At 49.3% G+C, this 71,664-nt stretch overlaps 3 protein-coding genes across 3 annotated transcripts; all 3 read left to right on the top strand.

Annotated features, from left to right (window-relative positions):
* The first annotated feature begins 9,560 nt into the window (after nucleotides 1–9,560).
* LOC109774773 (ethylene-responsive transcription factor ERF053-like) lies at nucleotides 9,561–13,352 on the top strand. The gene is made up of 2 exons (XM_020333536.1): nucleotides 9,561–9,914; nucleotides 13,305–13,352. Exons 1-2 carry the CDS (start codon nucleotides 9,561–9,563, stop codon nucleotides 13,350–13,352), a joined length of 402 nt encoding a protein of 133 aa, XP_020189125.1.
* A 26,026-nt stretch (nucleotides 13,353–39,378) lies between these two features.
* On the top strand, nucleotides 39,379–40,550 carry LOC109774774 (uncharacterized). The gene is made up of 3 exons (XM_020333537.4): nucleotides 39,379–40,010; nucleotides 40,120–40,179; nucleotides 40,274–40,550. Exons 1-3 carry the CDS (start codon nucleotides 39,468–39,470, stop codon nucleotides 40,286–40,288), a joined length of 618 nt encoding a protein of 205 aa, XP_020189126.1. The 5' UTR covers nucleotides 39,379–39,467; the 3' UTR covers nucleotides 40,289–40,550.
* Nucleotides 40,551–49,354: 8,804 nt separating this feature from the next.
* On the top strand, nucleotides 49,355–50,675 carry LOC109774775 (uncharacterized). The gene is made up of 2 exons (XM_020333538.4): nucleotides 49,355–50,072; nucleotides 50,296–50,675. Exons 1-2 carry the CDS (start codon nucleotides 49,470–49,472, stop codon nucleotides 50,362–50,364), a joined length of 672 nt encoding a protein of 223 aa, XP_020189127.1. The 5' UTR covers nucleotides 49,355–49,469; the 3' UTR covers nucleotides 50,365–50,675.
* Nucleotides 50,676–71,664: the final 20,989 nt, after the last annotated feature.

Here is a 71,664-nt window from a genome sequence, read left to right as displayed (position 1 = left end):
GCGTCTTCTGGGATGGGCGCCGTCAGGTCTTGAAGTGCCGCATCGAGCGGGTCATGAGCACCTCCGCCGGAGTGCTCGCTGTGGCTGATGACTAGCACCTCCGTGACGGCACTTTCGCCGCTCTCCGCGCGAGGAAGCAGCTCGTCGTAGACCACCACGTTGGTGGGGAACGCGTCAAGCGACGTAGTGTCGGAGTCGACAAGCATCGGGTCGGTGGAGCCAACAGACTCCGAGTCTACAGCAGGCTCGTTGGCGACGTGGAGCTGATCGAGGAGGCTGACGAGGCGGCTCTCAGGGCCATCATTGCCCGCATCGGACGCCGGCTCGTCGGAGAGGCGAACCTCACCAACGAGGTCGACGAGGCAGCTCGCCGCGCAGGCGACCTCCGCGCCGTGCAGCGCGTCGGCGCAGACTCCGTCTGGCGTGCCGGGCTGGCTGCGCTCGCCAGGGAGGAAAAGGGTTCCCGTCCAGAACAGGTCTCCGGACGCGGTGCACCTCGCCCCACGGTGGGCGCCAAATGTCGGGGGTTGGGTGCGACATATGCCAATGGATGGCTTATCATGGTGGGAGCGAGTAGAACGTCGCCGGTGCCTGGAAGTGGGATAAGGCGTAGACACGAACGCCGGCGCACTTTACCCAGGTTCGGGGCTCTCCTAGGAGATAACACCCCTAGTCCTGCTCTGCGGGGTCTCCGCATGATCACTAAGGCACAAGTGAATACAATGGTGCTCCTCGAGCTGTATGCTAGAGGTAGGACAAGGCAAGGCTAGCTCTCTCCTTCCTCTACGGGTTGGTCTAGTTCTAACAGGTTTGGAACCCTTTGCATCGGTGCCCTGGGGGGTTTATATAGGCCTACCCCCCAGGGGTACAATGGTAATCCAGCCGGGTCCAGTCTCTCTGGTGGCCGGCTTCTCCGCCGGCTGCTGGGGCCCGCCGTCTGGTGGGCCCTGCCGACTGGTTTGGTACGGAGCCGACAGGCCGCCTCCGCCGCTCGCGGGTCTTGTCGGCTCCTGACCACTGTAGCCGTGACGCTAATGACGCCGGCTCGGTCAGGGAAGCATGGCTACAGCCCCGCTGCCTGGCGGGCGATTACTGTAGCCACTCTGTGTCTCGTCTGGTTAATGGCGAGTGGGCCCCGAGGAAGGGGCGGGCCGACTACTGGGGGCCGACCTCCCTCGGGTCCGACTGTTGGGGCTCTAGCCGTCTTTCCGGCTCTCGCTGATCGGTGGGGCCCGTCGTCCTTGGGCCGTATCGACAAGCCGTCGTGGGAGCAGGGCTCCGCCTGCCTGTGGTGACGTCAGGGGTAGGGTGGCAACAGTGCCGCGCTGGGCGGAGATCTCCGTCGGTACGGTGCACTGTGGCCACGCCCATCCCGGGATTTGGGAGGGATGGGCTGTACTGTAGCCACTCCCTGTCTTGTCTTCCTTGATGAGGGCGCAGGCGTCGTTGACCCCTCAGGCCGACTGCTAGGGGTCGGCTTCTCTGGAAGCCGCCCACTAGGAGTCGGCTTGTCTTGATGCCGGCCTCCGGAACTCGCCGTTTACGGGCAGCCGGCTATTCCTTCAGCCGGCCACCAGAAGGCGCCACTTCGTCTTGGTGCCTTGAGGGGCGCAGCCTGCCCCGATGTCCTGAAAGGTTCTGGGTCTCGGGTTAGCCTACCCGTGGCCCATTACTCCAACAAATCTCGTTACCAGCAAGTCTCTTTACTTATTCCGTAATGCATCATCCCGCAACTAACTCATTAGTCACAATGCTTGCAAGGCTTATAGTGATGCGCATTACCGAGAGGGCCCAGAGATACCTCTCCGACAATCGGAGTGACAAATCCTAATCTCGATCTATGCCAACTCAACAAGTACCATCGGAGACACCTGTAGAGAACCTTTATAATCACTCAGTTACGTTGTGATGTTTGGTAGCACACAAATTGTTCCTCCGGTATCCGGGAGTTGCATAATCTCATAGTCATAGGAACATGTATAAGTCATGAAGAAAGCAATAGCAATATACTAAACAATCAAGTGCTAAGATAACGGAATGGGTCAAGTCAATCACATCATTCTCTAATGATGTGATCCCATTAATCAAATGACAACTCATGTCTATGGCTAGGAAACTTAACCATCTTTGATTTAACGAGCTAGTCAAGAAGAGGCATACTAGTGACACTCTGTTTGTCTATGTATTCACACATGTACTAAGTTTCCGGTTAATACAATTCTAGCATGAATAATAAACATTTATCATGATATAAGGAAATATAAATAACAACTTTATTATTGCCTCTAGGGCATATTTCCTTCAATAAGTAACTAATATTTCTCAATCCTAATCTAACTACTCCCTTGGTGCATGCTGCTTGACTAGTTGCTCATGTCTTGGATTCTCTAGGTGAAAACACATGTGAATTGATTTAATTGTTGACACATTGACAATAGTTGTTCACCATCACGTATTAGTACTGCAGAATTGGTTTTGAATAAATTTTCTATTCTCTATTTTGTCCTAAGGGAACGTGGTCTTTGAACTGTGAAGTGGTTTTTAATTGGTTAACACTACTGCAGGATGCTGCTAACGTGACACTGCGATCAAAGACCCTTCGACGAAAATGTGTGCGATGCAATAATCGCAAACGGTGGTGTAAAAAACCAGCGAAAAAGGTGCAAAACGTTTGCGATGACAGATGCATAAAACACGGTTCGGATTTTAGTTGCATGTGCGATGCAGGGCATACGGTTCAGTTCAATTAACTATTTGCGATGAGGAGGAACAAAAGAAACGGGCAGCCAGATGGAGGTGTGTGCGATATACAGCATACGGTTCACTCGGGTGAACTATTTGTGATAAGGCAACACAAAAGAAACGGTCAGCCAGATCAAGGTGTGTGCGATATACGGCATGCGGTTCACTCGGATGAATTGTTTGCTTTGAGACAAGAAAACAGAAACGGTCAGCCAGATTAAGGTGTGTGTGATGTACAGCATACGGTTCACTCGGATGAACTGTTTGTGATTAGGCAACACAAAAGAAATGGTCAGCCAGATCAAGGTGTGTGCGATATACGGCATGCGGTTCACTCGGCCTTGTCATCAGTGTGTGACCTCTATGGCAACCGTTCGCTCCCCACTAGCCTCTTCTTGTATCATGGCAACCGTCCACCGCCTCTTCGCCTTTCCCTCTCGATTTGGAACTACTGTCGCACGCTCTTCCTCCCTCCATTTGCCTTCAGCCTTCCTTCTGCCAATGTTCGATCATCTTCTCCATGGAGGGAACAGGCCGGAAACGACCCCGTTATTCTTGCCCCGATCTGAAAGATGACGTGGTGGAGGAACTCATTGATCGGTGCGACGTCACACCTCGGCTAGCATGGCAGGTTCGTTCAAGACCATTCTCGACTCAACTAATAACATCATTACAAGGAACCCAAGGGTCCAGGAGCGGTTTGATATCCCCTATCTTGTTCGCCGTGACCCTGCTGACTGGCGCGGGGACGATGGAAGCCTCGCCTTGTGCAAGTTGATGCCGCTTGACAATGATATGTGTGATGTTAAGATGCCATCGCTTGAGGGCAAGGCTTGGGCAGGCGCAAATGGAGATTGGGTTGTTTATATTGGGTACAACTGCGAGTGGGAACTTGTGAATGTGTACACTTATCACCGGGTTCCACTTCTAAAAATCTCAGACTGCCCAAAGGTTGAGTACACCAGTATTCTACATGAGTTCAAATACGATCATGGTGACTGTCGTCTACGGAAGATAGCAATATGTCGAGTTCCCAACCGCTCTTGGGATTACACGAACTATGAAGTTGTTGCTATCTTCGACAAGCTTGTTGCCTTCCTTACTTCCACGCCACGATGGATATTGCTCAAAAATCAATTTTTGTACACGGATGAGTACTGTGATGCGATTCAATACAAGGGGCTTGTGTTTGCTGCCACCACTCGTGGCACTGTTTTTGCATGGAATCCTGATGCTTTCGGTACGTTTGTCTTCCACCGTAATTATAATTGTTTCATCCACATGCATGCGGTAGTTTCCCTTTACTAATTAACCTTCTTGTGTTTCCAAGGTCCCGTGAACATTCCACCACCTATACTTGAAAAAATTTATAACCAAGGGGGAGATGACGATGTTGATGATCACGAGCATGAGGACCCATATACTCAGTGGCGCCTGGCAACTTATTCCGATGGATCACCTCTTCTTGTCTGTATACAGGGCACTGCTGATGTTACTAAGGAAGCAGGTGTTGTCTCGCATGGTCGCACTCTCTGGACCTATTCCAACATCCGTTGCAGGGTATTCAGGATGGATACTAGTGTACTGGCGCCAACACCTTCTCCCTGGTTCAGTATTGAAAGTCTTGGAGGAAACTCGCTCTTCCTTGGACAAAACTATCCAATGATGGTGGAAGGAGATCCAACTGCTATTGACACAATGTTACTACCATTTATGAGAAGCAACTGTATCTATACCTTGGACATTTCTATGCTTCCCTACCATCCCAATATGGGTCCTGACATAGGCCGCTTCAGCCTGGATGATCAGTCCTGTGTTGGTTTTGAGATTGACAGTAGCTGGCCCTTCCCAGAGAATCACTTCTGGTTCAAAGCAAGCGTTTCCAACCCCGACGAGTGGTCGAGCTGAATTTCATTTCATCGCTTTGTTATTTGTTGTGTGAGAAAAACTTTACTTTACTAGAATGTTTTGTTGGAAATAATCTATAATCCTATGTGTATCCTCGTTGTCGTTGTGGGTTGATGACCTGTTGTATGTAATCAATGGTACATTTGCATATGCATCCATCAACTCACGTCTGCTAGTGGTGTCCATATGAACAGTGCTAGTGATTTTAGTTGCAAAAATTAGATAGTGCTAGTGATTTTTAGCTCTATATTTTGACAAATCGCAGTGTTACAAGGTTGACAAATGGCAATGTTACTAGGTAAACAAATGTCAATCTTTCCAGTTTGACAAATGGCAACATACCCGAAATGACAGATGCAAATCTTACCCAATTGTTTATACGTGGTTGCACACGGGTCATGCAAAACTACCGTTTGCGTTGAAGGGATGCAGAAATCCTGCTCAGCACATTTTCCCTTCGCTTCCTGGGGAAGCTGTCGGTTTCCGTACGGGTGTTCTAACTAAAACGTTTCTGATGAGTGTTTTATATTTAAAAACCATTGACGTTTTTTTAAAAGAAAATTGTTTGATAAGTCTATACATTAAGAGAGAAAAGCGCAAGTTCATTCAAACCATATCTTTCATTCACTCACACTGCGAATTTATTCATATGATCGAGAATTTGAGATACAGTATTAAACCCCCAAAAGAACTATTTCCGGCGGCGGCGGAGGCAGCGTGTCGCGCCGTCGTTGTCGTTGTCGTCCTCCGGAACGCTGTTGTTGAAGTCTTTAAGGCAGCACAAAATGTTCTTCACTTGTAAAGCAAACATCATGTCGTCGCGCGATCGACGGGCGGGGCGCGGGAGGACGGCAACTGGCGCCGCTGAGAGGTAGCGGTCGACGGCAACGTCCCATGCCGCTGAGGGGGTCACGGGCACGGGAACGGGCGCGGCGGGTGCAGCCAAACGCACGGGGACCGGTGCCGCGGTGGGTGGAGGGGCGCGCACGGGCAGGGGCACGGGCGCGGCGGGTGCAGCCAAACGCACGGGGGCCGGCGCCACGGTGGGTGGAGGGGCGCGCACAAGCACGGGCACGGGCGCTAGCGCTGGCATGTACACGAGCTCGCACGGGTCCGCGGAGTCCTTGCTGACGCCTGCGGCTTCCAGCTCTACAATAGTGCTCGGCGACCAGCCCGTCAATGCTACGGGGATGGTCGCTGGCGCGGGCGCGGGGATGGGAGCTGGGACGGGAGCGGGGGCAGCAACCGCCGTGGCCAGCTCTTTCTGGGCCATGTCCATGAGGCCCAATTCCTCCTTATTTTCTATCTCCTCTGGCTCGGAGTCGACTTCACCAAACTTGAAGACTAGTGGCAGATGATCATTCTGCGCCATGGTCTTGGTGGAGGTCTACAGGAGGGAGGGGAATGGGAGGCGAATAGTAAGGCCGCCCGTATTAAACAGCGGCTCGGGCGCCATTAATGGAGAGGAAGGCGGGCGGCCATGGAAGTCAAAGGGATCGCTTCCCAATGAGCCTGCGCAGCGTACAGCTCGCATGCTTCCCGGTGAGCCTGCGCATTGGAGGACAGCTTGCACGCCTCTCGGTCAACCTGCGCACCGGACTCCGCTCGCACGCCTCCCGTTCAGTCAAGGTCAAGCGGCTGTCTACACGGCACCTCCTATAGCCATTAAAACGAAGACACGTGGCGTCGCGTGAATGGTTAACAGAATGCACACGATTTGAATTATACTACCGTTTCAGATATTAAAGTGCCAGCTATTTTTTCAAAATGTCTTTGTTGGCTGTTATTCGAGTGCGCCTTCTCTCAAAATGGACACGAAAAATACCACAGCATGTCGGGTGCCATTCCATGATAGCATGCCAAGTTTCATGAATTTCAGACGTGTTTTAGATTCACTAGAATTAGAAAACAAAGTATCTCAACGTTTTGCCGGAAATCAACGGTGCCCTAGTGTTTCAAATTCATTCACATTTCTTGCATGGGACCTAAGCATGCACCCAAGGACACAGATTTGATTTTTCAACCAATTTATATGCACTGGAGCATGTGCATGTAGTTCAAATTTGAATTATGCACATAAATGCATTGAAAACTCAGTTAATGCATAAAAGTATCCAAACGAACCCCGAAAAATCACAAAATTGACACAACACTCCTGTTGTTCTATGTTGACACGAGAAAAAATTTGAAAGCAATAAGAGGCAATGGATATCGTTTCGTCCCCAAAGGTGGGACATTCCCTATCGAAACCATCATGCTTGTTGTGAGAAGCTCTTGTTTGTGAGAAGCATATACCCAAACCTGCCCCAAATGGGACAATTTTTTTACCACGGCATGTTGATGCCGCTCCATGATAGCATGCCAAGTTTCATGAATTTCAGACGAGTTTTGGATTTACTAGAATTTAAAAACCAGGCATCTCAACGTTTTGCCCGCAATCAACGGTGCCCTGGTGTTTGAAATTCATTCCCATCTCTTGCATGGGACCTAAGCATGCACCCAAGGACACACATGTGATTTTTCAACCAACTTTGGTGCACTGGAGCATGTGCTTGTAGTTCAAATTTGAATTATGCACATAAATGCATTGAAAACTCAGTTAATGCATAAAAATGTCCAAACGAACCCCAAAAAATCACAAAATTGACACAACACTCCTGTTGTTCTATGTTGACACGAGAAACAATTTGAAAGCAATAAGAGGCAATGGATATTGTTTCGTCCCCAAAGGTGGGATGTTCCCTATCGAAACCATCATGCTTGTTGTGAGAAGCTCTGGTCTGTGAGAAGCATATACCCAAACCTTCCCCAAATGGGACATTTTTTTTACCACGACATGTTGATGCCGCTCCATGATAGCATGCCCAGTTTCATGAATTTCAGACGAGTTTTGGATTTACTAGAATTTAAAAACCAGGCATCTCAACGTTTTGCCGGCAATCAACGGTGCCCTGGTGTTTGAAATTCATTCCCATTTCTTGCATGTGACCTAAGCATGCACCCAAGGACACAGATTTGATTTTTCAACCAATTTATATGCACTGGAGCATGTGCATGTAGTTGAAATTTGAATTATGCACATAAATGCATTGAAAACTCAGTTAATGCATAAAAATGTATAAAGGAACCCCGAAAAATCACAAAAATTGACACAACACTCCTGTTGTTCAATGTTGACACGAGAAAAAATTTGAAAGCAATAAGAGGCAATGGATATCGTTTCGTCCCCAAAGGTGGGATGTTCCCTATCGAAACCATCATGCTTGTTGTGAGAAGCTCTGGTCTGGGGGAAGCATATACCCAAACCTGCCCCAAATGGGACAAATTTTTTACCACGGCATGTTGATGTCGCTCCATGATAGCATGCCAAGTTTCATGAATTTTAGACGAGTTTTGGATTTACTAGAACTTAAAAACCAGGCATCTCAACGTTTTGCCGGCAATCAACGGTACCCTGGTGTTTGAAATTCATTCCCATTTCTTGCATGTGACCTAAGCATGCACCCAAGGACACAGATTTGATTTTTAAACCAATTTATATGCACTGGAGCATGTGCATGTAGTTCAAAATTGAATTATGCACATAAATGCATTGAAAACTCAGTTAATGCATAAAATGTACAAACGAACCCCGAAAAATCACAAAATTGACACAACACTCCTGTTGTTCTATGTTGACACGAGAAAAAATTTGAAAGCAATAAGAGGCAATGGAAATCGTTTCATCCCCAAAGGTGGGACGTTCCCTATCGAAACCATCATGCTTGTTGTGAGAAGCTCTGGTCTGTGAGAAGCATATACCCAAACCTGCCCCAAATGGGACAATTTTTTTACCACGGCATGTTGATGCCGCTCCATGATAGCATGCCAAGTTTCATGAATTTCAGACGAGTTTTGGATTTACTAGAATTTAAAAACCAGGCATCTCAACATTTTGCCGGCAATCAACGGTGCCTTGGTGTTTGAAATTCATTCCCATCCCTTGCATGGGACCTAAGCATGCACCCAAGGACACACATGTGATTTTTCAACCAACTTTGGTACACTGTAGCATGTGCTTGTAGTTCAAATTTGAATTATGCGCATAAAATGCCTAGAAAACCCAATTAATGTATAAAAAAGGCCAAACGAACCCCGAAAAATTCATTCCCATTTCTTGCATGGGACCTAAGCATGCACTGAAGGACACAGATTTGATTTTTCAACCAATTTATATGCACCGGAGCATGTGCATGTAGTTTAATTTTGAATTGTGCACCTGAAATGGCTAGAAACCTAGTTTAATGTATAAAATGTCCAAACGAATCTTGAATAATTCCAATTCTTTTATGACACACATATAGTTGCATGTTCACTGCAGATAAAAGGTCTAGCAATTCAAACAGCGTCCAGTGCCGCTGTGACCCCATTATGTAATTCAAATCCAGTATATCCCACACAGTTTATTATCACCAACCTTGCGAGATGTGGTACAAAATATCTTGGAGCACCGTCGGTGTATAGTACGCCTATGGCTTACACGAGAAGGTGCGTCGGCTACAGTCCACAGCCAGCGTGTCAAGCACACCAGCTCGCTCCCCAAAAACTGCCGTTGTGCTTCAGTCCCTTGATTCAAATTTTCAGTAGCCCCGGCATTTTACTCCTGCCTCTGCATCCCTCGCAATCTCAAAAATATCTGCTCGACCTTGATCCAAATTTTCAGTAGCCCCGCCTTGTTACTCCCGCCTAGTAAAATTTTCAGTTGCCGCAGTATTTCCTCAAACACAACCTTGCCACCCCCTCGAAATCATTGGTAGGTCGCCGCCATCGCTGGTGCCTCCATCCTTAACCTCTGCCTGTGTAATGGGGAGCTCGAGGAGCGAATGGCCAAAAAGAGGTTTATCGTGGCCTTTTCACCCGAAGTCGGCGAGATGGCCGCCAAGGTGTCCCCATCGTCCTCCGCGGGGCCGATCCGCCATCGTCGGTCCCCCGATCCGCTCGCCGTTGCGCCCCTACGCCGGTTCGAGGACTTCCCCGTCCTCCCTTGGACCCGGCAGCCAATGAGGTACTACCTCGGGGTCCGGCAGCGGCGGTGGTGGACGTGGGTCTCCAAGATTACAGATCGAGAGACCCACACCCGCCGGTGGCTCCGTAGCTTCGACACAGCCGAGCTCGCGGCCATGGAGTACAACCGCTGGCAGGACCGCTACCACGGCGCGGCGGCTAGGCTCAATTTCCCCTTCGGCACACCTCCAGTCGACCTCGTTCCGCCAGAGCCAGGGGTGGTGAGCTCGGCTATGGCGCGGGAGGACCGCGAGGCGTGGGAGCGCATCAAGGCCGAGACCGCCGACGAGGCCTACATGCAAGAGCTCCGCCGGCAGCACCCGGAGCTCATGGAGGCAGAGCGAGCGATCTTTGCCGACGCGGAGGGCGGCGAGGACGGTGGTGCGGAGGGCGGCGAGGTTATCACGCTCTCCTCCGATGACGAGGTCGAAGGCGGCAGCGACGGCGGCACGGAGGGCGTCGAGGTGGGCCCCGAGGACGAGGAGATCGACGTCGATGAGTGGAGGAGTGCCTTCCCCAACGACCCCGACGACGGTACCGGCCCGGACCCGGCTCGCGGCACACCGTACATGACGAGGAAGGATTGGCTCGACCTCTACTTCGACCGAAAGTAGTTTAGCTTAGTTTAGTTTATGTTTTATGTTTGGTTATGCAAAACTATCTATGTTTATGTTTGAGTGCATGCTACTTTCGGTTGAACTTGCTTTGAACTTGATCAAATTGAAGTTTACAACCTTAAGTTACTAGAAAAGGCCAAAAATTGTTGGAGTATATATATATATCCACTAAGGGTTTTAGTCCTTTAACTTTTTAAGGATTGCCTAGAGATGTCCTTATGACTTGTTTATTTCAGTTCTTCACAATGTGATGCTCTATATGTGCAACTATTTTCCGTGTTGTTCAATTTCATCAATAACAGTTTCAACAATACCACTATGAATTATGATATTTGGTTGCTGTTAAGGATATTGCAGTTAACATGCCTTTTCGTTTTTCAATTGTTGTTTAGCAACATGCGTTGTACTGAATGACTAAATATGCAATCCCAGGCTACATAGCAACAAGGAAGAGTGTTACCTTAATGTTCTGATGATGTCTAGATATACATGTAATAAAATCTTATATAATGGGATGGAGGGAGTGTTGTACTACATCATTTTTCAATTGGTGTTTAGCTTCTAATATTAACTTGGTGCTTTTAGGTACATATATCATTGCCAAAGATCCACACTTCGACCCTTTCTGCGTATGGGGCAATGAGATATTCATGAACCAGCAACAAGTGAGGAAACTGATAAAGATTGTTATTAAAATGGGTTAAAAGATGTCAATCAAACTATTTGTTTACACTTTATGCAAGACAACAGTGAACTGCAGGATGGTAAGTAAGAACCATGTAGCCTTCTTTTTACTGCCCGTAATGAGTTGTGTTAGATGACAATATCTGAATCTTTTTTCTTTTGCAGTGGATCCTGAAGCTGTTTACTCAAGATTACCTCTCAAACTACATGATTGGCGGCCGGCCATCACAAGGGGTTGGACTAGAGTCTTGCATGCCTTCTGCCTCCAGGAGAGCACAATAGGGTCATTCTGCTTCACCTTGTTCAGCAACCCGAATGTTTTTTTTTGATAGAAAGACTGTAAGGGAACCCCCTACAGTATAATTGGTGCAACAAACCCAAATTGCAAGTACCATGCCTTGAACCTGGGTGGGTGGGAAGGCATCAACCCCTCCCCACCACTAGGCTATGCCTTAGTCAACCGGAATGTTTGTCGCCTCTTTCTTTACCATCTGTAATAGTACAAGTATAGAACCCTGGTTCATCATTCTTTATTTGGTGCTTATGTAGTTCTTAAACATATGTACCTGTGAATCGAATAATGCATTGGTTGTTTGAACCTGATGGATATGAATAAAGCTATAGCCTACTTTCAAGTTTAAATTAGGTACAATTTTAAATAGCAGCAATTAAATTAGGGCGAAATTACGTTGTGCAGGTCATTACGGCACAAACGGTTGGTAAAACACAAACGTTTGCGATATACACCATAATCCGAGACAGTTCACAGAGAGGAAACGTGTGCAAGCATGCACACAGTTGCCGTTTGCAAAGCGTGTGTGATGTCAGACACTATCACATATGGTGCGGGAAAACTAAATGTGTGATTGTCTACCTATCATACATGGTTTATAATCTTGAACTGTTTGTGATGTGACGGGCATCATAAAACTCCCGTGCCTGGAATCTGCCTGGAAAGCTCCCGTGCCTAGAATCTGCCTGGTTTAGGTAAAACCACAAAACTCCGACTGCGATGGCAACGCGAGCACAAACAAGTAGCAAGGATGAAGTGTTTGGGATATTCGAGATATCGGAAACAGTTATATAGGGACAACTGTATGCATCAAGGCTCCCTATCCCTGACGGTTTCTGGGTCGTGTGGGAAGGACCCCCCCTATCGCCCACACTCACTTGGGGACAGTTCCAAATGCCGTCGTGGAAAGGGGTTAAAAACCGTTTGTATAGCACCGACGCGCACCAGTGTAACCATCGACATTGTCTGATTTTCATCAGGGATCACTACTGTTATATTTATGTTACCAAGTGTTAGCAGTATAGTCAAGGAAATCGCATGATTGAACTAGATAGAAAATAGGCAATCCCTGAACTAGATAGGTAATATTCTGTCTGTTTCAATTCTCTATGGTTTGCTGAAGAAAATAGGCAATCCCTGAAATAGATAGGTAATATTTTGTCTGTTTGAACTTCGTATGGTTGCTGAAGAACTCAGTATGGTGTCTGAAGAATATTGGTTACAGTTTCAAGTAGTGGCCCATGTCTTATTGCCATCTCAAAATACGTGATTCTACACAAGTTCAGTGAAAATTAGCCCATTTTGTATTCCTGCTCATGAACTCCATATGTGGAAAACAGCATGAAGAAGATGATTCTCATTTGTTATGTGCTCCCTTTGATTATACACTTCTCTCCTCGTGTACTCATTTTGCTATATATACTTGGGATACTTACGAAATACATTCTGCCAGTGTAGGTACAAAAAGAAAATTACTCACCATTGAAATGAGAAATGTATGGCTTTGTTCGCAACTGTTCCTGACAAATATAGAAATTCATAAGAAACTAATATCTTCTGCACTGTACATGAGGCGATACACAAGCTGATCTCATGAGGCAAAATGTAGGCTGAATCCTGGCTGATATGTGTATAGTTCAGTGGAGTAGCATCCTGTTTTTCCCAATGTATTTGACTTGATACTTACTCGAGTTTTGTTAGACATACTTCTGTAGTCCCCTTTGGGTAACGCGGGTGTGCACTGAGTGAAAAGCTGACGTGATCCAGATCTTGTTTAGTCTATTGAAAGGCGGTGCGTATATTGGTACAGAAAAAGCCTAGATTGTACTGATTTTGGCAGGCAAGCATACAGTTTTTAGGAGTATACTAACTTGTAAGCCTTTGATCTTTCTCATGTTGAAATTACATTTTCTCTCGTCAATTATTTCTGACAAAAACATGTTTATTTATGTGGCATAATTTTGGTCTCATCTAGTCATTCTGATAGTTCTGACGTTGGGACAAGTCTTACGTTGCAGTCTCACAAGGTTGATGTCTTGTACAGATTGTTGCAATTTATGCCTTAAATATGTTACTTACATCAGATGTCAGCCCTATATCTATGTTACAGTGTGTAATAAGAAAGTTACAAGAGTAATTTTGCTTTCGGGGTTAACAAACACCCGCAAAAAAAATTTGCTTTCGGGGTTGAAAAATGTGTGTTGGCTTCTAGCAAAAAAAAGGAAAATGTGGCTGGCTAGAATGGGCGCACACAACGTTTTCTTATTTTAGGCTCGCAGCTTTTTTTACTTTGGTGGCTGGCTGGTAAGAATGGGTGAAGGAAGTTTTCTTACCTTTGTCGCAGCTTTTCTTACGGTGGTGGTTATCGATGGAAGCCCACGCACGAGCTGGCTCTAGATGGTGCGCCCGATCGGTGGGGTTAAGGAATAAGCATTCTTCACCCAGGGAGGCGAATAGTGCGACCCAGCCTGTCTAACAATACGACATTGTGCAGGAAGTAATCCATAACGAATCAAACAACTAAACTATGTAGAGAAGCGTGTTGTACCTTGGGTGAGAGAATTTTGGATGTTATACATTTTTATTAACAGCACATAAATACATACAATCACATCAACAAGCTACAGAAAAATTAGGAAGGAAGAGAATGTGAGGATTTGCTGCCCAGTGCTCACAACTCCCCTTGGTGAGAAGGGCAGTGAGCTTGCCGTCTTTCTGGTGCCGAGGACGACCTTGCTACTGGAGGAGGTCAGTAGGGCGAGTGGAGGAGACCCTGGCGGTGCAAGAAACCCTAATGTGAAGGGCGTTCGCGAGTGTGCAACGCTTCACACACGTGTAAGCGAGCGTTCCTCCAAGTTGTGGTACCACCGATGTCCACTTTGCAAGATATGTGACTAAAATACAACTTAGGTGCAATTTGTGGTACCAAATGTGTTAATACCTCTATGAACTAGTACACCCCTTTAATTAGATCCTGAGAAATAGTATAATAAATAAATGAAAAAAATCAGGGGCACTGTAGAGAATATCATTGCAATATCCTGCTCCTTTTTTCGCAACACTAGAGGATTGTTGCAATATGTTGTACGTATTACCATGGATGCACAAGTTGTCGCAATATGTAATAGTTATTGCAACACAATGAAGGTGAGGCAAAAGATCGCCCTATTATCACCAATAAATGTTTTGTTGCAATAAGAAGCCATGTATTTTGCACCAGTATCTATGGCTAGCGCCACATGTCAGAACTGTTGTGATATATGTCTAAATATTGCCACGAAGATTTACTTTGTTGTAATACCTAGTCTTTATTGCAAAAAAATGACCAATTCACGCAACGGGACGCAACTGTCGCAATATCACTACCATATTGTAACGCTGATGCAGCTTGTGGCAATATCACTACCAATTCACACATGGCTTCTATTGCAACAAAATGAGTACCTAGCGCGATGAAACAAAACTGTGGCAATATGTAAATCATATTATCACGAACTGGAATTTTGTGGTAATATAGCATTTTATTGCAACGAAATATAGTTGTAGCAATAAATTTGGTTGCAATAGACCGGAATCCTTGTAGTGAAAAGTCGGTTGGTTGTGTGTAAGTACTTATCATTAACTTACGTATGGTAGTTCCTACCATCGATAAACCTTGGTTCTCTACTAGGGAAATACTTGTTGCTGGACTATTTCAACCCTTTGGGGGTTTCCAACGACTTCTACCGAAGTATCATGAGACAACTCCCTTGGATGCATTGCCAGATCAGACGAATAGTCAGCAGACGTGTGACATGCCAGGTGACGCTTGCTGGCCCAACGCATGGCGCATTGAGCCAGATCCCTCCGACTCATCGCCAACCAGACAGCCAGTCGGGCGTTCCGTGTTGTGTCAGGAGTCATCCATTGGACCAACTGAAGGAAATACGCCCTAGAGGCAATAATAAAGTTGTTATTTATATTACCTTATATCATGATAAATGTTTATTATTCATGCTAGAATTGTATTAATCAGAAACTTAGTACATGTGTGAATACATAGACAAACAGACTGTCCCTAGTATGCCTCTACTTGACTAGTGATGAAGCTATGTACCTAGGGTAGGGTCATGGATCTGTCCAAGACATTCCCTCCCCTAGGACATCACCCTAAAGCCAGGGACATTCGAAGGATACCATCATCCACTCGACCAGAAACATTCCACTCGGAAGAATGATTGTCACTCGACCGTAACGAAAACCACTCGACGTACAGAAGATCTAAAGTCACTCAGCATATCAACGGTCGGGCGTTTACTCATAGACTTTAATGACCATTTATGTCACTTTATTATTAGCGTTACCAGTAACGCCCTGTCTTAATGTACCTTAAACCCTGTGTAACTGAGGGCCGGAGGGGTCTGGCGAACTCTATATAAGCCACCCCCCTCCTCAGGGACAAGGGCTCGCACCCCCTGTAACACACACGCATATAATCCAGTCGACCGCCTCCGGGCACCGAGACGTAGGGCTGTTACTTCCTCCGAGAAGGGCATGAACTCGTAAAACTTTTGTGTACAACTTCGCCATAGCTAGGTCTTGCCTCTACATACCTACCCCCCATTCTACTATCAGACTTAGAACCACGACAGTTGGCGCCCACCGTGGGGCAGGTGTCTTAGCGACTAATTGGTAAAGTTGCAATTTTTCTGATTCCCATCATCATGGTTTCCGGCGGTGGATTGGCTGATGGTCGCGAGATCCGTCTCGGCGCGCTCGTCTTCGTCGCCGACGACTCCGCTTGGCTCCAAGAGGCTCCGCTCGATCTCGAGGCGCTTCCCATCCGTGGGGCGACGCACTTTCGCGCGTGCGTCCGCGGCGTCCTTCTGCGACAGCCGTCGACTCAGTATCGGTCGGCTCATGTGGCGTCCTCGCTCCCTGCTACTCGCCGGCGCAAGCGTTCCAGTCCGTCGCGACTCCAGCGGTGGGTGAGGCACGCGGTGGCTCGGCAGTCGGCCACTCCGCAAGTCGCGGAAATCGAGCCCGACGAAACTCTTTACGGCCTGTTCGACCTGTCGACTGGCTCCGTCGAGACTGCATCCGAGTGGGACAGCAGCGATCCCGCGGCGGAAGTCCTGATGGTCAACGAACCGCGCAGTCCTCCTGGCTTCCCCCGCGACGACGGAGGTGATGGCGGGGGCGATCCGTCGCATGCCCATGAGGAATACCGCCCCCAGCCCATCTCTTCGCAGCAGAGGGAGGAACTTCGTCGCCGTAACATGGATGCGCTTCACACTCCTATCGTTGCAGAAACCCCCGAGGCCCAGGCCTTGGAGGAGGCGCGCCTGGCCAACTTGGCTGAGCGCACTCGACTGGAGAATCTCCAGCACGCACTCAACGAGCGTGCTCGGCAGCGGATTCCTGAGTCCAGTCGACGACAACTTTTTCCACCTCCAACTCAGGTATACCGAACTCCAATTCAGAATCTCATGGCTGCAGCCCGAATAGCAGAGTCAATTCAGCCCTCCCAGTCAGAAGCTGGCAGAGGTTTGATGCAGATCAGAGCTTTACTCCGGGCAGCAGGAGAGCAGAACACAGCAGTATCTCAGTCGCGGAATAGGATTCATAGCAGATCTGTGATAGCAGACACAGTTCAGTCGGCTCACAGCCCAAGATCGCCTCCGAGGCGTGAGGGACGTGGAGACCGGCGAGATCAGTACAGAAACCGTGAGCAGTATGATCACCGACTCGATCACGATGATCATCGTCGAGTGCCCATGCCTCCCCCAAGGAGTGGGTCATACGTGCCTCGGCAGCACGATGACAGACACCCTCACAGTGGTGGGCGAAGGATTCCAGTCGACCCTAGGGAGTCAGGCTTTGATGCGAGATCTATTCTCGTTCAGGGTCTGGTCGATAGAAACAAAGCTCACAGAGAGGGCCATGACAGAGATTATCCGACTGGCAGCAGAGTGCATGTCTCAGGTCCAGAGTGTTTCAGCAGAGCCATCAGGGCTGCAGTGATTCCTCCCAACTTCAGGTTGGCGACTGGAGTCAGCAAGTTCACTGGTGAGTCCAAGCCTGAGACTTGGCTTGAGGACTACCGAGTGGCTGTTCAGATCGGTGGCGGCAATGATGAAGTGGCCATGAAACACCTTCCTTTGATGTTGGAAGGCTCGGCCAGAGCATGGTTGAATCAGTTAGCACCTGGGAGCATATACAGTTGGGAGGAGCTTGCCCGAGTGTTTGTCAGAACCTTTGAAGGTACATGCAAACGACCAGCAGGGTTGACAGAATTGCAATCCTATGTGCAGAAACCGAATGAAACCTTGAGGGATTATATCCAGAGATGGATCACGTTGCACCACACAGTGGAGAATGTGTCAGATCACCAAGCAGTTTGTGCCTTCAAAGAGGGCGTCAAGTATCGAGAATTGAACCTAAAGTTTGGTCGGACTGGGGATATGTCCCTGAGTCGGATGATGGAGATTGCCACCAAGTACGCCAATGGTGAAGAAGAAGACCGGCTCCGGAGTGGCAAGCATAAAACAATCGCCCAAGAAACCGGAGGGGGAATTCCAATCGGAAATAGAAGCGTAAGGCTGAGCCAGCTGCTCCTGGTGAAGCCTTAGCCGTGACTCAAGGAATGTTCAAGGGGAAGCCCAAAGGGCCCAGGACCCCTAAGAAGGTGAAAGACCAAGATGGAAATGGTGTGTTGGATTTACCATGCCACATTCACACCAAAAAAGACGAAGAAGGAAATTTCATTTACCCTAAGCACACCACTCGACAGTGTCGGCTCCTGATCCAGCAGTTCCGAGAGAAACAACCTAAGGAGAAAGAAAAGGAGTCAGACAAGAGTGAGGACGGAGAAGAAGATGATAGTGGTTTTCCCAACGCCAATTCCACTCTGATGATTTTTGCTGATGTGGAAAGCAAAAGTCGATTGAAAGTCATCAACAGAGAAGTGAACATGGTCGCTCCGGCGACACCCAGTTATTTGAAGTGGTCCCAGACTGCCATTACATTCAACCAGTCTGATCACCCGGCGCGTATAGCCACCCCTGGGAGGCAAGCGTTGGTGGTCGATCCAGTAGTTGAAGGCACTCGACTGACCAAGGTGCTGATGGATGGTGGTAGTGGCCTGAATATTCTCTATGCTGAAACTTTAAAGGGGATGGGCATTCCGATGTCCAAGCTTAGTGAAAGCAATATGAGTTTTCATGGGGTTATACCTGGCAAGAAGGCTGAATCACTCAGCCAGATCGCCCTCGATGTGGTTTTCGGTGATTCCAAGAATTACCGCAAGGAAAAGTTGACATTTGAAGTCGTGGATTTCCAGAGTGCTTATCATGCCATTCTGGGTAGGCCTGCTTATGCACGTTTTATGGCTCGGCCATGTTACGTGTACCTCAAATTGAAGATGCTTGGTCCCAGAGGAGTGATCACTATCACTGGCAATCGGCAGAAGGCAGAAGAGTGCTTCCAGAAGGGCTCAAAGATCGCCGATGCACAAATGGCAGTAGTAGAATTGCAAGAGTATCAGAAAAATGCAGATTCGAGTGATTTGCTGCGAGCCAAGAAGCCGGCCACAGACTCTGCATTTCAGTCGACCGGTGAAACGAAGCCGATTCATATTCACCCGACCGATCCCAATGCTGCTCCGACTCATATGTCAACAACACTCGACAGCAAATAGGAAGAAGCGCTCATCCAGTTCCTCCGTGAGAACTGGGACATCTTTGCATGGAAACCTTCTGACATGCCGGGTGTTCCCAGGGGACTGGCTGAGCACCATTTGCGAGTCGACCCGAAAGTAAAACCGGTCAAGGAACATCTTCGACGGTCCGCCATACAGAAGAGAAAAGCAATTGGTGAGGAAGTGGCTCGGCTCCTGGCAGCTGAGTTCATCCGAGATATTTACCACTCCGAGTGGCTCGCCAATGTTGTCATGGTCCCCAAGAAGGACGACTCACTTCGCATGTGCATTGACTTCAAGCATATCAATCGGGCCTGCCCAAAAGATCATTTTCCTCTCCCCCGGATCGACCAAATAGTCGACTCGACTGCGGGGTGTGAGCAACTGTCTTTTCTAGACGCCTATTCCGGGTACCATCAGATCCGACTGTATGGGCCTGACGAGATTAAAACAGCTTTCATCACTCCATTCGGATGCTTCTGTTATGTCACCATGCCATTTGGCCTGAAGAATGCCGGAGCCACATTCATGAGGATGATTCAGAAGTGTTTGCTCACTCAAATCAGTCGGAACGTGGAAGCGTACATGGGTGACATTGTGGTCAAGTCACGTAAGGGTTCCGACCTGCTGGCTGACCTTGCTGAAACTTTTGCCAACCTTAGAAGGTATGATATCAAGTTTAATCCATCAATGTGCACATTTGGAGTTCCTGGCGGAAAATTACTCGGTTTCCTCGTTTCCGAACGAGGGATTGACGCTAACCCAGAGAAAGTTGGTGCCATCCTCTGAATGAAACGCCCTTTGCGTGTGCATGATGTTCAGAAGCTTACTGGTTGTTTGGCCGCCTTGAGTCGATTCATCTCTCGCCTCGGTGAAAAGGCATTGCCTCTTTACCGACTGATGAAAAAGTCTGACAAGTTCGAGTGGACTCCTGAAGCTGACGCAGCATTTGCAGAGCTCAAAGCCATGCTTTCCACCCAGCCGGTGCTCGCTGCCCCAATCAGCAAAGAACCTTTAGTGCTTTATATTGCAGCCACTGGACAAGTTGTCAGTACAGTACTCACGGTCGAGCGAGAAGAAGAAGGGAAAGCCTATAAAGTTCAGCGCACGGTGTACTATGTTTCTGAAGTCCTGACTCCATCCAAGCAAAGATATCCGCATTATCAGAAGCTTGTCTATGGGATTTACATGACCATGAAGAAGGTTGCACACTATTTCTCTGATCACTCCATTACAGTCGTCAGCGACGCACCATTATCAGAGATTCTGAACAACAGAGATGCAACTGGTCGAGTGGCAAAATGGGCGATTGAACTCCTCCCCTTAGGTATTAAGTTTGAGGCAAAGAAAGCTATCAAGTCCCAAGCAATAGCAGATTTCCTCGCCGAGTGGATTGAACAGCAACTGCCGACCCAGGTTCACTCGGAACACTGGACCATGTTCTTTGATGGATCCAAGATGCTGAATGGTTCCGGTGCTGGGGTGGTATTGGTATCCCCCCAAGGAGACACGCTCAGATATGTCCTCCAGATTCACTTTGATTCCTCCAACAACGAAGCTGAGTACGAACACTTTTGTATGGGTTGCGTATGGCCATTTCACTCGGCGTCCGTCGCCTCATGGTCTACAGCGACTCAGATTTGGTAGTTAATCAAGTGATGAAGGAGTGGGACGTTAGAAGCCTAGCTATGACTGGTTACTATAATGCAGTGAGAAAGTTGGAAAAGAAGTTTGAGGGGTTAGAGCTCCATCATATACCCCGACTGAAAAATCAAGCAGCTGATGATTTGGCAAAGATAGGTTCCAAGAGGGAGGCCATTCCCAGCAACGTGTTTTTGGAACACATTCATACACCTTCAGTTCAAGAAGATCCTTTCACTGAAGAGCCCCCGCAGCCTAAGAGTGCCACAGATCCGACTGAAATCGAAGTCCCAGCCGTGGTCGATTTGATCATGGAAGTTTTGGTCATCACTCCCGACTGGACAGTGCCATACATTGCGTACATCCTTAGGAGGGAACTCCCAGAAGATGAAGAAGAGGCTCGACAGATCGTCCGTCGATCCGAAGCCTTTACTGTGATAAGAGGGCAGCTGTTCAGAGAAAGTGTAACTGGAGTCTGCCAGAAATGCATAACACCAGAAGAAGGTCGAGTGATCCTCAACGACATCCACTCGGGGACCTGTGGCCACCATGCGTCCTCTCAGACCATTGTGGCCAAAGCATACCGAGCGGGATTTTACTGGCCACGAGCAAATGAAATGGCAAAAGATATAGTCGACAAATGTGAAGGCTGCCAATTTTACTCCAACATGTCCCACAAACCTGCATCAGCCCTAAAGACCATTCCACTCGTCTGGCCCTTTGCTGTTTGGGGATTAGATATGGTTGGGCCTCTGAGAACTGGTAGGAGCGGCTTCACCCATGTGCTTGTAGCAGTCGAAAAGTTTACCAAATGGATTGAAGCCAAGCCTATCAAGAATCATGAAGCCAGTACTGCTGTCAGCTTCATAAGAGAGTTGACATTCAGATATGGGGTTCCGCACAGCATCATCACTGACAACGGATCGAACTTCGATTCTGATGAGTTCAGAGCCTTCTGTGCGTCCCAAGGTACTCGAGTCGACTATGCTTCAGTCGCCCACCCCCAGTCGAATGGACAAGCAGAAAGAGCAAACGGTGTGATTCTCAAAGGACTGAAACCCCGATTGATGCGTGACCTCAAGCATGCAGCAGGCGCCTGGGTCGATGAACTTCCATCAGTTCTTTGGGGATTGTGGACAATTCCAAATCGGTCGACTGGTCGAACTCCATTCTTCTTGGTCTATGGAGCTGAAGCTGTTCTACCGTGTGACTTGCTTCACAATGCACCCCGAGTCGAGCTTTTCTCTGAAGGTGAAGCAGAACAGGCCCGGCAAGACACAGTTGATCTCCTAGAAGAAGAAAGAGAGATGGCCTTGGTCCGTTCGACCATTTATCAGCAAGACTTGCATCGATTCCACGCCAGAAACGTGAGGGGTCGAGCGTTTCAAGAGGGAGACTTGGTTCTTTGAGTAGATCAGCAGAAACCACACAAGCTCGCCCCTGCTTGGGAAGGCCCCTTCATCGTCACCAGAGTACTCCACAATGGAGCATACCATCTTTACAATGTCGAACACCAGAAAGACGAGCCACGGGCTTGGAATGCGGAGCTGCTCCGCCCCTTTTATACTTAAGCACTCATTCTGTTGAGATGTAATAAGAAATACCTTTGTAGTTTGTCTATCAGAGACAAGAGTTTTACAGTCTTCCAAAATTGATTGTCGCTGCTTATACTTATGTCTGAAATCCCCCAATGGGTGACTTAGCCACGAATCTGTTTCGCCTAAGTATAAGAAATCCTGCCGAGTGGTCAGCAAGCCTCTCACCCGAGGGCTTAGCCGCGAATCCGTTTCGCCTAAGTATAAGAAATCCTACCGAGTGGTGAGCAAGCCTCTCACTCGGGGGCTTAGCCGCGAATCCGTTTCGCCTAAGTTTGAAAAATCCTACCGAGTGGTGAGCAACCCTCCCACTCGGGGGCTTAGCTGCAGTCCAGTACTCGCCTAAGTTTGAAAAATCCTACCGAGTGGTGAGCAACCCTCCCACTCGGGGTCTTAGCTGCAGTCCAGTACTCGCCTAAGTTTGAAAAATCCTACCGAGTGGTGAGCAACCCTCCCACTCGGGGGCTTAGCTGCAGTCCAGTACTCGCCTAACTTTGAAAAATCCTACCGAGTGGTGAGCCACCCTCCCACTCGGGGGCTTAGCTGCAGTCCAGTACTCGCCTAAGTTTGAAAAATCCTACCGAGTGGTGAGCAAGCCTCCCCCTCGGGGGCTTAGCTGCACTACAGTACTCGCCTAAGTTTGAAAAATCCTACCGAGTGGTGAGGAACCCTCCCACTCGGGGGCTTAGCTGCAGTCCAGTACTCGCCTAAGTTTGAAAAATCCTACCGAGTGGTGAGCAACCCTCCCACTCGGGGGCTTAGCTGCAGTCCAGTACTCGCCTAACTTTGAAAAATCCTACCGAGTGGTGAGCAACCCTCCCACTCGGGGCTTAGCTGCAGTCCAGTACTCGCCTAAGTTTGAAACATCCTACCGAGTGGTGAGCAACCCTCCCACTCGGAGGCTTAGCTGTAGTCCAGTACTCGCCTAAGTCTGAAATCCTGCCGAGTGGTGAGAAACCCTCCCACTCGGGGGCTTAGCTGCAGTCCAGTACTCACCTAAGTTCGAAAAATCCTACCGAGTGGTGAGCAACCCTCCCACTCGGGGGCTTAGCTGCAGTCCAGTACTCGCCTAAGTTTGAAAAATCCTACCGAGTGGTGAGCAACCCTCCCACTCGGGGTCTTAGCTGCAGTCCAGTACTCGCCTAAGTTTGAAAAATCCTACCGAGTGGTGAGCAACCCTCCCACTCGGGGGCTTAGCTGTAGTCCAGTACTCGCCTAACTTTGAAAAATCCTACCGAGTGGTGAGCCACCCTCCCACTCGGGGGCTTAGCTGCAGTCCAGTACTCGCCTAAGTTTGAAAAATCCTACCGAGTGGTGAGCAACCCTCCCCCTCGGGGGCTTAGCTGCACTACAGTTCTCGCCTAAGTTTGAAAAATCCTACCGAGTGGTGAGGAACCCTCCCACTCGGGGGCTTAGCTGCAGTCCAGTACTCGCCTAAGTTTGAAAAATCCTACCGAGTGGTGAGCAACCCTCCCACTCGGGGGCTTAGCTGCAGTCCAGTACTCGCCTAACTTTGAAAAATCCTACCGAGTGGTGAGCAACCCTCCCACTCGGGGCTTAGCTGCAGTCCAGTACTCGCCTAAGTCTGAAATCCTGCCGAGTGGTGAGCAACCCTCCCACTCGGAGGCTTAGCTGTAGTCCAGTACTCGCCTAAGTCTGAAATCCTGCCGAGTGGTGAGAAACCCTCCCACTCGGGGGCTTAGCTGCAGTCCAGTACTCGCCTAAGTTCGAAAAATCCTACCGAGTGGTGAGCAACCCTCCCACTCGGGGGCTTAGCTGCAGTCCAGTACTCGCCTAAGTTTGAAAAATCCTACCGAGTGGTGAGCAACCCTCCCCCTCGGGGGCTTAGCTGCAGTCCAGTACTCGCCTAAGTTTGAAAAATCCTACCGAGTGGTGAGCAACCCTCCCACTCGGGGGCTTAGCTGCAGTCTAGTACTCGCCTAAGTTTGAAACACATCTCTGTCCGCAAGGACGACGAGGTGCAGGTCGACTGCAACCTTCTCTTCGGAGCTGCGTCACAAGTATAATGTGCGCTCCATCCCTATCCGCAAGGACGACGAGGTGCAGGTCGACTGCAACATTCTCTTCGGAGCTACGCCACAAGTATAACGTGCGCTCCATCCCCATCCGCAAGGAAGACGAGGTGCAGGTCGACTGCAACCTTCTCTTCGGAGCTGCGCCACAAGTATAACATGCGCTCCATCCCCATCCGTAAGGACGATGAGGTCCAGGTCGACTGCCTCCTCCTCAAAGCTGCATTTCAAGCACAAAGATTATTCCGAATGAAGAACAAGATTCACTCGACGGCAAACACGAGCATATTCAGAGATAAACCAAGTTCGGATAAATCCTAAAGTTCCGGACCACGGATTAAAGTACTCGGGCTTCAAACCCTAAGGAGTTTAACGGTTACAAAATCACTCGGCATTCCGAGGCAAATTTAAAGTGAGGCATAAAGTTTGTTCATTCCGTAGGAGGTGGGCTAGTAGGATCAACGAACTCGTCCAGGTCAATTCCGTCAGCAATCCGAGTGGCAGCAGCGATGAAAGTCTCCATGAAGGATTGGAAGTCGTGCCTTTTGGTATTGGCGACCTGGATTGCTGCTAGCTTATCTTCTCGCGCCTCCTTGAAGTGGACGCATACCAGGGACAGAGCCACATCAGCGCTGCACCGAGCAGAAGACTTCTTCCATTCTTGCACACGACTGGGGATCTCATTAAGTCGAGTCATCAAAGACTCGAGGTCATTCGGAAGAGTCGCCCTTGGCCAGAGTGTTGTGTCGATCCTTGACACCGCAACCTTCAGGCGAGCAAGATAGTCGACGACACCAGCGACGCGCGATTCCAGTCGAAGCACGTTCATGGCAGCTTCATCCTTCACTGGAGAGTTGATGGGGTCCAAGCATGTCTCAACACGCCCAGTCTCTTCTTCAAAGTTCTGACAAAATTCTGCATGCACAATTCAAAGACGAGTCAACGGTTGTACATCGAGTCGACAGCAACAAGTTAGTCGGAGGAAAGAAAATACCTTCAAGCATGACGAACAGCTTCTTGGCAAGATCTCCTAGATAATTTTCCAAGGCATTCCTCTTGCGGGCGATTTCTTCAATCTTGTCGTTCAAGGATATCTTGTCCTTCTTCAGACGAGTCACCTCCCTGTTGGCTTCATTCAAGGCAGTCTTCAGCTTGGTATTCTCTTCCTCCAGTTTGCCGACTGAAGCCAGCTTCTGGTCGGCGAGTGCAGTTTTCTCGCCAGTTGTTTTCTGCGCAGCTGCAAGGTCCAGATCCATCTTCGCCAGAGCTTGGTTCATTTTTTCTGAAAGAAATGACGATAGGCTCAAAAAAAACAAATACCACCTGGATCAGAAACAAAACAGTCGAACGAATTCCTCTTACCGGCAGCTTCATCCTGGGCCTTCTGCAAGTCCTTCTTGGCCAGCTCTAGATCGAGATTCAGCTGAATCTGCTTCTGCTCTAGGTCAGCAAAATGAGCTCCAAGGTCACAAGATTTCTGCAATCAAAGGACAGTCAGTCAGCGGGTGAAAGGATCGATATTCAACAAGCTCTAAGACTACTGCCGAATCTAACATCCAACAGTAGTCTCGGGGACTACACCCAGTGGGTGCACTCAGCGTGCCCCCACCGGTTCAGTTTCCACTCGACGTGGTCCGTCCAGGACGAGTGTAAAAAAAAAGAGGGAAAGTATTTCTCAGACCATAGCCGACTGCCCGCAGTCGACTACGGTCTCGGGGACTACACCCAGTGGGTGCACTAAGCGTGCCCCCACCGGTTCAGTTTCCACTCGACGTGGTCCGTCCAGGATGAGTGAGAAAATTCCAGTTCTCATACCATAACCTACACCCAGTGGGTGCACTAAGCGTGCCCCCACCGGTTCAGTTTCCACTCGACGTGGTCCGCCCAGGATGAGTGAGAAAATTTCAGTTCTCAGACCATAACCGACTGCCAACAGTCGACTATGGTCTCGGGGACTACACCTAGTGGGTGCACTCAGCGTGCCCCCACTGGTTCGAAGACTCAGTCGACACACGTTTAGTCGACCCAAGAAGAAAGACTATTCGCAGCAAATTCAAACACCCACTGGGTGTACAAACGCAAAAGCAGACTGATGAAAAGACGTTTCAAAAGAAGTTTTTAGGTACCATATCCTAACAGAACAAGCGACAAGTTAAGGGATCAGTCGATAATCAACCGACCTGGACGTTGCTCTGGAGAGCTGAGCTGGCATTGTAGGCAGCTTGACTGGCATCTCGAACCACCTTCAGTTGCTCCATCATGATGCCCGCTTGACGTATGGCCTCCTTGGCGGCACCCACTTGGTCCTCTAGGACGCGATGCACAACGAAGAGCGAAGAAGGATCGACTGGGGCCTGTGCAGTCGACGCTGAAGGCTGAGCACTCGACAGTGGCATGGCGAAGGTGACAGAAGTCCGATTGACGTCACCGCCCTCCTGGACCACTGGTTCCACCACCGGCATCGATTGAGGCATCTTTCCAGTCGACGTCTTCCTGTTCCTTCTTCCCGAAGGCCTCAGCGGCACGTCCTCGTCGTCGTCTGGAAGGGTAATAACATTGGGAGGAGCTGCAAATGCTTAGTCGTCAGAAGTCTGTCGACTGCAGTTCAGTCGACAAAATAGGGACAAAATTACAAAGATCATACCTGGGTTTGAAGTAACCGCATCTTCCATCTCCTCGTCCTCATTCTTGTAAGCAGAAGTTCCAGAGGTAGCAGCATTGTTGGGTTCAAGATTCATTTGGTCAAATCAAGAAAATGGTAGATAGCACAAAATCTCCAGCAAAGACAAAACACTCACGCAGAAGCAACAGGGATGTCGATTTTGATTCGGGGCAGAGTCTTCCGAGACTTCGGTGCCTCAACTTTGGTCTGCTTCGGGGCCATCTTAGTCGGCGCCAGAGAAGACGTCCGAGGGCGCTTTGAAGTTTGCCCAGTCGACCCAGTCGCTTTGCCACGAATACTCACCGGATCATGAGAGTGCTTGGATCGCCTTTCGTTGCGAGGAGGCGAGTCAACTTCCTCACCATCACTTGAGTCATCACTCTCCTCGTCTCCTCCGTCAGAATGCCACTCGCCGCTCTCATCTGCACTCGCCTCCCCTTCTGGGTCCTGCTCCTGCTCTCCATTGGACATCGAGTACATCTCAGTGAAGGTCTGGAGGACAACAAGTAAAACAAATATCAGTCAATCGACAAAAAGCAATTTCATGGTAAATCAAGATAACACTCGGCAATTTAGAATTGGACCTTGTCTGTTTCGTACGAGTTGTCGAGTGGAGGGATTCTCCTGGACCCCCTGGGTTTGTCCTTGTTGCCAGTGATACCCTTCAGCCACTTCTCCACAGTATCCTCGTCGACCTCTTCTGGGTGGATCCGAGTGGAATCATCAATGCCCGAATACATCCACATCGGATGGTCACGAGCTTGAAGCGGCTGAATGCGTCGTCTGAGGAAGACTTCCAATAGATCCATGCCAGTCACGCCGTCACGGATGAGCTGGACCACTCGCTCAACTAGCACCTGCACCTCCGCTCTCTCCCCCGGGGTCACTTTCAAGGCGGAAGGTTTCTCTACTCGGGCCATGGAAAAGGGGGGAAGTCCAGTCGACTGACCCGGAGTCAGCTGGTCTTTGCAGTAAAACCAGGTCGACTGCCACCCTCGGACTGACTCAGGAAGGATTATGGCTGGGAAAGAACTCTTACCCCTCATTTGAATCCCAAGACCCCCACACATCTGGATCACTTTCGTCTTCTCGTCACTCGGATTAGCTTTTTTGACCGACTAAGAGCGACACGTGAAAATGTGCTTGAAGAGGCCCCAGTGCGGTCGACAGCCCAAGAAGTTCTCGCACATAGACACGAAAGCGGCGAGATACACGATGGTGTTGGGGGAAAAGTGATGAAGTTGTGCTCCAAAGAAGTTCAAGAAAGCTCGGAAAAAAGGATGAGGGGGCAAAGAGAACCCGCGGTCAACGTGAGTGGCGAGGAGGACGCACTCACCCTCCTGCGGTCGAGGCTCGGTCTCATTCCCCGGGAGCCGCGCAGATCCGTGAGGAATCAACCCCTCCTCAGCCAGATCGTCGATGTCGTCCTGGAGAATCATCGACCGGATCCAATCGCCCTGGATCCAGCCGCGCGGCAGGCCGGACCTCGACGAAGATCCGCCCCGGCTGGATTTCTTCCCCTTCGCCTTCGCCGTCGCCTTTTTTGCGCGCTCCAAAGCCGCCGTCCTCTCCTTCCCCATTGCAGCGAGCGGAGCTTGGGCGGAGCAGTGGCGCCGAGGAGGAAGCAGATGCGGCGAAGAAGAGGAGAAAGGGAAGGAATGGGAACGCACTATGTAAAAACCCCCATCTGGTGCTTTATATGGACTCGGTTCCAAGTGGCTGACTTGTGGGTCCAGGCTATCATGTCAAATCGCGCAACAGCCGCGCGCGCAGTACGTGGCGAAAAAGGGGGGCGCGGAGATCGAGGCGACCTTGCCTAATCCGTCCCGATTACTGCGGCCTCTCTCGTCCCGCGCGCTTCCCCAAATTCGAATCCCGGAAGATTCGCAAGTAGCAGAGCAACCTGTCAGGCAGAAGATTTTCTCCACATCAACACTCGAAGCTTTTCAGCAAAAAGTTCACTCGACAAAATCAAGAATGGATCAAGGCGACTGAAAAATAAGTTGAAGTCATCATGTTGTTCTCTGATCCTAACAAGGCGCTTCCGAAGCACAAATACTGAGTCGGGAGTATTTTCAACTCCTTCTCCACTCAAACCCTGAACCATTCGGGGGCTACTGATGAAGCTATGTACCTAGGGTAGGGTCATGGATCTGTCCAAGACATTCCCTCCCCTAGGACATCACCCTAAAGCCAGGGACATTCGAAGGATACCATCATCCACTCGACCAAAAACATTCCACTCGGAAGAATGATTGTCACTCGACCGTAACGAAAACCACTCGACGTATAGAAGATCTAAAGTCACTCAGCATATTAACGGTCGGGCGTTTACTCATAGACTTTAATGATCATTTATGTCACTTTATTATTAGCGTTACTAGTAACGCCCTGTCTTAATGTACCTTAAACCCTGTGTAACTGAGGGCCGGAGGGGTCTGGCGAACTCTATATAAGTCACCCCCCTCCTCAGGGACAAGGGTTCGCACCCCCTGTAACACACACACATATAATCCAGTCAACCGCCTCCGGGCACCGAGACGTAGGGCTATTACTTCCTCCGACAAGGGCCTGAACTCGTAAAACTCGTGTGTACAGCTTCGCCATAGCGAGGATCTTGCCTCTACATACCTACCCCCCATTCTACTGTCAGACTTAGAACCACGACAACTAGCTCGTTAATCAAAGATGGTTAAGTTTCCTAACCATAGACATGTGTTGTCATTTGATGAACGGGATCACATCACTAGAGAATGATGTGATGGACAAGACCCATCCGTTAGCTTAGCATAATGATTGTTTAGTTTTATTGCTATTGCTTTCTTCATGACTTATACATATTCCTCTGACTATGAGAATATGCAACTCCCGAATACTGGAGGAACATTTTGTGTGCTATCAAACATCACAACATAACTGGGTGATTATAAAGATGCTCTACAGGTGTCTCCGAAGGTATTTGTTGAGTTGGCATAGATCGAGATTAGGATTTGTCACTCCGTCTATCCGAGAGGTATCTCTGGGCCCTCTCGGTAATGCACGTCACTATGAGCCTTGCAAGCAATGTGACTAATGAGCTAGTTGCAGGATGATGCATTACGAAACGAGTAAAGAGACTTGTCGGTAACGAGATTGAACTAGGTATGATAATACCGACGATCGGATCTCGGGCAAGTAACATACCGATGACAAAGGGAATAACGTATGTTGTTATGCGGTTTGACCGATAAAGATCTTCGTAGAATATGTAGGAGCCAATATGAGCATCCAAGTTCCGCTATTGGTTATTGACCGGAGATGTGTCTCGGTCATGTCTACATAGTTCTCGAACCCGTAGGGTCCGCACGCTTAACATTCGATGACGATTTGTATTATGAATTACGTGATTTGATGACCGGAGTTTGTTCGGAGTCCCGGATGAGATCACGGACATGACGAGGAGTCTCGAAATGGTCGAGAGATAAATATTGATATATTGGAAGGTTATATTCGGACACCGGAATGGTTCCGGAGTGATTCGGGTATTTTTCGGATTACCGGGAGGTTACCGGAACCCCCGGGGGAAGTAGTGGGCCTTCATGGGCCTTAGTGGAAAGGATAGGAGGGCCGCAAGGGTGCCCCCCCATGGCAAGTCCGAATTGGACTAGGGAGGGGGCAGCGCCCCCCTCTTTCCTTCTCCCTCTCCTCCTCCTTCCCTTCCCCCCCCCCTCTTGGAAAAGGAAGGGGAGTCCAACTAGGATTGGGAATCCTAGTTGGACTCCCCCTATGGTGCGCCCCTCCTTGACGTCGGCCTCCTCCTCTCCCTCATTTATATACGTGGCCAGGGGCACCCCAACGCACAACAGACAATCTCTTAGTCGTGTGCAGTGCCCCCCTCCACAGTTTAACACCTCGGTCACATCGTCGTAGTGCTTAGGCGAAGCCCTGCGCTGGTAACTTCATCATCACTGTCGCCACGCCGTCGTGCTGACAGAACTCTCCCTCGTCCTCAACTGGATCAAGAGCTCGAGGGACGTCATCGTGCTGAACGTGTGCTGAACACAGAGGTGCAGTATGTTCGGTACTTGGATCGGTTGGATCGTGAAGACGTTCGACTACATCAACCGCGTTTACGGGACACACTCTCTCGTCTCATTGCTATTTATCTCCTAGATAGATCTTGCGTGACCGTACGAATTTTTTTGAAATACTGCATTCCCCAACAGTGGCATCCGAGCCAGGTCTATGCATAGATGATAGATGCACGAGTAGAACACAATGAGTTGTGGGCGATAATAGCCATACTGCTTACCACCAACGTCTTACTTTGATTCGGCGGTATTGTTGGATGAAGCGGCTCGGACCGACATTACATGACCGCGTTCATGAGACTGGTTCTACTGACGTGCTTTGCACACAGGTGGCTGGCTGTTTCTCCAACTTTAGTTGAATCGAGTTTGACTACGGCCGGTCCTTGTTGAAGGTTAAAACAGCACACTTGACGAAAAATCGTTGTGGTATTGATGCGTAGGTAAGAACGGTTCTTGCTAGAAGCCCGTAGCAGCCAAGTAAAACTTGCAACAACAAAGTAGAGGACCTCTAACATGTTTTTGCAGGGCATGTTGTGATGTGATATGGTCAAGAAGTGGTGAGATATAAATTGTTGTATGAGATGATCATTTTTTGTAAAAGTTATTCGCAACTGGCAGGAGCCTTATGGTTGTCGCTTTATTGTATGAAATGCAATCGCCATGTAATTGCTTTACTTTATCACTAAGCGGTAGCGATAGTCGTAGAAGCAATAGTTGACGAGACAACAACGATGCTACGATGGAGATCAAGGTGTCAAGCCGGTGACGATGGAGATCATGACGGTGCTTTGGAGATGGAGATCAAAGGCACAAGATGATGATGGCCATATCATGTCACATATTTTGATTGCATGTGATGTTTATCCTTTATGCATCTTATTTTGCTTAGTATGGCAATAGCATTATAAGATGATCTCTCACTAAATTTCAAGGTATAAGTGTTCTCCCTGAGTATGCACCGTTGCTACAGTTCGTCGTGCCGAGGCACCACGTGATGATCGGGTGTGATAAGCTCTACGTTCACATACAATGGGTGCAAGCCAGTTTTGCACGTGTAGAATACTCAGGTTAAACTTGACGAGCCTAGCATATGCAGATATGTCCTCGGAACACTGAGACCGAAAGGTCGAACGTGAATCATATAGTAGATATGATCAACATAGTGATGTTCAACATTGAAAACTACTCCATCTCACGTGATGATCTGACATGGTTTAGTTGATATGGATCACGTGATCATTTAGATGACTAGAGGGATGTCTATCTAAGTGGAAGTTCTTAAGTAATATGATTAATTGAACTTTAATTTATCATGAACTTAGTACCTGATAGTTTTTGCATGTCTATGTTGTTGTAGATCAATGGCCCGTGCTACCGTTCCTTTGAATTTTTAATGCGTTCCTAGAGAAAGCTAAGTTGAAAGATGATGGTAGCAATTACACGGACTGGATCCGTAACTTGAGGATTATCCTCATTGCTGCACAGAAGAATTATGTCCTGGAAGCACCGCTAGGTGCAAGACCCGCTGCAGGAGCAACTCCGGACGTTATGAACGTCTGGCAGAGCAAACTTGATGACTACTCGATAGTTCAGTGTGCCATGCTTTACGGCTTAGAATCAGGACTTCAAAGACGTTTTGAACGTCATGGAGCATATGAGATGTTCCAAGAGTTGAAGTTAATGTTTCAAGCAAATGCCCGAATTTAGAGATATGAAGTCTCCAATAAGTTCTATAGCTGCAAAATGGAGGAGAATAGTTTGGTCAGTGAACATATACTCAGAATGTCTGGGTACCACAATCACTTGACTCAATTGGGAGTTAATCTTCCTGATGATAGTGTCATTGACAGAGTTCTTCAATCACTGCCACCAAGCTATAAAAGCTTCGTGATGAACTATAATATGCAAGGGATGGATACGACAATTCCCGAGCTCTTCGCAATGCTAAAGGCTGCGGAGGTAGAAATCAAGAAGGAGCATCAAGTGTTGATGGTTAACAAGACCACTAGTTTCAAGAGAAGGGGTAAAGGGAAGAAGGGGAACTTCAAGAAGAACAGCAAGCAAGTTGCTGCTCAAGTGAAGAAGCACAAGTCTGGACCTAAGCCTGAGACTGAGTGCATCTACTGCAAAGGGACTGGTCACTGGAAGCGGAACTGCCCCAAGTATTTGGCGGATAAGAAGGATGGCAAAGTGAAAGGTATATTTGATATACATGTTATTGATGTGTACCTTACTAATGCTCGTAGTAGCGCCTGGGTATTTGATACTGGTTCTGTTGCTCATATTTGCAACTCGAAACAGGGGCTACGGATTAAACGAAGATTGGCTAAGGATGAGGTGACGATGCGCGTGGGAAATGGTTCCAAAGTCGATGTGATCGCTGTCGGCACGCTACCTCTACATCTACCTTCGGGATTAGTTTTAGACCTGAATAATTGTTATTTGGTGCCAGCGTTAAGCATGAACATTATATCTGGATCTTGTTTGATGCGAGATAGTTATTCATTTAAATCAGAGAATAATGGTTGCTCTATTTATATGAGTAATATCATTTATGGTCATGCACCCTTGATGAGTGGTCTATTTTTGTTGAATCTCGATTGTAGTGATACACATATTCATAATATTGAAGCCAAAAGATGCAAGATTAATAATGATAGTGCAACTTATTTGTGGCACTGCCGTTTAGGTCATATTGGTGTAAAACGCATGAAGAAACTCCATGCTGATGGGCTTTTGGAATCACTTGATTATGAATCACTTGATGCTTGCTAACCATGCCTCATGGGCAAGATGACTAAGACTCAGTTCTCCGGAACAATGGAGCGAGCAACTGATTTGTTGGAAATAATACATACTAATGTATGCGGTCCTATGAGTGTTGAGGCTCGCGGCAGGTGTCGTTATTTTCTGACCTTCATAGATGATTTGAGCAGATATGGGTATATCTACTTGATGAAACATAAGTCTGAAACATTTGAAAAGTTCAAAGAACTTCGGAGTGAAGTAGAAAATCATCGTAACAAGAAAACAAAGTTTCTACAATCTGCTCGTGGAGGTGAATATTTGAGTTATGAGTTTGGTCTTCATTTGAAACAATGTGGAATAGTTTCGCAACTCACGCCACCTGAAACACCACAGCGTAATGGTGTGTCCGAACGCCATAACTGTACTTTATTAGATATGGTGCGATCTATGATGTCTCTTACTGATTTACCGCTATCGTTTTGGGGTTATGCTTTAGAGACGGCTGCATTCACGTCAAATAGGGCACCATCTAAATCCGTTGAGACGACAACATATGAACTGTGGTTTGGCAAGAAACCTAAGTTCTCGTTTCTTAAAGTTTGAGGCTGCGATGCTTATGTGAAAAAGCTTCAACCCGATAAGCTCGAAGCCAAATCGGAGAAATGTGCCTTCATAGGATACCCAAAGGAAACTGGTGGGTACACCTTCTATCACAGATCTGAAGGCAAGATATTCATTGCTAAGAATGGATCCTTTCTAGAGAAGGAGTTTCTCTCGAAAGAAGTGAGTGGGAGGAAAGTAGAACTTGATGAGGTAATTGTACCTACTCCCGAATAGGAAAGTAGTTCATCACAGAAATCAGTTCCAGTGATTCCTACACCAATTAGTGAGGAAGCTAATGATGATGATCATGAAACTTCAGATCAAGTTACTACCGAACCTCATAGGTCAACCAGAGTAAGGTCCGCACCAGAGTGGTACGGTAATCCTGTTCTGGAGGTCATGTTACATGATCATGACGAATCTACAAACTATGAGGAAGTGATGATGAACCCAGATTCCGCGAAATGGCTTGAGGCCATGAAATCTGAGATGGGATCCATGTATGAGAACAAAGTGTGGACTTTGGTTGACTTGCCCGATGATCAGCAAGCCATAGAAAATAAATTGATCTTCAAGAAGAAGACTGACGCTGACGGTAATGTTACTGTATACAAAGCTCGACTTGTTGCAAAAGGTTTTCGACAAGTTCAAGGAGTTGACTACGATGAGACCTTCTCGCCCATAGCGATGCTTAAGTCTCTCTGAATCATGTTAGCAATTGCCGCATTTTATGATTATGAAATTTGGCAAATGGATGTCAAAACTGCATTCCTTAATGGATATCTTAAAGAAGAGTTGTATATAATGCAACCAGAAGGTTTTGTCGATCCTAAAGATGCTAACAAAGTGTGCAAGCTCCGGCGATCCATTTATGGACTAGTGCAAGCCTCTCGGAGTTGGAATATACGCTTTGATAGTGTGATCAAAGCATATGGTTTTATACAGACTTTTGGAGAAGCCTGTATTTACAAGAAAGTGAATGGGAGCTCTGTACCATTTCTAATATTATATGTGGATGACATATTGTTGATTAGAAATAATACAGAATTTCTGGATAGCATAAAAGGATACTTGAATAAGAATTTTTCAATGAAAGACCTCGGTGATGCTGCTTATATACTGGGCATCAAGATCTATAGAGATAGATCAAGACGCTTAATTGGACATTCACAAAGCACATACCTTGATAAAGTTTTGAAGAAGTTCAAAATGGACCAGTCAAAGAAAGGGTTCTTGCCTGTGTTACAAGGTGTGAAATTGAGTCAGACTCAATGCCCGACCACTGTAGAAGATAGAGAGAAAATGAAAGTCATTCCCTATGCCTCAGCCATAGGTTCTGTCATGTATGCAATGTTGTGTACCATACCTGATGTGTGCCTTACTATAAGTTTAGAAGGGAGGTACCAAAGTAATCCAGGAGTGGATCACTGGACAGCGGTCAAGAACATCCTGAAATACCTGAAAAGGACTAAGGATATGTTTCTCGTTTATGGAGGTGACAAAGAGCTCGACGTAAATGGTTACGTCGATGCAAGCTTTGACACAGATCCGGATGACTCTAAGTCTCAAACCGGATATGTATTTATATTGAATGGTGGAGCTGTCAGTTGGTGTAGTTCCAAACAGAGCGTCGTGGCAGGATCTGCGTGTGAAGCGAAGTACATAGCTGCTTCGGAAGCAGCAAATGAAGGAGTCTGGATGAAGGAGTTCATATCCGATCTAGGAGTAATACCAAGTGCATCGGGTCCAATGAAAATCTTTAGTGACAATACTGGAGCAATAGCCTTGGCGAAGGAATCCAGATTTCACAAGAGAACCAAACACATCAAAAGACGCTTCAATTCCATCCGCGATCAAGTCAATGAGGGAGACATAGATATTTGCAAAATACATACGGATCTGAATGTTGCAGACCCGTTGACTAAGCCTCTTCCACGAGCAAAACATGATCAGCAGCAAGACTCCATGGGTGTTAGAATCATTACTATGTAATCTAGATTACTGACTCTAGTGCAAGTGGGAGACTGAAGAAAATATGCCCTAGAGGCAATAATAAAGTTGTTATTTATATTTCCTTATATCATGATAAATGTTTATTATTCATGCTAGAATTGTATTACCGGAAACTTAGTACATGTGTGAATACATAGACAAACAGAGTGTCCCTAGTATGCCTCTACTTGACTAGCTCGTTAATCAAAGATGGTTAAGTTGCCTAACCATAGACATGTGTTGTCATTTGATGAACGGGATCACATCATTAGAGAATGATGTGATGGACAAGACTCATCCGTTAGCTTAGCATAATGATCACTTAGTTTTATTGCTATTGCTTTCTTCATGACTTATACATATTCCGTTAGCTTAGCATAATGATCGCTTAGTTTTATTGCTATTGCTTTCTTCATGACTTATACATATTCCTCTGACTATGAGATTATGCAACTCCCGAATACCGGAGGAACACTTTGTGTGCTATCAAACATCAACGTAACTGGGTGATTATAAAGATGCTCTGCAGGTGTCTGCGAAGGTATTTGTTGAGTTGGCATAGATCGAGATTAGGATTTGTCACTCCGTGTATCGGAGAGGTATCTCTGGGCCCTCTCAGTAATGCACATCACTATGAGCCTTGCAAGCAATGTGACTAATGAGCTAGTTGTGGGATGATGCATTATGGAACGAGTAAAGAGACTTGCCGGTAACGAGATTGAACTAGGTATGAGAATACCGACGGTCGAATATCGGGCAAGTAACATACCGATGACAAAGGGAATAACGTATGTTGTTATGCGGTTTGACCGATAAAGATCTTCTTAGAATATGTAGGAGCCAATATGAGCATCCAGGTTCCGCTATTGGTTATTGACCGGAGATGTGTCTCGGTCATGTCTACATAGTTCTCGAACCCGTAGGGTCCGCACGCTTAACGTTCGATGACGATTTGTATTATGAGTTATGTGATTTGATGACCGAAGTTTGTTCAGAGTCCCGGGTGAGATCACGAACATGACGAGGAGTCTCGAAATGGTCGAGAGGTAAAGATTGATATATTGGAAGGTTATTATTCGGACACCGAAATGGTTCCGGAGTGATTCGGGTATTTTTCGGAGTACCGGGAGGTTACCAGAACCCCCCGGGGGAAGTAGTGGGCCTTCATGGGCCTTAGTGGAAAGGAGAGGAGGGCCGCAAGGGTGGCCACGCCCGCCCCCCTGGCAAGTCTGAATTGGACTAGGGAGGGGGCAGCGCCCCCCTCTTTCCTTCTCCCTCTCCTCCTCCTTCCCTCTCTCCCCCTCTTGGAAAAGGAAGGGGAGTCCAACTTGGACTCCCCCTAAGGCGCACCCCTCCTGGCCGCCGGCCTCCTCCTCTCCCTCCTTTATATACGTGGACAGGGGGCACCCCAAAGCACAACAAACAATCTCTTAGCCGTGTGCGGTGCCCCCCTCCACAGTTTAACACCGCAGTCATATCGTCGTAGTGCTTAGGCGAAACCCTGCGCCGGTAACTTCATCATCACCGTCGCCACGCCGTCGTGCTGATGGAACTCTCCCTCGTCCTCAACTGGATCAAGAGCTCGAGGGACGTCATCGTGCTGAACGTGTGCTGAACACGGAGGTGCCGTACGTTCGGTACTTGGATCAGTTGGATCGTGAAGACGTTTGACTACATCAACCGCGTTACTGAACGCTTCCGCTTTCGGTCTATGAGGGTACGTGGACATACTCTCCCGTCTCGTTGCTATGCATCTCCTAGATAGATCTTGCGTGATCGTAGGAAATTTTTTGAAATACTGCGTTCCCCAACACCAATGTGTGGTATATTGAGACAACTTTGCATTGCCGGATCAGACGGCCAGTCGAACGTTGTGTGACGCATCTAGATCCGTCCGTTGGCCCAACATGTGGTGCACTGAGCCAGTTCTCTCCAGCATATCATCGAATCAGGCGGCCAGTTGGGCGTTATGTGACGTGCGAGAAGCTGTCCATTGGCCCAACACGCGGTGCATTGGGCCAACTACCCTCCAGCACATCACTGGATCAGGTGATCGCTTGGGCCTTGCGGCACGTACCAGGAGCTGTCTATTTGCCCAACGTGCGGCGCATAGAGCCAGCTCTCTCCGGCACATCACCAGATCAGACGATCGGCTGGGCAAGGCATGACATGTGTGGAGTCATCTGTTGGCCCAACGTGTGTGCCTCCAGTACATTGTCAGATCAGCGTGGCTAGCTGGCATTGCGTGACGTGCCACGAGCCAACCGTTAACCCAACGCGCGGCCCTCCAGCACATTGCCCGATCAGGCAGCCAGCTTGCGTTGCGTGACGTCCTAGGAGCTATCCGTTGGCCAAACGTGTGACCCACATCGCCAAATCAGGCAGCTAGCTGGCGTTGCGTGACGTGTCAGGAGCGAGTCGTCGGCCCAACGTGCGGCTCTCCAGCACATCGCCTGGTTAGGCAGCCAGCTGGCGTGGCGTGACGTGCCAGCAGCCAGCTGTTGGCCCAACGCGTGACCGTCCAGCACATCGCCTGGCAGCCAGTTGGCATGGCGTGCCAGCAGCCAGCCGTTGGCCCAACACGCGGCCCTCCAGCACATCGCCTGGCAGCCAACTGGCGTGGCGTGGCGTGGCGTGCCAGCAGCCAGCCGTTGGCCCAACACGCGGCCCTCCAACACATCGCCGGACAGCTGGGCGTTGCGAGTGATACCACACACCTTCAGTTAGATATTCTGATATCTATTTTCATTCATTTAGTCATTCCTTAAATATCTTCCAAAGATACGTACACGGATGTATTCCAAATTATTTATTTTCAATAAATAAAACAATAAATATGGAAATACTAAGTAAATCTGGAACTCATGCCACGCACACGCGCCGTCGGATCTGTGATCCAACGGCCCTCCACGGTTCGATCACGAGGGGGGAGAGCTCATGCCCCACACACACGCGCCCGGACCCCTGCGGGCGGCACACGCCGGCGTCGAGCCCAAACCCACAAGAAAAGAAAACCACAGCGAGCGTTCGCTCCTCGGAGTTTTGCTATATATAGACGGCGCATGCAAGCAATTGCCAGACTAGAACCTCCGCAACACATTTGCTGCCCCCTTTAATCCCCTTCCTCCCTCCCTCCCTCCTCCTTGTCGTCTCGCGCCGATGGAGTCCTCGCCGACGCCCGCGTCAGCAATGCCGGCGCCGTCCCCCGCTTCGTCGTCGCGATCGAGGGACAATCGCCTCCTCGTCGGCTTCGACCTCCCGGCCTCCTGGGGGTACCGCCGGCCCATGGCCTTCTGCAAGGACCCCGACTCCAGCCCCCCTGCGGCGGCGGCGGCGGCGGGCGACGAGGCGCTGCGCAACAGCTCCCGATCCCCGCCGAAAGCCGCCCCCGCGGCGGCGCCGGGGGAGGCCAAGCACGCCCCTCCGGCCGACGAGGGCGCCGCGGCGGAGGAATCTGCCCGCAAGCAGTACTACCAGCTGAGGGACCGGAGGGGCGGCCGGGACGGCGGGGAGGACGCGCAGGAGCACAGGAAGCTCTGGAACATGGACGGCGGCGGCTCCTCCTCCGGCGGCAGGATTAGCGCCGGGTTCTCGGTGGAGCTCACCAAGCAGGAGATCGAGGCGGACTTCATCGCGATGACCGGCAAGAAGCCGCCGCGCCGGTACAAGAGGCGGCCCAAGGCCGTCCAGCGCCAAATCAACGTGCGTAAGGAAGACACGCCCCAAAAAAAAATTCCTCGATCGCGCTCGCGAAATCCTCCCTTTCCCTCCTCCGATTACTCACCTCTCATCTTGTCTTCTTCTTCCGCAGTCCATCTCCCCCGGCGAGTTTCTCTCGGAGGTGAACCGCGATCGCTACAAGGTGAACGAGGTAAGCATTCTCCAAATAAAATTTTCAATCTTTGGTCTATCTGGCACTTGTTCCTGTTCGTTCCGGACGCTGATTCGGCGCTGGATTGGTGCAGAAAGGGGGATTCTGAGGAGTCGCGATTCGGAGCAAGAGATGGATTTCCTGCCGGGAATTGTGGGTCGAGCAAGAGATGGTTCGTCAGAGTTGAGGTTGAAGTCGAAGTGCGTCATGTCATGAGAGTCGATAGATAGATTCAGGGTTGAATAGTTTCAGTTCGTCAATGCTTTGGCAATTGATCGTGTATCATGTAATGTGAGTCAGTCAAACCCTAATACAGTGTATGTTGGGGGGTGTTTTCTTGGTTGGTTTATCATCGGGATATGGTTCAAGGATTTCTCCTGTTTTGCTCCCGTATCTGTTCTGTTGTTGAGTGCAGAAGCCAGTTCTGTTCTGCTGCAGAAGAACCTCAGATCTTGGTTGCAGGCCGGCAGAAATGGGACTATTGTAGAATCTTCATCAACTTTTCATGTCAGTCATGGTCTTCAATTTCTATCCTTTTTTGTTGCTGCATCTTTAGTTTTTTCTGAAGCATTTCTCCATCTTGATCTGAACTCCCAGCATTGCTAGAACAGTAGATGTACTCTGTTCATGTGTTCTTTTCTTTTTTTGGAGCCATGCATACTCTGCTCTGTTTATATGTTCAGTGGTTAGTTCTTGCCACAACCACCACATTCCGGATATGTCCAGCAGCACTTGCTCGTCTCCATCTGACAGAAAACAAAAAACTGCCCCTCCCTAGGTCAGTTTCGTAGCATCAGTACAGAAAGCAAGAAACTGCCTTCAGTTTGGTAGCATCAGTACACTAATCTCCCTTGTTTTTATCTAAACAGCACTTGGATAAGCATTTTGAAGTGCTGCTGCTCACACTCAAACTCGGCGTGAAGACAGAGATGCAGAAATAGGCCGGCCAAAATCAGTTGGGGGAACACTTTGCCAATCTTTCCAGACTCAGGTGGTTAAGCTAAGGTAGGGTTAGCAGCAGAGCAAACCCAGGTTAAGGTAAGGTTAGCAGCAAACCCAAGTCAGGGCCATTTGACTGTCATGTAAGTGCTTCAGACATCCATGCTGAAACTTGAGAGAATGGTGTGCTGATGTCTTGCTCCTGGCTAGCACATGACGCAGGCTGGTTAAAGGAAAGAAAAGACTTGCAAAGAAAGAGGCTGTGTTGGGTAATGAGTCCAAACCGCATGATCTCCCAATCATTATCCTGGTCTGCCTACTCCGTACTCTTCACTGAAAGCGACTGCTTAAACCTGAGAACTGATTTCTCTCTCTCTCTCTCTCTCTCTCTCTCTCTCTCTCTCTCTCTCTCTCTCTGGTAAATATTTTAAAATGCGATTTTTTGAGAATCTGTACTTGGGTTCAGCTTTGCACTTACAGTTAAGTGCCACAGTATCACGCTCATGTGTTGCTTAATTGGGTTTAAGCAAGGGCACCAGCCTTCAGGCACCAGACTGTCACTGTTGCACTGCGTCTCCTTGATCGCCATGGCAAAGCTAGGCGGTGGCTGACTTTTATGGTGTCCCTAACTTCGTGACAGAGTCAGACTGCCGGTGGCTGACAATTTGTACTACTTGGCGATCTTGTGCGCCCAATGAGCTCAGGCGTCACTGCATCTCTGAATGCCGTTTATGACATGCTTCTTGCCAGCATTTGCTCACACGATCGCCCTCGGTTGATGTGATGCAATGCAGCCTTCCATTAGAAAAAAAATTGCCACCGTAACTGCGCAGTTGTTGTACGGTTCACTATTTCACACCTGCTTCTTATGGGCAAGGGTTTTCTCTTCTTGACCTCTTCATCCTAAAAAAAATGTGTTATCTTCTTACAGTCCCCCCAGTTTTGTTTTCTAATTTTTTTTTCATCTTTTATTTTCACTTGATTTGTGGGAGTCGATTGATTGGCACCTTGAGCATTCTTTCGACTAAGTTGGTCGTCTCAATATCATAGGCCTATTAGATTCAAAGTATTCTTTTATATGAATTATGGAGGATTAGGTTCCTTGGAAATGTTTTCTACATGGCTTGTCAGGATTGAGTAATATAAGAAATTGTCCTGAGGATATTTTGTACAACATTTCATAAGAAAATTTTCTATCCACTAAAACCTTTTGAAAAGTGTTTTCTTGTTTGTGTGTATTGCAATCAAACAGACTTTGGTGCAAACAAAATCCTATAGGATATGAGTGAGCATGGTTTGCAATCTCCTAATTTTTTTTTCTTTTTCTCTCGCCATTGAAATCGCACGAATCAAAATGGTCCGTCCGTCATGTAATGCAAATTCTGAAACCCTACATTTTCTTTGGATAAAGGATGGTTGAACCCAGGCCTCTGCATATGCAAATCCACTTAACAAAAGAATCAAGGATGGAGGGATCCTGCGCACAATGTCCTTTAATTTTGTGCCATGGAGTCTGGCCTAACTAGATTCAATGTATTGTAAGTCGTGCAGTGGGAAGGCGTTTATTTCCTCTTATTGTTGTCTTGCTAGGTATAAAATTCATGTACCGAGGGTCTGCATCTTTACTATGTTCCTCAAACAAAAAACAACGTGTTTCTTTCCTCATTTTTCGTCATGTTTTCTAGGATGAGAAAATCATATAGTTGAGTGAAAAGACATGCTAGGCTTTCCGCATTTTTTATTTTTTGGAGGCCCACCTTGCATCTCTTAAGGGCCCTCAAATTGCAAGATATGCCCCTTCTATTTCAGATTAGCTTTCCAAAATAAAGTGGGAAATTAATTTTTCCTACTTCAATACATTGGTGGAGGCAAATCTCTTCTGATATCGAAAAAAAATACTAAGATCTTAGGTTCTTCAAAGCACAATTAGTTGTATATTACCCTACTTACCAATTAACAATCGACCAATAGGAGTCGATCTTCTCGAGATTTCAGGATATCAAATAATATCATAGATCTTAATGGTGAGACATGCAAAAATTCTGGAGTGGACTAATTCAATCTTGATCTTTTTGTTGTCTAGGGGGTTGATTGCATATTCGCCGTTGCAAAATGTGAAGCATGGTTTAGTTGCCACTCTGATGATAATTGATTGGTTTGTTCAAAAAAATTAAGAACATTCTGAAGAACTTGAATGTGTTTAAAACGTATGTCAACATTGTCTTTAAAGATATGAACATTTTTAAAAAGCCACATAAATTTTTTGAAATTTTGAGAACATTTTTTAAAGTATATTGGGAAGAAATTTGGGGAAACATGAAAATTTCAGAAAAAAGGTGGAAAGGAATAAAAAAAACAAAGCCATGGAAAACCGGTAGAAAAAATAACAGTCATGTAGTACATTACGTGGCTAAATGGGGCGGCTGATTCTGTGGCTCGGTGCGGTGGTCTTGTGCGATTGCCTGACACTTCATTGCAAAGAGCGACAAATAGGGAACAGCCATATAATTGAGTGAAAATAATTGCTTGGTTATCCACATTTTATTATTATTATTTTTGAATGACCGTTTCTTAAAGGCCCCCCAAATTGCAAGATATAGCCCTCGTATTTTAGATTAGCTTTCCAAAACAAAGTGGAAAATTATTTTTTCCTATTTAGATACATTGATGGAGGAAAGTCTCCTATAATTTCTAAAATAAATACTAAGATCTTATGTGCTTGGAAACATATTTAGTTATATTTCCCTACTTCGCAATTAACGATTGAACAAAAGGAATCGGTCTTCTCGAGATTTCGGGATTTCAGATACTATCACAGATCTTAATGGCGAGACATGCAAGAGTCCTGAAGTGGACTGTTTTGATCTTGATCTATATCTTCTCTATGGGTGGTGATTTCATATTCGCCATTGGTAGATGTGAAGCATGATTTAGTCAGTACTCAAGCGATGATCGGTGGGTTAGTTTAAAAATCTGAGTACATTTTTTGAAACATAAATACTTTTAAAATGTCTGTAAACATTGTATTTAAACGAGTGAACATTTTTTAGAAGTCCCAAAAAATAAAATTTTAAGAAAATTGCTTCGTGAAAAAATGGGCACAATTTTTGACCAAACAAGAAAAGTTTCAGAAAAAAGAGAAAGAAGAACAACAAAATTAAATCCATTACCTAGCTAAATGGGTTGGGCCACTCTGTCGCTAACTGATGTGGTCCTGTGCGATTGACCGATGCTTCATCGCAAAGAGTCAGAAATAGGAAATCACCATATAATTGAGTGAAAATAGTTGCTTGGTTATCCGCATTTTTTTAAGGCTATTGTCTTAAAGGCCCCTCAAATTGCAAGATACCGCCCTCGTAGACTAGCTTTCCAAAACAAAGTGGAAATTAATTTTTCCTGTTTCGGTACATTGATGCAGGAAAATCTACTTTGATTTTTTGAAAATAAATACCAAGATCTTACGTGATTTGAACCATATTTAGTGGTATATATGTCCCGGTCTAGCATCTAACAATCGACAAAAGGAGTCGATCTTCTCAAGATTTCGGGAGTCAAATGCCACTACCACATGTCTTAACGTCGAGGCATGCAAGAATATCGAAGTGTTATCTAGTGTCCAAAATAAATAAATGCTACTACAATCTTAGTGGTTCAAAGCATATGTAGTTGTATATTTCCCTACTTAGCAATTAATAACAATCGGAAAAAAGGAGTCGATCTTCTCAAGTTTTCGTAATGTCAAGCAGTACTATACTACCACAGCCCACAGGCACTAGTGTAGAGAAGTGCAAAAGTACTGAATGTGTGAAGTGGACTGATTCGGTCTCGGCCTCTTTGTTGTCTACTAGGGTGTGATTGTATACACATTCGCCGTTGCAAGTCTTTCTGTTGTTTAGAAACATTCGCCGTTGCAAGTTTTTTTTTAGGGATATTCGCCGTTGCAAACTGGTCCAACGAGTTTGCCGGTAACTATTGGGCCTGGGCCAAGATCGCGTCGGGCCGTCGGCCTCTGGAAGAGTGACCGACCCGTCTCGCCTCATTCCACGTGTCGTGTGTCTAGAAAAAGGCTCATTTCACGTCGCGGAGCGGCGCCCGGTCGCGCGGTGGCTGAAGCGGCGAGCGCTACAGGAGCTTCGCGCCGCAGCCTCCCTGCCCTGGGCAGCACCGGTGGGCGTGCGGTGCGGTGCGGCTGCGGCTCCCCTGGCCTCCTCGCGCGCGCGCGCTCGCTTCTTTCTGGCGCACCGCCGGCGCTCAAGGGCTGCGTGGTTCCACGCGCGTTGTCGCGTCGGAGTGGTAGCTCGGCGCCAAGTGTCTCGTCGCCCTGCGGCAGCTTTCCTTTTTGACATTCGACGCGGCAAACCTGGGCTCGTCGTGCGCGGTCGTCGCGGAATCGAACCACCGGCCCGGCACGTGTTTACGACCGTACGTGCGTAGCCGGTCGTCGTCGAAGAACCAGGTTGCCACCAGCCCGACGCTCTCCACCGGCGTGGCATTGGCAGCAGGGAGACCCAATCAGCACGCCCAGGCGCGACAGCGCCACGCCACGCCGCGCAGCCACCCACACCTGCTCTGCTCGCTTCTTTTGATTAATCATCGTCCTCCTCCGTCTTGGCGCTTTGGCAGCATTCTTTTCTGCGGTCAACTGCACTGCACTGCACGGTGGCCACCTCGTTATTCCACGCTCGCACGCACGCACGCACGCTACAAACCGGGTGGAAGGCTCGGAGCCGACACTCCAGTCATCGCCGGTACATTCATTGATCGTGGACACGCTTGTGCGAGGCTTTTGAACAGTTCCAGGACCGACCGGAGCCGGTACCCGACCCGACCCGGCGGGAAGACTAGGTCCAGCACGACTGCACGAGCAGGGCGGCGCGCAAGTTACTGGCGAGCGGGCCCGGTGCCAGAAACACAAGGCGGCGCTGCATGGACGCTCTCCCGGGCCCAGCCTTCCATCTGGGTCCCTGTCTCCAGCTCTCGCCGTCACGGACGTCGCCTCACCCGCACGCCAGCTTCTGCCCTCCTCCGTTTGGTGGTGGATAATAACGGACATGCCTTTTCCGTCGGCGGTCTCCCCCCGCCGCCGCGTGCGCACTCCACGATTTCTCGATGACAACTGACAAGCCGGCCGCGGGCCGACCCGCAGATCCTGGCAGGAGAATGACTAGACCAGAGTGCCCCTCGCGTCACGCACGAGGCTGAACCTGTGGCCTCAAACCTTCCACGGGCAGCTGAAAACTAGCGGGATAAACAAACTTTACATAAAAGAAAAACATGACACCTGAACGATTTTTTTTTCTGTTGAGCGACCTATGTATTCGCACATACACATGTACTCTAATCTACGTCCATCTCATTAGGATTTAGTCATGGACCGTGATGATCCCCTTGAACATCTGTATATTGACTCTGGATGTCCGTGAATGCACGTGTGTCTCTCCACTTTTTCTTTTGAGAGAAGACACTTTGATGATTTTTTAATGTTATTACATCATCGGTAGGTTTTCCAGCTTTAAAAGTGCAAAAGACTTACCGCATTCATTAATTAAGAAAGAGTTAAAAACAGTTTTTTAGTGCCTGGGGGCAAGTAACTGGTCTCGCAAAAGCCCACTCTTCAGGTATGATATTACACAAATGAGTTGCACCCACAAGCCCCCTATTCTTCGCCTCGCACCGGATCTTAGAAATGATGATGGTTGGTGGTGCAAACTTGTTGTTGGAGATCTTCGCAATGCACCCATTCCAAAGCTCCCTCGCCCGAGCAGGGCAAGCGAAGTCGTGGTCTTCCGGCGGCCAAGCTCATCGTGAACAATGGCAAACCACCACGATTTTGACGTCTTGAAAGCCTTGCCACGCATCCGGATGAACCCGTGTGGTTGTAGCCAATTTTTAACCATGCACCACACCCTAATGAAAAATCTGAATTGAAATAGGATGTACACGGCCGACTCAAGCACATGGTTGAAAAGGGATTACCACAATTTGGCCATACAATCCTCGCCAAGCAAGCAGTCATCCAACACGGGTTTGCATGGTTAACCACACAAAAACTTGCACTTTGGCAGCGCCCAATTCTTCACAGATCGTGCCCTTGAAACTCATTGTCGTGGTCCCAAGAAATTGCGCCTGATAGGCCAATGCCATGGAGTACCGACCCGAGCCAGTGAGCTTCCAGGTAATGGTGTCGTGACGGCCATCGTGGAGGACCACCTGGGACACATGTGTCCAGAGTGCGATGAATTCGTGTATGTGTGCCATCGTGAGCCCATTAGTCATACTGATTTGGTCGACCCAAGCGTCATTTTGAGCAACCTTCCTCGCACACCATTGCTCTTGGATATATAAAAAATGAGGGGCGCCATATGTTTTAGCCTTTGCCCATCCACCCATCTCGACTCCCAAAAGCTTGCCTTACTCCCATCACGAATGGTGACCTTAGTAAGCGCGTGAATCAAATTCACGTCCTCGGCATCACACGAGCTCTCGGTGCCCAACAAAGTTCTTTTCCGGCGCTTCCCATTCAAGCCATGGCCATCGAAGTCGAAGGGCGCGGGCAAACTTCTATAGGTTCAAGATCCCAAGGCCGCCGAGGTTTAAGGACGACAGACCAATGTCCAGTTAATCTTGTAGTTGCCACCGGAGACCTTGTCGGAGCCCGCCTAAAGAACAGCTCTACGAATCTTATCAATGGACATTACGAACTCCACTGGAATGACAAGTGTTGTGATGTGATAAATCACAATGGCGGTGAGGATTTGACCAAGGTGGTGCTGCTTGTCGCCGTACAATGTTTCCCCTGCCAAGGCCGGAGCCTGCTGGCGACCTGGTCCTCAAGGTACTGGAAGTGTATTCGCTTGACATGAATGAAATTATGAGGCCTGAACTGATTTCGTAGAACCTCTAAATTGAACCACTAACATAGTCCATAACAGTTATTCTTCCAACTGCTAGCAATCCTACATAATTCAACGTGATTTTCGTGAAATAAAAAAAGCGAGATGCGACACGGATGAGCCCATGGAAAATATATAAATACAGAGCCCATCTATCTGTTACTTTTAGGGAAGATAGATACCATCTGAAAGAGATAACGCAAACGAAATTCGAACCGTGGTCAGGCGAGATGCCCGACTGCATCTTTTCGAAACAAATAATACTGCAATTGCCAAACACCGCAGTGCATGGAAATCGTGATGTTCATTTCATGCCTACGACTACGAAGTTATAATCCGTTTGGAAACCGGAGACGAAAGGTGTCTGGCAAGGGCCGCGCCTTGAGCAGAGCAGCCGCGACGCGGCAAGGAGGCACGCACGTGTGGCGGCGTGGTCGTTGAGGATCCACCACAGCGTGTAGCAGGCAGAGGCAGGCGGCCGGAGATAGATCGAACGAACCAGGTTTACGACGACGGCGTCCACTGGCCCCGGCCGATGCTCTCCACCGGCCGGGCGCGGCACGGCAGGTTCACGCAGCTAGCGGAGCGAATCTTGGGTGCGGTGCGGTGCGGCCGGACGCGACAGCGCCACGCCGCGCGCACATCACACCACACCTCCCCGCGTACGTACGCAGCACGCATGCACCTTTCCCGCTGCTCTTTCTTTAATCAATTATAATCCCCCCGGTTTTGGGCAGCAGTTTCTCCGGTCAAATGCACGGCGCCCGGCTCGCTCGTTGCTCCTCGCGCACCCCGACCACATCTGATCTCTGAGCAGCAGCCAGCACCCGATCGGCCGATGATCGGAGCTCCGTGCCCGGCGGCAAGACTGGCCAGGAGGTCTAGGGGGGAGACACAAGGCGGTACAGCCGCGTGCCTAAGCTGCTGGCCCGCGGGCCCGGGGCCAGAAACCCAAGGCGGCGCTGCATGGCCGCGCCCTGTACCCCTGTGCGGCGGGACCCACCGCGCCCGTCCTCTCGCCGTCACGGACGTCGCCACATCGGCACGCCAGCTTCACATCCTATGTTTGGTGGATATACTCCTACTGCTAATAACAGATTGGCCCCGCCGCCCAGTCGCCTTTCCCGTCGGCGACAGCATTTTTCTAAGTGATACGACGACAAGTGGGCCGTCGCGTACTCTACGGCGGTCCCACGGGTCAGCGAGCTTGCACAGAACCTGTCTAGGGCGTGCCGCGGCCCCACGGGTCAGTGATTGTATACGTACGGCCGCGCGCGTCCAGGGTTGGGGAATGACCGGGCTGCCCCCGCGCACCGCACCACAACCACGACGTCCTTGCTTTTGCGCTCCGGCCGGTAACAAAAACAAACGCGAGCGAGACCCTTGCCTCAAGACCTCCTCCGCCCCACCTCCCTCCTCCTGCTCGGCCCGTCGTCCACGCCGAGGGAGCCGTCGGGCATGGCGGCGACGGCAGATCCGCGGGCGAAGCCGCCGGCCGCGCCCTCGACGCACCACCTCGAGCCGTGGGCGCGCCCGCAGCAGCCGCCGCCTCGACCCCACCGCGTTGAGTCGCCCTCGGGGGGTGCGTCGGGCGCCCGCGATCGCCGCCGCTCGTCGTCTCACTCCCACCGCGGGGCCGACGCCGGAGACGACGGCGGGATCGAGGGGCTCCGCGTGAAGCTCATGGGCCACCTGCGCGACGCGGCCGACCGGCTTCGCGTGCCCCAGAAAAGTCCTCCCCTGCCCCCGCCGCCCCCACCGCCCAAGCCGAAGGAGCCCGAGCCAGACCGCATGGCGCGGCCTCCACCCCGCACGGAGCCGCCGCAGGAGAACGTCGCGGACAAGCCGTGGAAGCTGCGGGAACGCACGCGGCGGCGGCCGGCCGCGCTGTCGTCGTCATGGCCGGCGGCGCCGACTCCGCCGTCGCGACGGCGCAAGCGGGCCCCTTTCTCGGTGGCCCTGGAGCCGGAGGAGATCGAGGAGGACATCTACGCGCTGACGGGCGGCCGGCCGCGGCGGCGGCCGAGGAAGCGGCCGCGCGCCGTACAGCGGCAGCTCGATGTAAGCGCGAATTCCCCACACTACCCCTGCCTTTCTCAACCATTTAGTAGTACCAATACATAAGTTACTGAATTGCCCCTTGGCTGTATCCCATCGATACGCTTTATGCGCTCACTTAACGTAGCAGCGTAGCACCAGTATAGTAATCCCAGCATGATTGTTGTGTGCAAGAATGGTACACTCATCCTCCGATCTCTAACGCGTGCCGTTCGTTTCTGTGCAGTCGCTCTTCCCCGGGCTCTGGCTGGCCGAGGTCACCGCCGACGACTACAAGGTGCCCGACGACGAGTAGCCGCTCCCTCCCGCCGGCGACTACAAGGTTCCGACGACGAAGCTCATGGCATCACCTCCGCGCGTCGTAGGACAGGTAGCCCGAATTTATAGTAACTTGGAGTAGCTAGGCGTAGACGCGTGGTCGCGTGGAGCGAGCCGGTCATGTACTCGTGTTCACCAGTTATTATTAAGTTTATTACAACAACAAAAACTCCAGCTACCGACTTTCCTTGTCACATGCTGTTTCTGCCTCGCCGTCTGTACAGTCGCGTGGTCGTACAATCTACTGCTGGTGGTACTTACTTGCCAATTTATACTTGTTTTTTCGAACCTCTTCCATCCTGGTTGTACGTGCTACTCGGTCAGTCTTGGGCTCGGGTGGTGCTGGTGCATGTGGCTGTGCGCGCGCCCCCGCTTTCCGTGCTCGCTCGCAGCAGGGATGGATGGCTTTCGGGTCAGGTCCCGATCCGGTCTTCGTTCCCTCCCCTTTGCGTTGCGTTTTCTCGGGGGCTGGCTGGCTGGCTCGCCACCCGGCCGCGTCGGGCGTTTTGGATTCGTTCGCTCGTCCTCTGGGTAGGGTAGGGTTAGGGTTGGGCCCTCGTGCTATCCGCTGCTGGGCCCGGCCCGACGCGGGACGGGATATGATTGCAGCAGGAGATGCCAGTTTGCTTGCTCGCTCCAATGGGGGGAAGAGGCGCGCGAACTTTTCGCGTCGTCTTTCTCCCAATCACCAACCTAGTAGCGCTACTGGCTAATGCTAGCACACGGCATGATTAATCAAGATAGTGCAGATGCAGCACGGGTTTGCATGGAAGGAAGTGTCACGTAAATTCTGTGGCCGGGACGACCCATGCAACCTCCTGCCCGGCCGTGCAGACGTGCTCTTCGTTTTCCTTAGCCATGTCGAAGAGAAACGCGTGTACGGAGTACGTACGTACGTAAGTTAGCACGAGCATCTCGGGGCGCGATACGGGCGGCCTCGTACGCGTACGTGTACACTGGAGGCGAACCACGTCGGCTCCAAGAGCCCGTATGCGTGCACCGGTGCACGGTCGGTCGGGTTGGCCATGTGTCGCGCATTAAAAAAGGCGATCTTCTTTTCAGCGGGGAGTTTAAGGGCAAATCAACCACTTGCGCACGACAGGGCCGGGCCCCGCCTGTCAGGTTCCCGCCGGGAGCGCAGGGGAGAGGAGAGGAGATACGTACGGGCCAGGCAGATCGACCTGGTCTTCTCTTCATGGCCAGCCTGCCGCATTGAAACTCCGGTCCCACATGCCAGTGCCGCTAAGCGCTAATCCGCTTCACGAGAGCGTACGTAACGGGCGCAGCAGGCCCACCCGATCCCGAGGAGAGCGTCCATGCAGTTCAAACCGCGGAGCGCCCCGTGCCGTGGTTCGGTTTGTGGCTCTGCCTCGCGCAGGACGCCTCCAGGGCTGGCTGGTCCGTTCATGGGAAATCGAACGGTCAGGACGTGGACACGACGTGATTTGACGTGTTCTTGAGCCGATGGGTGGCCAGCATGGACGTGTGCTGCGGCGCTGCCCGACTTTGCCGGGGAAGGACGCCAAGTAGAGCCAAATTGCTGGTGAGTGGTGCCACCCACGCGAGCAATATTCGGGCGTACGTACGTCAGATAGTGCTACTTGCAATTCTTGCGGCCAGATGCTAGGCTTTGTACTCCCTCCGTTCAGAATTACTTGTCTTGAAAATGGATGTATTTAGAACTAAAATATGTCTAGATACGGAGGGAGTAACTCATTGCATCATGCCACGTACGTTACTCGAGTGCGAGTGTGGGGAGCATAGTTTTAAAAACCGGATCGGACTGGCAATCGGACCCGAAAAAACCCGAACCAGCGCCCTTATCAGTTTTTAAAACTAAAAAGACCGTCCTGCAATTGGATCAGAAAAAAAACCATGTAAACCGATCGGTTTTTGCATGAACTGATGGTTGAACCAGTGCCACACGCAAAATAGAAAATAACCCGCGTAAAGGGAATTCAAACCCAGGATGCTAGATATACGTGTGTAAGTTGCACCTTTGGCCCAATAAACAACTTGGCTAGCCAACTTTCTTGTCAAATTTCAGAAACCGGACACTATTAAATAATTGTATTTTACATCTATTTAGTATGACACTAGTACACAAAACGTATTATTTATGGTATAAAAAAACGGATATCGAACCGGTGAACCGGCGGTTCGATCGGTAAAAAAATGAGTCGGGGGCCTCGCCGGTGTGATCACTGGTTCGGTCTTTTAAACTATGTTGCGAAGACTATCTACAAACCAATGAAAGATTGCATGCAACCATGATTGGTCGGTTTTAGACGAACGAGTCGCGTGAAACTCTAGTTCGGCATAATATGCATATCACTGGCGGGCACAAGTAGTATGATTATTGGGAGGATCGATTATCCATCCAATACATATGTGGGATGATTTGCAGAAGCACGTTTTACACGGGATTAAGCACCACCGGTGGCCTGGTTGGAGTTGGAGGCTTGTGAGAGCATTTACGGTCACGGTTAGCAGTAAGCACGATAAGCCATTCCAAACGTATAAAAAAACCTTATACGTTGGCAGATGCGTCAGACACGTCCATGAACTCAGACTTCAAATTCTTGCCGGCACAGCTGCGTACCTCATATCCGGCACCCTATATCCATACTATGCATTTAAAATAAAACTAGTCCGTAGATCAAACAACGAACATAAAAATCGGCAGCAAACGGACACTAAAATGCAGATAATTCACTTTACATCATTCAAAAGATCACCATAGTTTATCGCCGGACAGGTTCTAAACTAAAAAAAAGCGATAGTATTAAGTGGAGGAGGAGCATCTTCACCATTTCCTCGCCGACCCTTTGCCCTTCCGATACAGTGCAGCTGTAGGCATCCGAGACAGGTGCCGGATCATCGGAGTCGTGGTCGTCGTCCGAGGAGGAATCGGAGCTGAAGATGAGGCCCTTCATCCGTCGAACAGCCCGGTCCTGCTGCTGCTTAAGCTTGCCCACCCTCGCAACCTCCTCTACCTCGCGCTCCGAGTGCTCAAATGGCTATCCGGAGCGCCTTGGCGTTCTTCCTCGGGAGCCGGCAAGCGCTTGTCTCCGCCGTCGTAAGCGAACGGCGGTAGACCCAAGTGAGGAGCCGCTCCTCCTCGTCGGGCGCCGCCGGCAACCCGCAACGGTGGTGAACGGGTTGCTCCTCCCCGTCCCTCTCCCTTGCCCGCTGCCTCTCGCGGTGGGTGGCGGGTGCCTTCGATTCCGGCATGCGCGTCCGTCGGGCCAATGGAGGAGGCACTAGCACCAACTGCTGCCCTTGTGAAGCAGCGGCCGGCGGGGAAGGTAGACAACGGAGGGGGCGGCGCAAACTGAGCAGCCCTCGCGGAGCTACGCGCGGGTGGGAGGGGCTAGCTCCGGCGTCCGCGCTACGCCGGCGAGGGAGTGATGACGGTGTCCGAAGCCGTCGGAGCAGCTGCTGGAGCTCGACATGCTCGCTAGAGTCGTTAGATTGGATCGAAATCGAAGGAGGGAAGAAGAAGAGACGGAGCAAAAGCGAAGTGAAGTCAACTAGGGTTTTCGGATTGAGTTTTTTGTGGGGACAGAGTGGGGTTGGCTGCGGACGGGGCTGCCGTGGCGGATGCACCGCAGGCGCGCCCGGGTGACCCCATATCCGCCCTACATTTGGGTTGGATATGAGGAGCACCGGGCAACCCGGGTTTTGAGGCCGGTTTGACGTGCCCAGGTGAGTCGGTTTTTGTACCGGTCAGTGACCGGTCTGCCCACCCGGACGTTTGAGTCCGGTTTAAGGTGCTCGGGTGGATCATTTTTTTACCAGTTAGCGACCGGTCCACCCACCCGGACATTTGAGACTGGATTAAGACGCCCGACTGTTGATGCTCTGACGGCCACTGCGCAACGCATGCACGCAACCATAAAAACTGATCGCTCTCATCCGTACGGGTTAGGGCATCTACAACCACAATATACAAGTATTGCCCTGCATACGTTGGCGTGCGCGCTCGTTCAATGTCCGGGCGTATCCGTTCTGACTGCTCACTCTTTTTGCGAAGGGTAAAATTTCTATTGATCACCCAAACTAAAATTCTTGCTTACAAAGATCAGGAACATCGCCTGGACCGGAACCGAGCCACACAGCAGTGCGCTCTTCTACTCTACCAAAGTTTGCAAGGAAATGGCTAGCTTTATTTTGATCGCGAGAGATGTGAGCTAGTCTCATATCTCTTCCTTCCCTCAAGATACGTCTGGTCTGGTCTATCAGCATAGCATAACGAGATCGATCCACTGTGTCGCCTCTCAACATATTGATTCCGACCAGACAGTCGGTCTCAATCTCCACCGGAAGAGGCGTCCATTGGAGCGCTAGGTTTAGGCCCTCCATGCACGCAGCCAACTCAGCTTCAAGTGCATCCGCGCATCTCCAAAGTTGACGAGAAGATGATTGTGCCCGAGCTGTCTTGGAGCACCATGCCCGCTCCGGCTGTGCCCGTCGAAGGGCAGAAGGAGCCGTCGACATTCAGTTTGGCCCAGCCCGCGCGGGGGGAGGGGGGGAAGCCATCTGGCGGGAATCAGTATGCTCGTCGGGGCTTGTCTTGGCGCTGCACCGGTGTGCAGCGCATCCACCACTTGCTTGCCCTTCACCGGATCGGCCTCCGGCTGGTTCTGCACACCGATGATGGATTCCACGTAGCTCAGCAGGAAACGGCAGGACGCTTCGACGGGAGGAGGATGCTTGTCGTTCATGAGCTCATTCCGAACATGCCAGCATCGCCAAAGCAGCATCATCAACTCCGGCCGCTCCCGGTCCGGCAGGTCACAAAGGCATTGAACTAGCCACTCTGTTCCCGTCCGCCTGAATGCCTTCACCTCGGGGATACGCCAGTGTTCTTCCATGGCCTGCCATAGTCCGACCGCCCGTGGGCACCTGCAAAATGCGTGGAACGTGTCCTCCGGCTCGGAAGCGCAGAGAGGGCACAAGTCAGAAACCTCGAGACCCCGGCGTTTCTTGTTCACCCAGGTGGGTAGACAATCAGTGACGAGTCTCCAAACAAAGGTGCGCACCTTAGGAGGAGCAGGGCACCTCCATATAAAAGACCAGACGGCCCGTCGCCCGTCCGGTGCCATGCTCGCCGCGACTGATGAAGGCCTCATGCGTTCCTCCAGAGCAAGTCGATAAGCACTCCGAACCGTAAAACTGCCACTCTTCTCCGGTGCCCATGCGATAATGTCTTCACCCAAGCGTGGTGAAGTTCTAATCTTCAGTATCTCCTCCGCATCAACCGGGTAGAAAACTTGATGAACCACGGCTGGCCTCCATGCACCATGGTTGTCAAGGAGGTCCGCCACCTGCCTCAATCTGCACCTGCCCTACGATGTGATGGGTTTACCGGTTCCGTTCCTCGGGATCCAGCTATCGCACCAAATGAGAATGGATTCTCCGTTCCCCACACGCCAGATAAGCCCTCTTTTCAGCACCTCCAGCCCATGTTGCACACCTTGCCATGTTGCCGAAGCACCAGCTGGGAACACCGTGTCCTCAAGTCTACCGTTGGGGTAGTACCGCGCCTTCAGGAGCCACGCGCATAAGCTGTCCGGATTGGACAATAGCCTCCAAGCTTGTCGTGCCAATTGCGCTTGATTGAAGAGCCTTAGGTCTCGAAAGCCGAGCCCACCTTGTGCTTTTGGCTTGATCAAGTGAGTCCACGCCTTCCAGTGCATCTTCTTCTTCCCTTTCTCCAAGCCCCAATAGAAGTTGCGTATCATCCTCATGAGATCCTCGCAGGTAGAGGTAGGGAGACGGAACACACTCATGATGTATGTGGGGATCGCCAGAGCCATCGATTTAATCAAAACTTCTCCACCGCTCTGTGCTAGTAATTGTGCTGCATCCCACTCCACCATTCTCTTTGTGTACTTCTGTTGCAAGTTCTGGAATTTGTCCTTTGTCATGCGCCAGGAAGGGGTAGGGAGCCCAAGATAGTGCTCTTCTAAACTGTGTTGTTGTACCCCCAACACTTCCTTTACCTCCTCACGAATATGGATGGAGCATTTGTTCGGATTGATGAGTTGGCCGGTAGCGTGGGCATATGTATTCAGCACCTCCTTGACATAGTTTGCTTCGAGGGCAGACGCACAAAAGAAGAGCAACGTATCATCGGCGAACAACAGATGTGAAATGCCAGGAGCCCTTGGACAAACCCTCACTGGAGTGATCTCTTGGGCCTGCACTTTCTGCCACAAAATTGCAGCAAGACCGTCAGCAACAAAGAGGAATAGAAACGGAGAAAGGGGATCTCCCTGCCGAAGCCCGCGCGTCGGTGCAAATGAATCTGAGAGGGTTCCGTTAAGATTAACACAATACCGAACCGAGGTGACACATGCCATGATCCACTTCACCCATTGGCTCGCAAAACCCATTCTCTGCATTACTTGCTCAAGAAATCTCCAATCCACTCTATCATATGCTTTTGACAAGTCCAGTTTGTAAGCACAAAAACTCCTATCCGGATCCTTCTCCTGCCTTATATAGTGTGTGCATTCAAATGCAATGAGGGCATTATCAGTGATGAGCCTCCCTGGCACGAAAACGCTCTGCTCCTCGGACACCACCTCACCAAGGATAGGCCTGAGACGGTTGACCGAACACTTAGAGATGATTTTGTACACCACATTACATAAGCTGATAGGCCTGAACTCCGTCATCATCTTTGGATTATCCACCTTAGGAATGAGGACAATGGTAGTTGAATTCACTCCCTCCAGCATTATACCCGTGGCGAAAAACTCACTTACTGTCGCGATGATATCCTCTTTGAGAATGCTCCAATGGCGCTGAAAGAATCTGGCCGGGAGGCCGTCCGGTCCTGGCGCCTTGAGGGGGCCAATCTGGAATAAAGCGTCACTGATCTCCAGCTGCTCTCCGTGCAGTGTCGACCGAAGTGCCGAGCTAATGTTGCCCAGATTACCTTTTGCACCAGCTGCTCTCCATGCCTCCTCCACTATCTCCGACAGCGCCGGTTCCCTTTCCCACATGACTTCATACCTACGTGTTTTTCGGTGCGCACCCAGGTCTCCCGAACACACCGGAGTATAATAGGGCAATGATCGGAGCTGGGAGACGTGAGGTGTGCCACTTCACACTCCAGGAACAGGTCACGCCACAGGTTGTCAGCCACAGCCCGGTCCAGCCGCACCTGAACATTGGCACGCCCACTGCGCTTCTTATCATATGTGAATGGGTGCCCCGAAAATCCCAAGTCCGCAAGCTGACAGTCCTCTAGGCATTCCCTAAAGGCGACCATATGATTCCGGGGACGAGGAGTAGAAGACAAGTGCTCAAAATCCCACATAGCCTCGTTGAAATCCCCTGCCACCAGCCACGGAATGTCTGACGTACCTCTTAGTCTGCATAAACTCTCCCACATGAGATGTCTATTTTTGACCCTTGGTTCTCCATATACAAACGTTACCCACCACATCGATTCGTCATCAGAAAGTCTCACGTACGTATCGATCCATCTTTCATTTATACCCAGGACATTGACAGACAAAGATTCATCCCAGAACAAAGCTAAGCCACCACTCTTTCCCTGGCTACTAAAACCATCAAAACCTTTGAGACCTAGTCTGTTGCGCACTCTCATCATTTTATGCTTTGGTTGTCTAGTTTCACACAAAAACACCAACTTTGGGGAATGAGCTCTACAAAGAGCCTGGAGGTCACGAACTGTACGAGAGTTCCCCGCCCCTCGACAGTTCTAGAATAAGAATTCATTGCGACTGACGGGGCGCCACACTTGGCCCCGTCAGCTTACCAGCGGCCCCAAGGCTTGTTGCCTCCAGATCCTCCTCACGCTCCATGTTGCTTGCATTATCCTCTAGGTTCTAAGCCCCCACCTTCCCCTTCTTCGGGACGCCTCCCTCTGAAATATCCTCGAATGGCACCACAACATTGCCGTCGTGTGCTATCAAGTGTCGACCCCTCAAGCTCTCCATCTGCCTCTTGCCCAGCACAGAATCATTATAGTCCATCGACTCCCGAGCACTCCCAAAAGACACCTCCAGATTATCAATGTCACGCAATGCCGGTATCATGTCATTCCAACCTAGCGGGGTTTCTCTATGCACCAACATCCCATTCCTCTTATTCGCCGCCACCTTTTTTGCACCCCGACCGGCTTCTTCCGATGTTTCTTTGGTGTGACCTCTGACCTATCCGAGGATTTACCCTCGAACTGCTTCCGCATTTGTTGAACATTGCTGCACTCCGGCTTCTCTTCTTCAAGCCTCAACCTGAGCCCTTCGACATGTTTTGCAAGCTGTTCATCCGCTTCCCCCGCACCCACACCCTGAGTGTCCTCAAATCCATCATGCACATCTACCCTGTTAGGGATCTCTTGTTGTTGTTGTTGCTGGCTCATGCTTGCCGCTGATCGCGCTGAATACTGCGACGCCGTTCCTCCACTCCCGAGGGAGAAGTCCATCGCCCGTCGAGCTCTCGGTTGTCCCGGCGAAGGAGTGTAGGCCGGCCTTTGTTCAAACTTCTTGAAAGGGGTACCGCGGAGGGTGGAATCATACCCCTTGGTGGCCATCCCTATCCTCTTCTTCTCACAAGCCTCCTTGTCATGACAGTGAAAACAGAAGTGTGGAACCCTTTCGTACTTGAGCTTGAAGGTACTGCGCTTAATTCCCCCCTTGGCCTTATACTCCAGCGTTATTTCCTTCTGCAACATTCTGTTATAGGGCAGTTTGATACGGATTCGTAAGAATTCATTTATGCCGAAGCCACTTTTCGGAGCGTCCACCTCCAGCACTTCACCTAGTGCACCCCCGACACCGGTGCGCGTCGGTCCTAAACAAACGGTTTTTAACCCCTTTCCGCGACGGCATATGGAACCGTCTCCAAGTGAGTGTGGGCGATAGGGGGGTCCTTCCCACACGACCCAGAAACCGTCGGGGATAGGGAGCCTTGATGCATACAGTTGTCCCTATATAACCGTTTCCGATATCTCGAATATCCCAAACGCTTCATCCTTGCTACTCGTTTGTGCTCGCATTGCCATCATAGTCGGAGTTTTGTGGTTCTGCCCAAAACCAGGCAGATTCCAGGCACGGGAGTTTTCTAGGCAAATTCTAGGCACTGGAGTTTTACGATGCCTGGCACATCACAAACAGTTCATGATTATAAACCTTGTACGATAGGTAGACAATCACACACATTTAGTTTTCCCGCACCGTATGTGATAGTGTCTGACATCACACACGCTTTGCAAACGGCAACTGTGTGCATGCTTGCGCACGTTTCCTCTTTGTGAACCGTCTTGGGTTATGGTGTATATCGCAAACGTTTGTGTTTTACCAACCGTGTGTGCCGTAATGACCTGCACAACGTAATTTCGCCCTAATTTAATTGCTGCTATTTAAAATTGTACCTAATTTAAACTTGAAAGTAGGCTATAGCTTTATTCATATCCATCAGGTTCAAACAACCAATGCATTATTTGATTCACAGGTACATATGTTTAAGAATTACAGAAGCACCAAATAAAGAATGATGTACCAGGGTTCTATACTTGTACTATTACAAATGGTAAAGAAAGAGGCGACACACATTCCAGTTGCTGAACAAGGTGAATCGGAATGGCCCTATTGTGCTCTCCTGGATGCAGAAGGCATGCAGGACTCTAGTCCAACCCCTTGTGATGGCCGGCCACCAATCATATAGTTTGAGAGGTAATCTTGAGTAACTGCTTGAGGATCCACTGCAAAAGAAAAAAGATTCAGATATTTTCATCTAACACAACTCATTACGGGCAGTAAAAAAAGGCTACAAGGTTCTTACTTACCATCCTGCAGTTCACTGTTGTCTTGCATAAAGTGTAAACAAATAGTTCGATTGACATCTTTTGACCCATTTTAGTATAAATCTTTATCAGTTTCCTCACTTGATGCTGGTTCATGAATGTCTCATTGCCCCATACGCAAAAAGGGTCGGAGTGTGGATCTTTAGCAATGATATATGTACCTAAAAGCACCAAGTTAATATTAGAAGCTAAACATCAATTGAAAAATGATGTAGTACAACACTCCATCCATCCCATTATATAAGATTTCATTACATGTATATCTAGACATCATCAGAACATTAAGGTAACACTCTTCCTTGTTGCTATGTAGCCTGGGATTGCATATTTAGTCATTCAGTACAATGCATGTTGCTAAACAACAATTGAAAAACGAAAAGGCGTATGTTAACTGCAATATCCTTAACAGCAACCAAATATCGTAACTCATAGTGGTATTGTTGAAATTGTCCGCAAGTTGGTATTGTTGTTAACGATCTTTCGGTATGAACTTGGCATTTGCTTCCAACCATCATGCCGAGGGTCGACGTGGATATAAAGCTGAATCATTTGTTTCGAAACGAATTTTTAGGCACCTGATTTTTATTTGATGGTAGCATAAGCACCTGCCGATCGAATTCCCAGTTCTCCAAATTTTTCGAAACAAATGCATGCACTTATTATCACGATGAAAAAACAATATACCTGCTGCATCCCAGTTATCAGTCTGTACTTGCAGAATTCTCTCGTTTGTTGAGCAGGTATATTGTTTTTTCAAGTTGAGCAAGTTTCAACTGGGTTGTAGACTGCCCAGGCTTGGTTTTGTTTTTAACAGGCCCAGCCCATAACGACAACGGGGCACAAAGATCCAGCAGGTATCTACTGGCCTCTGGCCCGCCAGCGTTAGTTATATTTTGTCTTACAACATCTGCAGGCAGTTTTTTTACTGAATCAAACACACAGCCCACTTCTATTTTCCTCTTGAAACGCCATGTCCTACATCCGTTTTCTAATCTCTACCTATAGTTTTACTAGTTCATATACACGTATCATTATATTGAAAATACATAAAGTTCCTTTTTCATATTTACATCCTTAATTTTGTTGTTGTTTTCCCTCCGAGCGCTGATTTTTTTACCACTGGTTTTCCCTTAAACCAACTCAATTGTCCCACGTCTTATTTGCTTACAAAAACAAAACGATTTTTTGGCAAATCAATAAGTTCTTAAAAAAATGTTTATCATTTTGAGATTACAACAGTTCGGACTCTACCGAAATATGCAAAATAAGGTTGAACTTTTTGACCGTGGTCCTGGGCAGAAAATGGGCTGTAATAAATTACTTAAGAATTAGCAAATGGGCTGCAAATTATAAATTTTTTAGCCACAGATTTGGAGGCTGACTTGTGGGCCTACTAAGTTCAAGCGTACACAAGGTTTTTCAAAAAAAGAAACTTAGTCAACAATCGACTCTACCAGCGTCAGACCGTTAGATGTCAATCTAACGGCAATCGTGCTTCTTCAGTCTCTGATCTTCCTGCTCCAGCCGCCCAAACCAGCGCCGGCGGAACCGCCTGCTCCCGCCTCCTGTGGCCGGCTGTGCTGCTGGGCAGGCCTCACGGCCCCACCATACTCGCATCCCTGGCCTGTCTATCCCTCTACTCACCCACGCCCCCTGTTATTTTCCAGCGACGGCAGCCGAACCAGTCAACCCTCATACTCCCCACCGCGTGGGCAGCTACTGCCGTGTCTTTCCCGGCTCCGTGTCGTTCCCTTCGTAGGCCTCGCCGTCGTCCACCGCCCTGGTGCTCTCGGCGCGGCGTGGTCAACGTGGTCAACGAACGACATCCATCGGAAGTGGACTATACGTGAAGAGGCTGACAGCTGGGTCCACGGCCGCACACAAGGAAATGCCTCTTTATTACACGCAAAATAATGATTTCTCCACCTGACATCTGGGACCCACTGGAAGGGCCTCTATATTTCGCGAAAAAATGTTCCCCCCGCTGACAGCTCGGACCCACCAGCTATATCTTCGCACGCAAGGAAGTGCCTCCTTATTACGCACAAAAAAATGAATACCCCCTGCGTGGGAGGCTGACTTGTGGGCCTACTAAGTTGACTGGGACGGAGGTCTTTGTCAACTTAGTCAATATGAACGATTCTAGCTCCAGTGACCGTACGATGTCCATCCAACGGCCGTGGTGCTTCTTCAACCTCTGGTCTTCTTGCTCCAGCCGCCCAAACCAGCGCCGGTCGTGCCGCGTGCTCCTGCCTCCCGTGGCCGGCTGTGATGCCGCGGAGGCCTCACTGCCCCCTACTACTCCCACCGCTAGCCAGGCCATCCGCCACTACTCACCCACACCCCCTGTTATTATGCGGCGACGGCAGCCTCACACCGCAGCCGAACCAGTGAACCCTCGTACTCCTCTCCGCGTGGGCTTCCACTGCCGCGTCTTCCCCGGCTCCGCGTCGTCCCCTTCCTAGGCCTCGCCGTCGTCCACCGCCGTGGTGCTCTCCGCGCGGCGTGGTCAAGGAACGACTTCCATCGGAAGAGTACTGTACGTGGAGAGGCTGACAGCTGGGTCCACGACGGCAGCAAGAAAGTGCCTATTTATTACACGCAAAATAATTATTCCTCCACCTGACAGCAGGGACCCACCGGACGGGCCACCGTATTTCGCGAAAAAACGTTTCCCCCCTTACTGCTGGGACCCACCAGCTACATCTTCGCACGCAAGGAAGTGCCTGACAGTCGGGACCCACCCGGTCGAAGCGTACGTAGCGTTGTCATTCTGGTCGCGAACGTGTACGTACATACTGGTCGATGTAGAGGCGCGCACGTGTCGTAGTAGAGGCGTGCACATAGCATGTACACGTACGTATAGCGGCCAGGGTGCAAGAAAGTAAATATGGCCACGTACGTACATACCGGCGGGGTCTCGAACGCCTACTCGCGCATACATACGGCCATGGCTCGTGTGCATGGCTGGGTCGGAACGGAGAAACTGCGTCGTCGTCGTGTTCATGGGGAGCCAACCGGCTGGGTCGGAACGGAATGCGTCGCCGTGTTCATCGGGAGCCAACCGGCTTGGACGGAACAGCCGATGGAAACGAGGCCTGGCGTACCGCAGAACGGAGGAAACGACCTTGTGTTCGACCGGCCATAGTCGAAATGAGATCCTGTTCATCGGGAGGGGTCTGGCGTACCGCAAAACGGAGGAAACGGACTTCTGTTGGACCTCCTATGGTCGAAACGGGGTCCTGTTGATCGGGAGGGGTGTGGCGTACCGTAAAACGGAGGAAACAGACTTGTGTTGGAGCGCTACGGTCGAAACGGGGGTCCTGTTCATCGGGAGGGGTGTGGCGTACCGCAAAACGGGACTCCACGTGATACTGTTCATCTCCACCGTCGACCTCCTCTAGCCTCCACGGGCTACTGTTCATCCACCGTCGACCTCCTCCAGCCTCCACCTGCGACTGTTCATCCACAGGCTCCTGTTCATCCAGCCTCCACCGCGCGCTCCTCCACCGGCTACTCTTCAACCAGCCCTCTCCACGGGGGTCCTGTTCAACCACCCCTCCACGGGCTACTGTTCATCCAGCCCTCCACCGGCTACTGTTCAACCAGCCCTCCACCGGCTCCTGTTCAACCAGCCCTCCACGGGCTCCTGTTCATCCAGCCCTCCACGGGTCATGTTCATCCACCCCCAACCAGCTCGATCGGGTTCCTGTTCATCCAACGACAATGGCCTCTACTACCATGGGGTCCTCTTCATCCACCCCCCCCCACCGGGAACTGTTCATCCAACCCCCCAACAAAGCTCACTGTTCATCCAGAGGCAGTATCGATCGGCTTCAGTTAGCAGCAGTAGTGTAGGAATCACTCGGGTTCAGTTAACAGCAATAGATCGATCAGGGTTCAGTAACGTAGCTAGTGCAATCGCTCGGGTTTACTTAGAGCCCAACGCCTCGCTCGGGTTCAGTTAGAGCGCAACGCCTCACACATACACGTGTACGTGTATGGGAGAAACGCGCAAACCTCCGTGCATCACTCGGCCCCGACCACCCACCGTAACCGGGAACTCCCCGATATTTTCCTCGCCCTCGCTTCTACCATGGTTTTTTCCGTCATGGATGACCCAAAGAATGTCATGCAGCTGCGTCTCCGGCCCGCCCAGGACGAAAGTCCATTTTCTGTCATGATTTTTTGTCATAGAAGTAGGACCCCACCACATCTATGATGATACCTGGTTTTGTCACAATTATTGTCATAGAAGTGTCATAAGTATGACAGAAAAAAATTTCGTTCGGCCCAAAATGTCACGGATGTGTCTTTTTTTGTAGTGTAATCGTGTGCTATCAAACATTAAAACCTTCCAGGCGGTAGATATTTTCGAGATTGCGAGGGATGCAGAGGCGGGAGTTTTGGGGGAGCGAGCTAGTGTGCTTGACACGCCGGCTGTGGACTGTAGCCGACGCACATTCTCGCGTAAGCCATAGGCGTACTATACATCGACGGTGCTCCAAGATATTTTGTACTACATCTCACATGGTTGGTGAGAATAAACTATGTGGGATCTACTTGATTTGAATTACAAAATGGGGTCACAGCGGCAATGGACGGTGTTTGAATTGCTAGACCTTTTATCTGCAGTGAACATGCAACTATATGTGTGTCGTAAAAGAATTGGAATTATTCAGGGTTCGTTTGGACATTTCATACATTAAACTAGTGTTCTAGCCATTTTATGTGCAGAATTCAAATTTGAACTACAAGCACATGCTCCAATGCACTAAAGTTGGTTCAAAAATCACATGTGTGTCCTTGGGTGAATTTCTAGGTCCCATGCAAGAGATGGGAATGAATTTCAAACACCAGGGAACTGTTGATTGCAGCAAAACGTTGAGATACCTGGTTTTTAAATTCTAATAAATCCCAAACTCGTCTGAAATTCACGAAACTTGGCATGCTATCATGGAGCGGCATCAACATGCCGTGGTGAAAATTTTGTCCCATTTGGGGCAGGTTTGGGTATAAGCTTCTCACAAACCAGAGCTTCTCACAACAAGCATGATGGTTTCGATACGGAACGTACCACCTTTGGGGACGAGACGATATCCGTTGCCTCTTATTGCTTTCAAAAAAATTCTAGTGTTAACATAGAACAACAGGAGTGTTGTGTTCAATCTTGGAATTTTTTGGGGTTCGTTTGGCCTTTTTTATACATTAACTAGGTTTTCTAGGCATTTTATGTGCATAATTCAAATTTGAACTACAAACACATGCTCCAATGCACCAAAATTGGTTGAAAAATCACATGCGTGTCCTTGGGTGAATTTCTAGGTCCCATGCAAGAGATGGAAATGAAATTCAAACACCATGGCACTATTGATTGCCGGCAAAATGTTGAGATGCCTGGTTTTTAAATTCTAGTAAATCAAAAACTCGTCTGAAATTCATGAAACTTGGCATGCTATCATGGAGCGGCATCAACATGCCGTGGTGAAAATTTTGTCCCATTTGGGGCAGGTTCGGGTATAATCTTCTCACAAACCAGAGCTTCTCACAACAAGTATGATGGTTTCGATAGGGAACGTACCACCTTTGGTGACGGGACGATATCCGTCGCCTCTTATTGCTTTCAAAATTTTCTAGTGTCAACATAGAACAACAGGAGTGTTGTGTTCAATCTTGGAATTTTCGGGGTTCGTTTGGCCATTTTTATACATTAACTGGGTTTTCTAGGCATTTTATGTGCATAATTCAAATTTGAACTACAAGCGCATGCTCCAATGCACTAAAGTTGGTTGAAAAATCACGTGTGTCTTGGGTGAATTTCTAGGTCCCATGCAAGAGATGGGAATGAAATTCAAACACCAGGGCAAACGTTGAGATGCCTGGTTTTTAAATTCTAGTAAATCCAAAACTTGTATGAAATTCATGAAACTTGGCATGCTATCATGGAGCGGCATCAACATGCCATGGTAAAAAATTTATCCCATTTGGGGCAGGTTCGGGCATAAGCTTCTCACAACAAGCATGATGGTTTCGACAGGGAACGTCCGACCTTTGGGGACGAAACGATATCCATTGCATCTTATTGCTTTCAAAAAATTTCTAGTGTCAACATAGAACAATAGGAGTGTTGTGTCAATTTTTGTGATTTTTCAGGGTTCGTTTGGACATTTTTATGCATTAACTGGGTTTTCTAGGCATTTTATGTGCATAATTCAAATTTGAACTACAAGCACATGCTCCAATGCACTAAGGTTGGTTGAAAATCTAATATGTGTCCTTGGGTAAATTTCTAGGTCCCATGCAAGAGATGGGAATGAAATTCAAACACCAGGGTACGGTTGATTGCCGGCAAAATGTTGAGATGCCTGGTTTTTAAATTCTCTGAAATTCATGAAACTTGGCATGCTATCATGGAGCGGCATCAACATGCAGTGTTAAAAAATTTGTCCCATTTGGGGCAGGTTCGGGTATATGCTTCTCACAACCAGAGCTTCTCACAACAAGCATGATGGTTTCGGTAGGGAACGTCCCACCTTTGGGGACGAAACGATATCCATTGCCTCTTATTGCTTTCAAAAAAATTCTCGTGTCAACATAGAACAACAGTAGTGTTGTGTCAATTTTTGTGATTTTTCGAGGTTCTTTTGGACATTTTTATGCATTAACTGAGTTTTCAATGCATTTATGTGCATAATTCAAATTTGAACAACATGCACATGCTCCAGTGCATATAAATTGGTTGAAAAATCAAATCTGTGTCCTTGGATGCATGCTTAGGTCCCATGCAAGAAATGGGAATGAATTTCAAACACCAGGGCACCGTTGATTGCCGACAGAACATTGAGATGCCTGGTTTTTAAATTCTATTAAATCCAAAACTTGTCTGAAATTCATGAAACTTGGCATGCTATCATGGAATGGCACCCGACATGATGTGGTATTTTTCGTGTCCATTTTGAGAGAAGGCGCACTCGAATAATGACAGCCAACAAAGGCATTTTGAAAAAATAGCTACCAGTTTAATATCTCAAACGTTTGTATAATTCAAACCGTGTGCGTTCTGTTAACCATTCACGTGACGCCACGTGTCTTGGTTTTAATGGCTGTAGGAGGTGCCGCGCGGACAGCTGCTTGACCTTGACTGAACGGGAGGCGTGCGAGCGCAATCCGGTGTGCAGGCTGACCGAGAGGCGTGCAAGCTGTCCTCCAATGCGCAGCTCACCGGGAAGCATGCGAGCTGTACGCTGCGCAGGCTCATTGGGAAGCGAGCCTTTTGACTTCCATGGCCGCCCGCCTTCCTCTCAATTAATGGCGCCCGAGCCGCTGTTTAATACGGGCGGCCTTACTATTCGCCTCCCATTCCCCTCCCTCCCCCCCCCCCCCCCCCCGCAGACCTCCACCGCCATGGCGCAGAATGATAATCTGCCACTAGTCTTCAAGTTTGCTGAAGTCGACTCCGAGCCGGAGGAGATAGAAATAAGGAGGAATGGGGCCTCATGGACATGGCCGCGGCGGTTGCTGCCCCCGCTCCCGTCCCAGCTCCCATCCCCGCGCCCGCGCCAGCGACCATCCCCGTAGCATTGACGGGCTGGTCGCCGAGCACTATCACAGAGCTGGAAGCCGCGGGCGTCAGCGAGGTCATCGCGGACCTGCGCGAGCTCGTGTACATGCCAGCGCCAGCGCCCGTGCCGGTATCCGTGCGCGCCCCTCCACGCACCGTGGCGCCGGCCCCCGTGCGCTTGGCTGCACCCGCCGCGCCTGTGCGCTCCCCTCCACCCACCGCGGCGCAGGTCCCCGTGCGTTTGGCCACACCCGCCGCGCCCGTGCCCGTGCGCCCCCCTGAGCGGCATGGGATGCTGCCGTCGACCGCTACCTCTCAGCGGTGCTAGTTGCCGTCCTCCCGCGCCCCGCCCGTCGATCGCGCGATGACATGATGTTTGATTTACTAGTGAAGAACATTTTGTGTTGCCTTGAAGACTTCAACAACGGCGTCCCGGAGGACGACAATGACAACGACGGCGCGGCACGCCGCCTCCGCCACCGCCGGAAATAGTTTTTTGGGGTTTAATACTGTATCTCGAATTCTCGATCATATGAATACAAATTCGCAGTGTGACTGAATGAAAGATATGGTTTGAACGAACTTGCGTTTTTCTCTCTTAATGTACAGACTTATCAAACGATTTTCTTTTAAAAAACGTCAACGGTTTTTAAATATAAAACACTCATCGCAAACGTTTTAGTTAGAACACCCGTAGGCAAACCGACAGCTTCCCCAGGAAGCCAAGGGAAAATGTGCCGAGCAGGATTTCTGCATCCCTTCAACGCAAACAGTTGTTTTGCATGACCCGTGTGCAACCACGTACAAACAATTGGGTAAGATTTGCATATCTGTCATTTTGGGTATGTTGCCATTTCTCAAACAGGAAAGATTGACATTTGTTTATCTAGTAACATTGCCATTTGTCAACCTTGTAACACTGCGATTTGTCAAAATATGCAGCTACAAATCACTAGCACTATCTAATTTTTGCAACTAAAAGCACTAGCACTGTTCATATGGACACCACTAGCAGGCGTGAGTTCATGGACGCATATGCAAATGTACCATTGATTACATACAACAAGTCATCAACCCACAACGACAACAAGGATACACGTTGGATTATAGATCATTTCCAACAAAACATTCTAGTAAAGTTTTTCTCACACAACAAATAACAAAGCGATGAAATGAACTTCAGCTCAACCACTCGTCGGCGTTGGAAACGCTTGCTTTGAACCAGAAGTGATTCTCTAGGAAGGGCCAGCTATTGTTAATCTCGAGACCAACGCAGGACTGACCATCGAGGCTGAAGCGGCCTATGTCAGGACCCATATTGGGATAGTAGGGAAGCATAGTAATGTCCTAGGTATAGATACAGTTGCTTCTCATAAATGGTAGTAACGTTGTGTCAACAACAGCTGCATCGTCTTCCACCATCATTGGATAGTTTTGTCCAAGGAAGAGCGAGTTTTCTCCAAGACTTTCAATACTGAACCAGGGAGAAGGTGTTGGCGCTAGTACACTAGTATCCATCCCGAATACCCTGCAATGGATGTTGGAATAGGTCCGGAGAGTGCGACCATACGAGACAACACCTGCTTCCTTAGTAACATCAGCAGTGCCCCGTATACAGACAAGAAGAGGTGATCCATCGGAATAAGTTGCCAGGCGCCACTGAGTATATGGGTCTTGCTCGTCCTCATGCTCGTGAATAAAATTTTCAAGTATAGGTGGTGGAATGTTCACAGGACCTTGGAAACACAAGATGGTTAATTAGTAAAGGGAAACTAGCTAACCCGCATGCATGTGGATGAAACAATTATAATTACGGTGGAAGACAAACGTACCGAAATCATAAGGATTCCATGCAAAAACAGTGCCACGAGTGGTGGCAGCAATCACAAGACCCTCGTATTGAATTGCATCACAATACTCATCCGTGTATAGAAACTGATTTTTGAGCAATATCCATCAAGTCGAACCATGAAGGACGGCAACAAGCTTGTCGAAGATAGCGACAACATCAACATTCCTATAACCCCAAGAGCGGTTGGGAACTCGACAAATTGCTATCTTCCGTAGACGACAGTCAGCATGCTCGTATTTGAACTTACGTAGAATACCGTGTACTCAACCTCTGGGCAGTCGTTTGAGATTTTTCGAAGTGGAACCCGGTGACGAGTGTACACATTCACAAGTTCCCACTCGCAGTTGTACCCAATATAAACAACCCAATCTCCATTTGCGCCTGCCCAAGCCTTGCCCTCAAGCGATGGCATCTTAACATCATACGTATCATTATCAAGCGGCATCAACTTACACAAGGCGAGGCTTCCCTCGTCCCCGCGCCAGTCAGCAGGGTCACGGTGAAGAAGATAGGGGAGATCAAACCGCTCCTGGACCGTTGGGTTCCTTGTAATGATGTTATTAGTTGAGTCGAGAATGGTTTTGAACGAACCTGCCATGCTAGCCGAGGTGATGACGCCGCACCGATCAATGAGTTCCTCCACCGCGTCAACATTCAGATTGGGGCAAGAATAACGGGGTTGTTTCCGGCTTGTTCCCTCCATGGAGAAGACGATCAAACAATGGCAGAAGGAAGGGTGAAGGCAAATGGAGGAGGGAGGAAGAGCTAGCATGCGACAGCAGTTCCAAATCGAGAGGGAAAGGCGAAGAGTCGGTGGACGGTTGCCACGGTACACGAAGAGGCGCCTGGGAGCGAACGGTTGCCACAGAGGTCACACACTGACGACAAGGGCCGAGTGAACCGCATGCAATCTCATCGCACAACACACACGTCTTGTTAAGTTGAACCGTTTTTGTTCTCTTGTGTGAACGCAAACAGTTCATCCGAGTCAACCGCATGCCGTATATAGCACACAACTTGATCTGGCTGGCCGTTTCTTTTGTGTTGCCTAATCACAAACAGTTCATCCGAGTGAACCGTATGCTGTATATCGCACACACCTTCATCTGGCTGCCCTTTTCTTTTGTGTTGCGTAATCACAAGCAGTTCATCCGAGTGAACCGTATGCTGTGTATCGCACACGCCTTCATCTGGCTACCCGTTTCTTTTGTTCCTCCTCACCGCAAACAGTTAATTGAACTGAACCGTATGCCCTTCATCGCACACGCAACTAAAATCTGAACCGTGTTTGATGCGTCCTCCATCGCAAATGTTTTCACCTTTTTTGATGGTTTTCATACACCACCGTTTGCGATTATTGCATCGCACACAGTTTCTCGAAGGGTCTCTGATCGTAGTGTCGCGTTAGCAGCATCCTGCAGTAGTGCGACTGCATTACCATATGCTCTAGTTTGCTTCTTCCATGGGATATCAAAAACTCTCACCCAGACAGGAAAAACGTCCAGTTGAGTCTCTGAGGGCCTAGCCTCATTGTCGAACGGCGCCACGAGCAGGGCGTCACCATCATAGATCCACGGCCCCCTCTTGCCATGAACCTGTAATCTCCCTCCGAGAAGAGAGTAATAGTATAGAAATTCTTCCTGATCGGCTGAAACTCTACCCTGGTCCTAAGTTGCCAGATTTTCTCAAAGTGTTTCGACAGGATTTTTGGACTAGGCCGTCGCTGCGATCTGTACAAGCTCATCAATTTCCAGGTCGCCCGCATGCTTTCTTCCTCATCTTCCTCCTCAAAATCTACCGAGACAAAGGCCACATCATCCATATCCACCTCCCCATCAATTTGGGTCTCTGCGTCCTCCGGGAGCCCTCCTTCAGAAGTCGGTCCATCCCAGTTACCATCCTCTGAGACTTCGTCGCGCGGCTCAACCTGCTCCGGCAGCTGCCTGACCGCAACAAGCCTGCCTGCACCACAGGGCTTCGGGTGGGCAGGAGTCTCATCGACTCCCCCATGATCACC

Source organism: Aegilops tauschii, chromosome 1 (genome assembly GCF_002575655.3).
Source record: "Aegilops tauschii subsp. strangulata cultivar AL8/78 chromosome 1, Aet v6.0, whole genome shotgun sequence".
NCBI classification, from domain to species: Eukaryota; Viridiplantae; Streptophyta; class Magnoliopsida; order Poales; family Poaceae; genus Aegilops; species Aegilops tauschii.
Note: the sequence above shows the minus strand (reverse complement) of the source record. Positions and strands in the feature narration are given on the sequence as shown.

What these genes read in the sequence shown, in the direction of transcription:
- LOC109774774 (XM_020333537.4), top strand. Translation starts at nt 39,468, where the DNA reads ATGGAGTCCTCGCCGACGCCCGCGTCAGCAATGCCGGCGCCGTCCCCC. An exon ending in CCGTCCAGCGCCAAATCAAC is followed by an intron (nt 40,011 to 40,119) that starts GTGCGTAAGGAA and finishes CTTCTTCCGCAG; the next exon opens with TCCATCTCCCCCGGCGAGTT.
- LOC109774773 (XM_020333536.1), top strand. Translation starts at nt 9,561, where the DNA reads ATGGCCGCCAAGGTGTCCCCATCGTCCTCCGCGGGGCCGATCCGCCAT. An exon ending in TTCCGCCAGAGCCAGGGGTG is followed by an intron (nt 9,915 to 13,304) that starts GTGAGCTCGGCT and finishes CTTACGTTGCAG; the next exon opens with TCTCACAAGGTTGATGTCTT.
- LOC109774775 (XM_020333538.4), top strand. Translation starts at nt 49,470, where the DNA reads ATGGCGGCGACGGCAGATCCGCGGGCGAAGCCGCCGGCCGCGCCCTCG. An exon ending in CCGTACAGCGGCAGCTCGAT is followed by an intron (nt 50,073 to 50,295) that starts GTAAGCGCGAAT and finishes GTTTCTGTGCAG; the next exon opens with TCGCTCTTCCCCGGGCTCTG.